The sequence below is a fragment of the Procambarus clarkii genome, chromosome 21 (genome assembly GCF_040958095.1).
Source record: "Procambarus clarkii isolate CNS0578487 chromosome 21, FALCON_Pclarkii_2.0, whole genome shotgun sequence".
In the NCBI taxonomy this organism is placed as follows: domain Eukaryota; kingdom Metazoa; phylum Arthropoda; class Malacostraca; order Decapoda; family Cambaridae; genus Procambarus; species Procambarus clarkii.
Window position 1 is genome coordinate 5,101,948 of NC_091170.1, and position 72,089 is coordinate 5,174,036.

The 72,089-nt window shown below is 41.3% G+C and overlaps 1 protein-coding gene across 1 annotated transcript; it reads right to left on the reverse strand.

The window, feature by feature from the left end:
* Positions 1-15,905: 15,905 nt before the first annotated feature.
* LOC138366998 (uncharacterized) lies at positions 15,906-31,591 on the reverse strand. The gene is made up of 4 exons (XM_069328402.1): positions 31,472-31,591; positions 17,442-17,823; positions 16,830-17,331; positions 15,906-16,581 (listed from the first exon to the last, which is right to left on the reverse strand). Exons 1-4 carry the CDS (start codon positions 31,589-31,591, stop codon positions 15,906-15,908), a joined length of 1,680 nt encoding a protein of 559 aa, XP_069184503.1.
* Between the last annotated feature and the right edge of the window lie 40,498 nt (positions 31,592-72,089).

The window sequence follows — 72,089 nt, forward strand, 5'->3', positions numbered from 1 at the left end:
GTTACAAAGATGGTTATCATAGGTTGTCGAGTTCCTCCAGCTCCTCAGATGGCGGGCAGGAACCCTGGATGCAGTGCGCATTTCCCCTCTGTATCGCCACACTGAGGCGCTGGAAAAGAAAGCTTGCAGCTCTTGGGTTCCTTGTTGTTTCCATGAGCCTAGAACCCAGTTCCTTCAAAAAACTGGTAGCACTTTTACCCAAAGCGCCGAGTGTCTCAGAAGCAATGGGGACAAAATTGTAGTGGTGATCCAGTTCACTATACTTACGGGATTTGGCTGCTTCCCTGTGGGTGGCAGCGCCACCTGGTTGTGCAACACTGAGGTTAATGTAGGTGTTAGCCAGGATTGATACGCACGTGTAGTCCCATACCAACTGCTTGCCATTCTTCCAGGGGTTCACTGTGATACCATCCGGGCGACCAATAAGAGCATCAGAGTTACGGGGCGTTAGGTAACGGGGCTCTCTTTCAGCTGGGCATCCAGCTGTAGTGAGGCTCCTCTTGATGATGTCGTTAACTTCATTGTGCCTCGAGTGCCATCCCCCTGTGCTTTGGCAAAGTAGGCCATGGTGGCCGTACCTGTCAGCCACCACCTCGCCGCAAATACACATATATCTGGTGTGGATTGGGGCAGCAAGGCGGAGGGCCACAGCAATTCGGAGGGCGTGTAGTGTGAGACGCGTGCCAGTTGCCGACATTGGGGTTGCTAACAAGAAATCCCCTGCATGTGGTGCTGCTACTGCTGTGAGGCGAGCAATGTCGTGTTGTGTTGTTGCAGCACCCAGGCACTCTGCAGCAACTTGGTCTACAATGGGGCCATCCCAGCTGGATTGCTTGTGGGCTTTTGGGGATGGTGGTTGAGGTGATTGGCCTGCACGAGAGGCCCACTCTGTGGCACAGCGTGTAAAATTGGGATCATGTACACCTGCCAGCTGATGTAAGTGGGCAGGTAGAATTTCCTTCACAAGGTCGTCGGATGCTGATAAGGAGGACAGGAAGGCTGGAACAGAGATTTGCGTTGCTGTTCGAACTCCGAGGCCCCCAAGTCTTACAGGAAGAGAGGCTTGTTTCCACTGTAGGTCATCGAGAGAGAGGTTAAGGGCTTTTTCTAGCATTGATTTCAGTAACCGGTCATACTCACTTAGTTTTTGGCTACTGTAAGATGGTGAACACCTCAGAAAGTAGGTTAACCTGGGGAGGGACCGACATCTGGTGATGAGGTAGCATGCATCATGAGCATCAATATCCTCAATCCTCCCATCCATCCTCTTAAGGTCGGCGATTTTCTTATCAAGGACCTCATCCATGGCTTTCAACCCCAGGGGAGCTCCTAGGAGTGTGCTGTCTTCAGGTTTAGTTTTATGGATATTTGGCAGAAGACCCTCTATTCTCTCTACGATTCCCTGGTAGGAACATATTATTTCACATTTAGAAGGGTTCAGGGTGAGGCCTAAAACTGCACCTTGCTCCTGGATTTTTCTGATGTCCTCCAGGAGGGAGTCTTGGGAACCAGCTAGGGTACCATCATCCAAGAACCAGATGTTAAGCTCGCTGGACAGGACCTCTGTGACTTGTTTGATGACTAAGCAGAAAAGGAGAGGAGCAAGGGGGTCACCCTGTTGGACGCCTTCTCGCGAGTCAATTTCATGTTCGCCAAAAAGTAGCTTAAGATCCATACTGTAGCATGAATGTACAAAAGGGTAGAGGGAAGGGAAATGACTATGAACCGCACGGAGTACAGCATCCCTCCGCACCAAATTGAAGGCATTTTTGAAATCTAGCTTGATAAGGGCCTTTTCGTCTGTGATGTTGGCGATGAAGGCTCGAGCTGCATGGGCTGCCGCCTCACACCCATGTGGAATGCCAAACCCGAGCTGTTTTGGCTTCAGCATGTTGGCCGCTGCATCACTAACTGTTCTTTCAGCTGCCTTTGCGACGAGACGCCGGAGAGAATTGCCCACAGCTATTGGCCTGATCCCTCCATCCTTTTTCTTTAGAGCACAGAGAGATGCTCCAAAAAAGATAGGTCTTATGGACGCTGGTATGTTGCCAGCTAGACATGTGTTGGTGAATCTGGTTAGTTCCACCAAGAGGTTCTTTGCAATGTCACCCAGTGCAGGGTTGAGCATTTGCTTGAGGTGGTTGGGTTTTAGTCCTGTGAACCCACCTGCTGATCCTGTAGGGAAGGACATGGCTGCTTTATGGACCACAGATTCAGCCACCCAGAGAGGTTCTGCTCCGGTAGCCCCCACTTGTACAATGTCGTCCTCACGCGGAGCCCTGGGTGGGTGTTTCTCCCTTAGGGCTTGAGCTGTTGCGGCATCTCTGTCGGCAATTGAGTCCTCACTGGTGATGACTCGTATTGCGCCAATAGTGTTTCCTTCTTCTATTTTCTTGGTGACTGATGTTCTGATTTTTGATGTCTCGGATATGCCACTGTTGCTCTTCCTGCCGTGGGTGTTTCTCACGCGAGTGGGAAGGCGCACCTGGTTGTCCTCCCTGGGAAAATCATTTATAGCTTTCATGACTGAGGCAGCTAAGGTTTTGTCTCTCCTTGCAGGGGTGGCTAGACATATGTTGCCAACCATTAGGAGGTTGTGCCATGCTTGGGTCGTTCCAGGAGAGTCGTTGACCTTTCTCAGGAGGGCAGATAATTTGGCTGCTGCATGGGGGCGGGCTGCTTTAGGGATGTGTTGCAAGGTTCTGGCCGATGTTGCTTTGATAGCTTCTAATAAATTTTCTGTGGGAATGAAGGTCTGGGAGGTGTTTTGCCTTACGGGCGGTGTGGGCTGTTGATTGGTGTTCTCCCTGGGAGGGCGCCCAGAACCCAAACACCTGACTCCGTTGTTGGAATGAATGCGCACATTATCGTCCCTCAACCGGATATAGCACACCCTGTCACACGTCTGATATCTACCGTGTCTATCCCTGCTTGATGGCTCATCTTGGCTTGGAGAAGCCTGGCTATCTGTTGAGAGCTGCGACATGGGCGGGCGCTGGGCGGGAGGGTGGACGGCGGGTGGAGACTGGAGGGTGGGCGGCGGTTGGAGGCTGGGGGGATGATCAGCTGGCCGTGGCACCTACTACTCAGATGAGTGGTAATACATATACCACCTCTATACAAAGTGTGGGTATACACCCACTACACAATATGTGGGTATACATTGGGTGGGTGGGTGGCGTAGACACACATGGGAGCCTCCCGGCTTCTATGGGCGGGTGGCAAGGTGGCCTCGTGGGTGGGGAGGCGACGTGGTGGGGTGGGTAGGAGGGGGAAGAGAAGGTACTTCCCGGCCTGGGCGCTGGGTGGGGGCGGGGGTCAGGGCGACACTAACACTGGTATAATTTCCCCGTATATCACTGCACAATAATGAATGAATCACACACTTGTAATCTGACTCACTGCACGTGTGATGTACTAACCATATGATAGATATGTTGCGCCAATTATCGCTGACAACGTAACTTGTTCAACAAAACTTTCAAAAAAAGAAAAACACAAAACACTATTTGGCACACGCGTAACCCCCACCTCTCTCTCCTGACCACACAACACCCCTCACTCACCCCCCACCTCCCCTCACTATGGGAGGCCTGCAGGGTCCATCCTGGCCCCTCACACCAGCCTCCATGACTCTACACTGCCAACCCACCTGTTTTGATAAGTTTTCACATAGATGGTACACCGTAGGCACTTCCGGCCACTCCCACTTCTGCTTGGTGTATTCACGGTGAATATGGTTGAGTCTTGGTACGGTGAGGCCATGATGTCTCAGGGTAATGGCTGAGAAGGCAGCAGCTCCTCCGCCACACGTCCGTCCTCTAGGCCTCTCCCTCTCTCCTCCCTATCCTATAAAGATAGGATAGGTTAGGTTAGGTAGGGTTGGTTAGGTTCGGTCATATATCTACGTTAATTTTAACTCCAATAAAATATATATATATATATATATATATATATATATATATATATATATATATATATATATATATATATATATATATATATATATATATATATATATATATATATATATATATATATATATATATATATATATTATTAAATATGACCGAGAAAGTAAGATTAATAATTCTAACACGAATTTTCTCAATATTTCTTATGTTTCTTTTCACTGTCGATGGTAATTGGAAAATCAATTCTCCAAAATTAATTTTTATTTCTAGTCTGACGCGACACTTGAACGCGTTTTGTAATAACTTATTACATTTTCAAAGACTTTAGTTTACACACAAACAACTATAACCTGCAAACACTAAACAGAGTTTAACCAGCTTTCATTTTATACCTGCATTTGGGTGAGGTGATATGTTACAATAGTTTTGGATGAGGTGAAAACAAACTTTCAACACAAGACAGAACACGAAACAATGGGTATAATATTGGGTAAGTTAAAGGGAAGAATTGAAGTACCTGCAAAGGGCCTATTGGCCCATATTTCTTGATGCTTCTGTGTTGGTGCGGAGTCTTGAAGTGGGTAGAATATAGTTCTTCATTTTTTGGCTGTTGATTGCTGGTGTTGACTTCTTAATGTGTAGTACCTCGCAGATATCAAGCCGCCTGCTATCGCTGTATCTATCGATGATTTCCGTGTTTTTTGTTAAGACTTCTCTGGTGATGGTCTGGTTGTGGGAAGAGATTATATGTTCCTTAATGGAGCCCAGTTGCTTATGCATCGTTAATCGCCTGGAAAGAGATGTTGTTGTCTTGCCTATATACTGAGTTCTTTAAGGCTTACAGTCCCCAAGCGGGCATTTGAAGGCATAGACTCCATTGGTCTCTTTTAAAGCGTTCTGCTTTGTGTCTGGAGAGTTTCTCATGAGTAGTTTGGTCGTTTTCTTGGTTTTATAGTAAATCGTCAATTGTATCTTCTGATTTTTGTCTGTAGGGATAACGTTTCTATTAACAATATCTTTCAGGACCCTTTCCCCTGTTTTATGAGCTGTGGAAAAGAAGTTCCTGTAAAATAGTCTAATAGGGGGGTACAGGTGTTGTGTTAGTTGTCTTTTCAGAGGTTGCATGGCGTTTCACCTTCCTTCTTATGATGTCTTCAACGAAACCATTGGAGAAGCCGTTGTTGACTAGGACCTGCCTTACCCTACAGAGTTCTTCATCGACTTGCTTCCATCCTGAGCTGTGGCTGAGGGCACGGTCGACATAAGCGTTAACAACACTCCTCTTGTACCTGTCTGGGCAGTCACTGTTGGCATTGAGGCACATTTCTATGTTTGTTTCCTTAGTGTAGACTGCAGTGTGGAAACCTCCGCTCCTTTCCATGACAGTTACATCTAGAATGGGCAGCTTCCCCTCCTTCTCCATCTCGTAAGTGAAACGCAACACATAATTCCGCTCCTGCAGATGTCTGACATCAGGTACCTGTGTAAAAATGTTGTCAACATACCTGCGGTATATGGCTGGTTTCAAGTTCATGTCGACTAAGTCCTTTTGTTCGATGGTACTCATGTAGAAGTTCGCAAACAGGACACCTAGGGGAGAACCCATGGCGACCCCATCTACTTGCTTATACATGTGCCCATCCGGGCTCAAGAAGGGTGCCTCTTTAGTACAAGCTTGGAGTAGTTTCCTTAGAATGTTTTCTGGTATGTCAAGAGGAGTACAGGCCGGATCACGATACACTCTGTCCGCTATCAACCCGATTGTTTCATCCACAGGTACGTTGGTAAACAGTGATTCTACGTCCAACGAGGCTCTTATCCTTGTGGCCCGTGTTCCCCGCAGTAAGTCATCAAATTCCTTTGGAGACTTCAGGCTGAAGGTGCAAAGGACATACGGAGCCAGCAAGCCGTTGAATCACTTCGCCAGTCTGTACGTGGGTGTGGGTATCTGGCTCCTGATTGGCTGAAGTGGGTTTCAAGGCTTGGGTATCTTGACATTTCCATACGTGTATCCAGGTTTGTATTCCCCAATAATCTTTGGCAGGTGGAGTCCGGTTTTCACCTACCAAAGATTATTGGGGAATACAAACCTGGATACGCATATGGAAATGTCAAGACACACAAGCCTGGAAACCCACTACGGCCAATCATCAGCCAGATACCCACACCCACGTACAGACTGGCGAAGCAACTCAACGGCTTGCTGACTCCTTATGTCCCTTGCGCCTTCAGCTTGAAGTCTCCAAAGGAATTTGTTGACTTACTGCGGGGAACACGGGCCACAGGGATAAGAGCCTCGTTGGACGTTGAATCACTGTTTACCAACATACCTGAGGATGAAACAATCGGGTTGATAGTGGACAGAGTGTATCGTGATTCGGCCTGTACTGTATGATTAACCGTCCTGTGTGATGGGGATTTTTTAGCATCACCTAGTTAGCTTTTTTGACACACTGTACTCCACTTCATATAGTCTAGGGTAGCTGCACTAAAGCAGATGTACCTCATATCTTAATAAAAAAAAAATTGACATACCAGAAAACATTTTCAGGAAACTACTCCAAGCTGCTTGCACTAAATAGGCACCCTTCTTGAGCCCGGATGGGCACATGTATAAGCAAGTAGATGGGGTCACCATGAGTTCTCCCCTAGGTGTCCTGTTTGCGAACTTCTTCATGGGTACCATCGAACAAAATGTCTTAGTCGACATGAACTTGAAACCGGCCATATACCGCAGGTATGTTGACGACATTTTTACACAGGTACCTGATGTCAGACATCTGCAGGTGCTGAAGGAGGCATTTGAGCGAAATTCTGTGTTGCGTTTCACTTATGAGATGGAGAAGGATGGGAAGCTGCCCTGTCTAGAAGTAACAGTCATGTAAAGGAGCGGAGGTTTCCACACTGCAGTCTACACTAAGGAAACAAACATAGGAATGTGCCTGAATGCCAACAGTGACTGCCCAGACAGGTACAAGATGAGTGTAGTTAACGCTTATGTCGACCGTGCCCTCAGCCACAGCTCAGGATGGAAGCAAGTCGATGAAGAAATCTGTAGGGTAAGGCAGGTCCTAGTCAACAACGGCTTCTCCAATGGTTTCGTTGAAGACATCATAAGAAGGAAGGTGAAACGCCATGCAACCTCTGAAGAGACAACTAACACAACACCTGTACCCCCTATTAGACTATTTTACAGGAACTTCTTTTCCACAGCTCATAAAGCGGAGCAAAGGGTCCTGAAAGATATTGTTAATAGAAACGTTATCCCTACAGACAAAAATCAGAAGATACAACTGACGATTTACTATGAAACCAAGAAAACGGCCAACCTACTCATGAGAAACTCTCCAGACACAAAGCAGAACACTTTAAAAGAGACTAATGTCGTCTATGCCTTCAAATGTCCACTTGGGGACTGTAAGCCTCAAAGAACTCAGTATATAGGCAAGACAACAACATCTCTTTCTAGGCAATTAACGATGCATAAGCAACAGGGCTCCATTAAGGAACATATAATCTCTTCCCACAACTGACCATCACCAGGGAAGTTTTAACAAAAAACACAGAAATCATCGATAAATACAGTGATAGCAGGCGGCTTGATATCTGCGAGGAACTACACATTAAGAAGTCAACACTAGCAATCAACAGCCAATTAATGCACAACTATATTCTACCCACTTCAAGACTCATCACCAATATAGAAGCATCAAGAAATATGGGCCAATAGGCCCTTTGCAGTTACTTCAATTCTTCCCTTTAACTTACCCAATATTATACCCATTGTTTCGTGTTCAGTCTTGTGTTGAAAGTTTGTTTTCACCTCATCCAAAACTATTGTAACATATCACCTCACCCAAATGCAGGTATAAAATGAAAGCTGTTTAAACTCTGTTTAGTGTTTCCAGGTTATAGTTGTGTGTGTGTGTAAACTAAAGTCTTTGAAAATGAAATAAGTTATTATGAAACGCGTTCAAGTGTCGCGTCAGACTAGAAATAAAAATGAACTTTGGAGAATTGATTTTTCAATTACCATCGACAATGAAAAGAAACATAAGAAATATTGAGAAAATTCGTGTTAGAATTATTAATCCTACTTTTTCGGTCATATTTAAGAATATATGTCTACAGGAAAGACTGCTACCAAAATATACTAATATATATATATATACATATATATATATATATATATATATATATATATGTCGTACCTAGTAGCCAGAACGCACTTCTCAGCCTACTATGCAAGGCCTGATTTGCCTAATAAGCCAAGTTTTCATGAATAAATACATTTTCTTTAATTTTTTTCTTATGAAATGATAAAGCTACCCATTTCATTATGTATGAGGTCAATTTTTTTTATTGGAGTTAAAAATAACGTAGATATATGGCCGAACCTAACCAACCCTACCTAACCTAACCTAACCTATCTTTATAGGTTAGGTTAGGTTAGGTAGCCGAAAAAGTTAGGTTAGGTTAGGTTAGGTAGGTTAGGTAGTCGAAAAACAATTAATTCATGAAAACTTGGCTTATTAGGCAAATCGGGCCTTGAATAGTAGGCATAGAAGTGAGTTCTGGCTATTAGGTACGACATATATATATATATATATATATATATATATATATATATATATATATATATATATATATATATATATATGTCGTACCTAGTAGCCAGAACGCACTTCTCAGCCTACTATGCAAGGCCTGATTTGCCTAATAAGCCAAGTTTTCCTAAATTAATATATTTTCTCAAATTTTTTTCTTATGAAATGATAAAGCTACCCATTTCATTATGTATGAGGTCAATTTTATTTTATTGGAATTAAAATTAACGTAGATATATGACCGAACCTAACCAACCCTACCTAACCTAACCTAACCTATCTTTATAGATTAGGTTAGGTTAGGTAGCTGAAAAAGTTAGGTTAGGTTAGGTTAGGTAGGTTAGGTAGTCGAAAAAACATTAATTCATGAAAACTTGGCTTATTAGGCAAATCAGGCCTTGCATAGTAGGCTGAGAAGTGCGTTCTGGCTATTAGGTACGACATATATATATATATATATATATATATATATATATATATATATATATATATATATATATATATATATATATATATATATATATGTCGTACCTAATAGCCAGAACGCACTTCTCAGCCTACTATTCAAGACCCGATTTGCCTAATAAGCCAAGTTTTCATGAATTAATGTTTTTTCGTCTACCTAACCTACCTAACCTAACCTAACCTAGCTTTTTTTGGCTACCTAACCTAGCCTTACCTATAAATATAGGTTAGGTTAGGTTAGGTAGGGTTGGTTAGGTTCGGTCATATATCTACGTTAATTTTAACTCCAATAAAAAAAAATTGACCTCATACATAGATAAAAGGGTTGCTTTATCATTTCATAAGAAAAAAATTATAGTAAATATATTAATTCAGGAAAACTTGGCTTATTAGGCAAATCGGGCCTTGAATAGTAGGCTGAGAAGTGAGTTCTGGCTACTAGGTACGACATATATATATATATATATATATATATATATATATATATATATATATATATATATATATATATATATATATATATATATATATATATATATATATATATGTCGTACCTAGTAGCCAGAACGCACTTGTCAGCCTACTATACAAGGCCCAATTTGCCTAATAAGCCAAGTTTTCATGAATTAATTGTTTTTCGACTACCTAACCTACCTATCCTAACCTAACCTAACTTTTTCGGCTACCTAACCTATAAAGATAAGTTAGGTTAGGTTAGGTAGGGTTGGTTAGGTTCGGTCATATATCTACGTTAATTTTAACTAAAAAAAAAAAAATTGACCTCATACATCATGAAATGGGTAGCTTTTTCATTTCATAAGAAAAAAAATTGAGAAAATATATTAATTCAGGAAAACTTGGCTTATTAGGCAAATCGGGCCTTGCATAGTAGGCTGAGAAGTGCGTTCTGGCTACTAGGTACGACATATATATATAACGTTAATTTTAACTCCAATAAAAAAAATTGACCTCAAATATAATGAAATGGGTAGCTTTATCATTTCATAAGAAAAAAATTAGAGAAAATATATTAATTCAGGAAAATATATATATATGTCGTACCTAGTAGCCAGAACGCACTTCTCAGCCTACTATGGAAGGCCCGATTTGCCTAATAAGCCAAGTTTTCATGAATTAATTGTTTTTCTACTACCTAACCTACCTAACCTAACCTAACCTAACTTTTTCGGCTACCTAACCTAACCTAACCTATAGAGATAGGTTAGGTTAAGTTTGGTAGGGTTGGTTAGGTTCGGTAGGGTTCGTTAGGTTCGGTCATATATCTACATTAATTTTAACTCCAATAAAAAAAATTGACCTCAAACATAATGAAATGGGTAGCTTTATCATTTCATAAGAAAAAATTAGAGAAAATATATTAATTCAGGAAAACTTGGCTTATTAGGCAAATCGGGCCTTGCATAGTAGGCTGAGAAGTGCATTCGGGCTACTAGGTACGATATATATATATATATATTATATATTATTATATTTTGGTAGCAGTCGTACCTAGTAGCCAGAATGCACTTTTCGGCCTATTATGCAAGGCCCGTTTTGCCAAATAGACCCAGAGATTTTCTTTAGTTTCTAACAAAATTTACTGATGGTTTATTTAAAATACAATTATTATATTATATTAGGAACGTAACTTATTAATTTAGTTATGTTAGTTTAAGTTAGGTTAAGATTGGTTAGGTTAGGTTAGGTAGGGTTGGTTAGGCTCGGTCATATATATACGTTAGTTTTAATTCAGATTTTAAAAAATTCAATTATACATAACGAAATTGATAGCTTTATCATTTCATCATAAAAAATATAAATTCATGATATCCTGGCTTATTAGGCAAACCAGGCCTTGCATAGTAAGCCGAGTACTGCGTTTTGGCTACTAGGTACAACCTAGTAGCCAGAACGCACTTCTCGGCCTACTATGCAAGGACGGGTTTGCATAATAGGCCGAGTGATTTTTTATCTATATAAATAAAAATGTTAATATTAGTTTGTTCAAATCGCTAATCTCCGAAATTTCTTCACCGATTGCTTTGAAACTGTCACACAATGTTCCATGTGCATCCGGCAAGGTTTTTATATGCATACTATATAGATGTGACGTCTGTGACGGTAAAAAGAAAACATGCTTTTCTGAAAAACTGTGTTTTTCATGTGAGGGAAATCTTCGAAACCTCTTTACTGATTGGTTTGAAATTTTGACACAACATTGCATTTTAATGAGCGCGTCATTTTATAAATAAATAATATAAATATGTATATTCAGGTAAGGTACATACATACAAGTGATGTTACATTAATGGATCAATATATAGATAGAGCTAGTACATACAATGCCTAAAGCCTCTATTACGCAATGCGTTTCGGGCAGCGATTATAGCGATTTCGGGCAGCGATTATAATAGATTATATATCTATTATATACATGACTCACCTGTGACAGGAAAAAAACATGTTTTTCTTTTAAAACAGCACCATCTGTTGGATGTAAGAGCAGCACACACTGTAATCTTCGAAAGTTCTTCACCGATTGGTATGAAATTTTAACACAACGTTGCATTCGAATACGCGCATCTTTATATATACCTACTATATAGATGCCACCCCCACCACCCCCCCACCCCCCGAGACAGGTAAACACATATGTTTTTGAAAAATAGCGCCATCTGTTGCACTTAACAGCAACATGCACACTATACTAAATATGTCATGAATTACATTTCAATATTTCCGATTTCCGATCCGAGTAAAAAGTCTTAATCAACATGAACTTGAAACCGGCCATATACTGCAGGTATGTTGACGACATTTTTACACAGGTACCTGACGTCAGACATCTGCAGGAGCTGAAGGAGGCATTTGAGCAGAGTTCCGTGCTGCGTTTCACTTACGAGATGGAAAAGGATGGGAAGCTGCCCTTTCTAGATGTAACAGTCATGGAAAAGAGCGGAGGTTTCCACACTGCAGTCTACACTAAGGAAACGAACATAGGAATGTGCCTAAATGCCAACAGCAACTGCCCAGACAGGTACAAGACGAGTGTTGTTAATGCATATGTCGACCGTGCTCTCAGCCACAGCTCAGAATGGAAGCAAGTCGACGAAGAACTCTGTAGGGTAAGGCAGGTCCTAGTCAACAACGGCTTCTCCAATGGTTTCGTCGAAGACATCATAAGAAGGAAAGTGAAACGCCATGCAACCTCTGAAGAGACAACTAACACAACACCTATACCCCCTATTAGACTATTTTACAGGAACTTCTTTTCCACAGCTCATAAAACGGAGGAAAGGGTCCTGAAAGATATTGTTAATAGAAACGTTATCCGTACAGATAAAAATCAGAGGATACAACTGACGATTTACTATAAAACTAGAAAAACGGCCAGCCTACTCATGAGAAACTCTCCAGACACAAAGCAGAACGCTTTAAAAGAGACCAACGTCGTCTATGCCTTCAAATGCCCTCTTGGGGACTGTAAGCTCCAAAAAAGCCAGTATATAGGCAAGACAACAACATCTCTTTCTAGGCGTTTAACGATGCATAAGCAACAGGGCTCCATTAAGGAACATATAATCTCTTCCCACAACCAAACCATCGCCAGAGAAATCCTAGTAAACAACACAGAAATCATCGATAGATACAGCGATAGCAGGCGGCTTGACGTTTGCGAGGCACTACACATTAAAAAGTCAACACCAGCAATCAACAGCCAATTAATGCACAACTATATTCTACCCACCTCAAGACTCCGCTCCAATATAGAAGCATCAAGAAATATGGACCAATAGGTTTTCTACAATCACTTCCATTCAATACCCATTGTTTCGTGTTCTGTCTTGTGTTGATGAATTTAATACCCTATTAAATACCACCTCACCCCATCCACCTCACTCAAATGTAGATATAAACAAATCGGAGATGTGTAAGTTTTATTCAGTTGCGTATGTGTAAACTAAAGTCTTTGAAAATGTAATAAGTTTTACGAAACGCGCTCAAGTGTCGCGTCAGACTAGAAATAAAAATGAATTTTGGAGAATTGATTTTTGAATTACCACCAACAGTGAAAAGAAATGTACGAAAGATCGAGAAAATTCGTGTCAGAATTATTAATCTTTCTTTTTCGGTCATATTTAATAATATATGTCTACAGGAAAGACTGCTACCAAAATATACTAATACATATATATATATATATATATATATATATATATATATATATATATATATATATATATATATATATATATATATATATATATATATATTTTTTTTTTTAAATATGGAAGGGAGTACCACCTCTAGCTGGAAGAAGGGGGACCCATAGCCTCGGAGGAAACCACGCATAACGCATTAGAGGGAATGTTTAGATCCCCTCCAATACAGTTTCTGTGTGCTTTTCTCCTACCACCCCCTTCCTTTTTTATTTTTTGTGCTTTATTATGCATATATATATTATTATTATATATATAATATATATATATATATATATATATATATATATATATATATATATATATATATATATATATATATATATATATATATATATATATATAAAAGTTTGTGAGGGTACCACCTCTGGTGCCAATGTGGGGACCCATAGCCTCGTTGACCAGACCACACACTAGAAGTTGAAGGCACGATGACGTTTCGGTCCGTCCTGGACCATTCACAATCGACTTGAGAATGGTCCAGGACGGACCGAAACGTCGTCGTGCCTTCAACTTCTAGTGTGTGGTCTGGTCAACATACTTCAGCCACGTTATTGTGACTCATCGCCTGTGTATATATATATATATATATATATATATATATATATATATATATATATATATATATATATATATATATATATATATACATATATATATATGGACTCTGAATAATAAGGTACTATCTACAATGAAAACTGATTAAATCTCAGCTGTGACAGAGGGACGTAGATGCAGTCCACTGTACATCAGTCTAGAAACAGTTTGAGATAGCACTAATTGAAACACGTGAGAGTATGGCGATCACACACTTCCTCAGGAGTGTTGCACCATGCTGCAATAATGATAATTCCGTAATTTCCACCCTAAACTAGTATTTACACACATATAAAGTAATATCTAGATATTTGGAGGGGAAAGAATTGCACTCACGTTGGGTTATTAGGTACGCCCGCAGCGTCACGACATGGCCACCTATATTAGTTATTATTGTGAGCTCATCAATGATACTAAAAGGTAAAAATGCCTGCCGAACTGGTGTCCGTGATTCTGGTAAGCTGCGTCCTCAATGCAGCATCTAGGGATGTAAGGATGCCGTCTGTATGGTAAGATTTGCTGGACCGAATCGGAGCACCATCACGCTTGTTGATCTAATGGGTCAAGAGTCCTCTCCTCCCCCCTTCCCGAAAGTCGCGCATGCGCAACAGCTCACCGTGAGGATTCGAGCATAAATTTAGTTTTATTTATTAAAAGCTAAATAGGGAAGTTTATGAACACTCTTTATATTTTATGTGGTGATGTTTAATGCTCTAAATGCAAGTCAGTTAATGTAGACTGCACACATAAAACAATACTTGCTTGGTGGTGGAAATGATGTTAGATTATGATATAATTTACTGGAACAGCGATTAAGCTGGGTAAGGAAATTCCAGTAAACTATTGTATACTAAAGGTAAACCTATTACTAAATAATTATTCCTAATAAAGGAAAGTAAATAGTTACACTTGTGTTAAATTTACTGGTATGTGGAAATTTCGTCTCCGTGAGTGGCTGACGCAACACTACACAATTCTAGGAGAAATTACATGATGTTCCACAACCTAATACAGTAAATTTTATAATACTAAGCTACATATTAGTAGTGTCACTTAGTTATTACGCTTAGTACAAGAAATACATCCTGTTGTATTAAGGATTAGTAAATGAATATTAGATGTGTATGTAGCCTAATATGGGAAATACATCCTGTTGTATTAAGGATGAGAATAACTTGGAAATTTCCAACATAATTCCGGGGAGGGAAATTACGGGTCGTAGTTCAATGTTAATTACTAACGTACCTATTCCCTTTCCCTGAAATTACATTCTTATATGTTAGTAGGTTAGTATGTACATAACGAATGTCCCGTATCTGTGTGACAGGTATGATCTGTTATCACGGGTATATCTATGTAACGATTAATTATTCTATATGTCTCTTTGAGATCAATGAGATACTGAATCTATAGTGAGATCAGTGTCTAGGGTCGCAGTGATATGTAACTAGATGAGTTACTAGACACTAACTGATCACTGCAAACTCATAAATCACCTCAACATCAAATGAGAAATTCTAAGTGTTTATACAAATTAAATTTAGCCTAAGGTGCAGTTCTTGCTGCACAAGTATTTTAGGCTATGCAGTGATAAGAACTAAATTCCTAACCTAGCTAAATTCTAGATAAAGTAGAGAACTGAGTATATTTGTCAGTCTCTATAAATGTAGTCAGTGGTATGCTATAGTGAGTACAGATTCAGCTTGTACTCAGCTGACCCTAACTAATGTTCCCTAACCTACCTAAGATAGAGGGTAAATGCGAATTATATACATTAGGTTACAGTGCTATAACTTATCTGGAAGTATAACTAAACACATATAGCAACCTAAAGATTCTCTTTGAATAATAAACCTATTCGGTTTATATACATTAAGTTACAATGCTATAACTCTCTGGAGCTATAATTAAGTACATGATAACTTATATGAAGACTGAATGTGGTCAATTATTACTATCGAGAATAGTTCTGGGTCTACAGTGGGTCAATGACTTGTGTCGCTGTGACGTGAACCGGTTTAGGCTACTAGTCACTATTCTATCCACCGAGTTCCATAGAAACTAACTCTGCTAGTACTAATTGTACCGGACTCAATCTGGAATTAATGTTGGTTGTCAGCTGGCATAGGCTTCCTCAGGTTCAAGACTGTACCTGTAAGTAAGCAGCCTCCTGCTGAATTCAACAAGTTCATTCCATGTTGACTTGTAGTTCCAGTAATGAACTTATAATAATGGTCTGCCCCTACTAATAGATCTACATTGGTGAGGTGGTCAGACTTTATCTTGGAGTCAGCCAACTTGATTCTATTTTTCTGTAAAAATTTGGCTGTGTCCCTTAGACCTTTGACATTCATGTCAAGAGGGATGTGATTAACTACTATGACCTTAACAGGACGGACATAACCGCCTAGACGTACTAGTGGTTGTACTACTTCAAATTCTTGAGGTCCAGTATCTGCTAGGAATCCTGATATGTTCAATGTCACCTTACTCAAGGGTTTAAGTTTCAGCTGGTTAGCTGCTTGTTGAGTGATGAACGCTCTCTGGGATCCTTGGTCGAATAGATCTCTTGTAGTGATCCTAGAATTCTTACTATTTAATCGTAATTGTGCAGTGGGTAATACGGCATTATTACGAGACTTGGTGTTAAGCACCTTAACCCCCTGTCTCACCTTACAAAACTGCACAATGGTGGAAGTATCCTGTTCCACCAGGAGTTTTGGTGATATTGGCCTATCACCTCCACACAATGCTGAATGATGTTGACCCTGGTGGCACCTGTTACATATGTGTAATGGGGTGGTGCATGTATTAGGATCGTGTTGCAACAAGCACCTGGTGCACTTGTGCAATTTCGTGAGGCGCTTTATCCTAGAAACGCGATCAGGAAAGTTTTGACAGTGATAAATAGTATGACTCTCCTGGCAAAAGAGACAGCATCTCCTTCCTGTACTAGATGTAGGAGTCACTAACTTGGGTGACTTATGGGCTACAGGTTTAGAAGGGCTGATAGTGTAGGTACCTACTGTAGTATTCTGCCATCTCGGAGTGGAAGTAATGGTTTAAGACTTATTAGGCTGTTTGGAGGTACTTTGGATTTGACTAGTTTATCAGTGGTTGATTTGTCAGTGTCAGATATTATTTTCTTATGAGCTCTAAGTCGGTTAACTGTTATCCTTAATACCTCGAAAATTTCATCTAAGGATAGGGTATCTGTTCTATAATGGGAAAAGATGGATGCTAGGATCTCCTTAAGAAGCCTACTCTGTATTTCTAATTTCAATACCCACTCTGCTTTAGGTACATCTGCTTTGACACCTAGAGCTTTAATTAGAGACTCTACCTGGAGCCTAAATTCTTGTAGAGCTTCAGGGGTGGTATCTGGTGTAGGTATCGCTCTTAACTTATAATAAAGATTAGCAATAGCAATTTCTTTATTGCTGTAATTAACTTCTAGTAATTGAATAGCAGTATCGTAGTCCTTATCACTAGGAATTAGGTGTTCGACAACTGCTTTTGCTTCACCCTCTAGGGGACTTTGCAAATAAAGGAATTTATTAGGTTTGCTAATAATTTCTTGGAGTTGACTAAGGAGTCGAATGTTTTACAATAGCATTCAAAATTCTCATCATCTCTACCATGGAAGTGAGCAAGATCAATTGTAGGAAGACGAACTTCCTGGAATGTTTCCTGTTTATTAGTTTCACTCGTGGTCAGAGTATTTTGAGAAACTGAGTTGCTCTGCAATTTTTCTAGAGATTGTGTTAATCTATTTAGATGATCTTGGGAACCCTCCTCAAACTTCTCCATCTCGGCATGGAAGGTATCTAGTTGATCCGGCTCAGCATTCTGTTGCATGAGGACTCTGAGATAGTCATCTGCAGCCTCGTTTGTTCTTTGCAACCTTTGCTTGGCCGTCTCTATGAGATTTTCTAATACTTTGGCTATGGCACCTGATTGTACCAGCTGATCACATTTATTCAACTGTCTAGTCACATGCCTTTGTGATTCGTGTATGATCTAAAATATAATAAGCAGTTGCTGGACATTTCTTCTGGTGCACTGCCTGTGGACTTTGGCTTAGTTAATGCCATGATTTAATAATGAAAATAACTGGGGGTACTGATTCCTATATACGTGGAACCAGTACGGTTATTAATAGCCTAATATCTAATTCTTTGGTTAGGTTATGTGAATCCTACCTCACATTGAGGTTAACTTACCTACCTAATAGTAAACAGCTAATATTTGAGTGGTATTTCAGTGCCTCTACAGGAATTCCTCTGCTTAGCTCCTCATAATCAGCTTTGGATGGGTAGTGACACTTCAATAACACTCAAAATGTACACAGTAAATATATATAATATGATATAGAAAACACAATTTGTGTAAAATAATGATAAGTCCTACCCTGACTTGGGTTTGCACAATAATAAATGTTGACTAGGACAAGCCTTGTACAATGCCAGTCTACTAATAATCCTACCTATCCAGGTTGGCTAGTAATAATGAGTTAGGCTAGAGTTGTACACTAGTAAGTACAATTCTAATCTAAGCACTCTATTCTACATGGATTGACATAAAATGCTATAATACTACTGATGTGCAGATTCAGGATAGTGCTATGTTTTTGTTTTTTTTATAATTTTTATGTTATATACAGTATATACAAGTGATTATATATGTGTCTGACAATTATTCTACTACTATAAATGATTATATATGTGGAGGATATTTTACTGCCTTAATTCTCTATGTGTGGCAGGTATGCTGCCATAAATTCTATGAGTGGCAGATATGCTGCCGTAAATTCTATGAGAGTGGCAGATATGCTGCCCTAAATTCTATGAGTGGCAGATATGCTGCCCTAAATTCTATGAGTGGCAGATATGCTGCCCTAAATTCTATCTTAGCACCTGATGATACTCCTTAATTAAAGAGTATAATGTTATCAGGGATGAAAATGATTAATGAATTGTAGACAGCCTAACGTCTGGCTATATTCTACTAATTCTAGCGATTATAAAATATAATGTAAATTTATACTAATTCTTAGTTATAGTCTAGCTCTCTAGACTATCCGGTTCGCAGGACCATAAAATATGTGGGGAATTCTGGCTCCAGTATAATACTGATAAAATGTATAATTTTAAGAATGCAAAATAATGATTAATTCTAAGATAGCTAGAAGGACCAGAATGAGTAGTGAAATGAGAAAATCAGTGGCTTATAGATCTATGATTATATGTGAATAAATTCTATTAAGCAATGACTGTAAATTTGATTATTCTAGAGCCAGCCTCCCATTACACATTTTGGGAGGTATTCTATAAGATTAATCTATGTGTAACATATATTATGCAATAATAATAATGAGTATAATATGCACATACATTGATAATGAATAAATTATTGAATGCAAGAAATACTACTGTAATGTAAAGATTAATTTGCATACAAGGCAATATCAGATATATATATATATATATATATATATATATATATATATATATATATATATATATATATATATATATATATATATATATATTTATATATATATATATATATATGTCGTACCTAATAGCCAGAATGCACTTCTCAGCCTACTATTCAAGGCCCGATTTGCCTAATAAGCCAAGTTTTCATGAATTAATGTTTTTTCGTCTACCTAACCTACCTAACCTAACCTAACCTAGCTTTTTTTGGCTACCTAACCTTACCTTACCTTTAAATATAGGTTAGGTTAGGTTAGGTAGGGTTGGTTAGGTTCGGTCATATATCTGCGTTAATTTTAACTCCAATAAAAAAAAATTGACCTCATACATAGAGAAAAGGGTTGCTTTATCATTTCATAAGAAAAAAATTATAGTAAATATATTAATTCAGGAAAACTTGGCTTATTAGGCAAATCGGGCCTTGAATAGTAGGCTGAGAAGTGAGTTCTGGCTACTAGGTACGACATATATATATATATATATATATATATACTGCTACCAAAATATACTAATATATATATATATATATATATATATATATATATATATATATATATATATATATATATATATATATATATATATATATATATATATATATATATATATATATGTCATACCTAGTAGCCATAACGCACTTCTCGGCCTACTATGCAAGGCCCGATTTGCCTAATAAGCCAAGTTTTCCTGAAGTAATATATTTTCTCTAATTTTTTACTTATGAAATGATGAAGCTACCCATTTCATTATGTATGAGGTCAATTTTTTTTTATTTGAGTTAAAATTATCGTAGATATATGACCGAACCTAACCAACCCTACCTAACCTAACCTATCTTTATAGGTTAGGTTAGGTTAGGTAGCCGAAAAAGTTAGGTTAGGTAGTCGAAAAACGCTTAATTCATGTAAACTTGGCTTATTAGGCAAATCGGGCAATGCATAGTAGGCTGAGAGTTATGTTCTGGCTACTAGGTACGACATATATATATATATATATATATATATATATATATATATATATATATATATATATATATATATATATATATATTAGTATATTTTGGTAGCAGTCTTTCTTGTAGACATATATTATTAAATATGACCGAAAAAGTAATAATTCTAACACGAATTTTCTCAATCTTTCGTACATTTCTTTTCACTGTTGGAGGTAATTCAAAAATCAATTCTCCAAAATTCATTTTTATTTCTAGTCTGACGCGACACGAGCGCGTTTCGTAAAACTTATTACATTTTCAAAGACTTTAGTTTACAAATACACAACTGAATAGAACTTACACATCTCCGATTTTTGTTTATATCTACATTTGAGTGAGGTGGATGGGGTGTGGTGGCATTAATAGGGTATTAATTTCATCAACACAAGACAGAACAAGAGGTGGCATTAATAGGGTATTAATTTCATCAACACAAGACAGAACACGAAACAATGGGTATTGAAATGGAAGTGATTGTAGAAAGCCTATTGGTCCATATTTCTTGATGCTTCTATATTGGAGTGGAGTCTTGAGGTGGGTAGAATATAGTTGTGCATTAATTTGCTGTTGATTGCTGGTGTTGACTTCTTAATGTGTAGTGCCTCGCAAACGTCAAGCCGCCTGCTATCGCTGTATCTATCGATGATTTCTGTGTTGTTTACTAGGATTTCTCTGGCGATGGTTTGGTTGTGGGAAGAGATTATATGTTCCTTAATGGAGCCCTGTTGTTTATGCATCGTTAAGCGCCTAGAAAGAGATGTTGTTGTCTTGCCTATATACTGGGTTTTTTGGAGCTTACAGTCCCCAAGTGGGCATTTAAAGGCATAGACGACGTTGGTCTCTTGTAAAGCGTTCTGCTTTGTGTCTGGAGAGTTTCTCATGAGTAGGCTGGCCGTTTTTCTGGTTTTATAGTAAATCGTCAGTTGTATCCTCTGATTTTTGTCTGTAGGGATAACGTTTCTATTAACAATATCTTTCAGGACCCTTTCCTCTGTTTTATGAGCTGTGGAAAAGAAGTTCCTGTAAAATAGTCTAATAGGGGGTATAGGTGTTGTGTTAGTTGTCTCTTCAGAGGTTGCATGGCGTTTCACTTTCCTTCTTATGATGTCTTCGACGAAACCATTGGAGAAGCCGTTGTTGACTAGGACCTGCCTTACCCTACAGAGTTCTTCGTCGACTTGCTTCCATTCTGAGCTGTGGCTTAGAGCACGGTCGACATATGCGTTAACAACACTCCTCTTGTACCTGTCTGGGCAGTCGCTGTTGGCATTTAGGCACATTCCTATGTTCGTGTCCTTAGTGTAGACTGCAGTGTGGAAACCTCCGCTCTTTTCCATGACTGTTACATCTAGAAAGGGCAGCTTCCCATCCTTTTCCATCTCGTAAGTGAAACGCAGCACGGAACTCTGCTCAAATGCCTCCTTCAGCTCCTGCCGATGTCTGACATCAGGTACCTGTGTAAAAATGTCGTCAACATACCTGCAGTATATGGCCGGTTTCAAGTTCATGTCGACTAAGACTTTTTGCTCGATGGTACCCATGTAGAAGTTTGCAAACAGGACACCTAGGGGAGAACCCATGGCGACCCCATCTACTTGCTTATACATGTGCCCATCCAGGCTCAAGAAGGGTGCCTCTTTAGTACAAGCTTGGAGTAGTTTCCTTAGAATTTTGGAGAATTGATTTTTGAATTACCTCCAACAGTGAAAAGAAATGTACGAAAGATTGAGAAAATTCGTGTTAGAATTATTAATCTTACTTTTTCAGTTATATATATATATATATATATATATATATATATATATATATATATATATATATATATATATATATATATATATATATATATATATATATATATATGTCGTACCTAGTAGCCAGAACGCACTTCTCAGCCTACTATGCAAAGCCCGATTTGCCTAATAAGCCAAGTTTTCCTGAACTAATATATTTTCTCTAATTGTTTTCTTATGAAATGATAAAGCTACCCATTTCATTATGTATGAGGTCAATTTTTTTTTATTGGAGTTAAAATTAACGTAGATATATGACCGAACCTAACCAACCCTACCTAACCTAACCTAACCTATTTTTATAGGTTAGGTTCGGTTAGGTAGCCGAAAAAGGTAGGTTAGGTTAGGTTAGGTAGGTTAGGTTAGGTTAGGTAGGTTAGGTAGTCGAAAAACAACTAATTCATGAAAACTTGGCTTATTAGGCAAATCGGGCCTTGTATAGTAGGCTGAGAAGTGCGTTCTGGCTACTAGGTACGACATATATATATATATATATATATATATATATATATATATATATATATATATATATATATATATATATATATATATATATATATATATATATATATATATATGTCGTACCTAGTAGCCAGAATGCACTTCTCGGCCTACTATGCAAGGACCGATTTGCCTGATAAGCCTAGTTTTCCTGAATTAATATATTTTCTCTAATTTTTTTCTTATGAAATGATAAAGCTACCAATTTCATTATGTATGAGGTCAATTTTTTTTTCATTTGAGTTAAAATTAACGTAGATATATGACCGAACCTAACCAACCCTACCTAACCTAACCTAACCTATCTTTATAGGTTAGGTTAGGTTAGGTAACCGAAAAAGTTAGGTTAGGTTAAGTTAGGTAGGTTAGGTCATCGAAAAATAATTAGTTCATGAAAACTTGGCTTATTAGGCAAATCGGGCCTTGCATAGTAGGCTGAGAAGTGCGTTCTGGCTACTAGGTACGACATATATATATATATATATATATATATATATATATATATATATATATATATATATATATATATATATATGTATATATATATATATATATATATATATATATATATATATATATATATATATATATATATATATATATATATATATATATATATATATATATATATATATATATATGTATATATATATATATTTTTTTTTTTTTTTTTTTAACCTAGAAGGGGTACCACCTCTGGTGCAAGTGTAGGGACCCATAGCCTCGGAGAAGAAAATAAAGAGTACTCAGAGAAGACCTTGTGGATCCTCACTGAACACTTTGATATTTTCTTCTCCTACCACCCCTATTCTTTTGGTATGTTTGTATATTTATCTAACTTTATTTGAAAATGTCATTACACAAAAAGTTACAATATTGTTTACATGCAGAGTGCAAGGCTGCTTGTCACAAGTTGTACAGCTCTTCCAGCTCCTCAGATGGCGGGCAGGAACCATGGATGCAGTGAGCATTTCCTCTCTGGATTGCCACACTAAGGCGCTGAAAAAGAAAACTGGCAGCTCTAGGGTCTCTAGTTGTTTCGATTAGCTTAGACCCCAACTCCTTCAAAAAGCTAGCAGCACTTTTACCGCAGGCACCAAGTGTCTCTGAGGCAATGGGGACAAAATTGTAGTGGTGGTCAAGGTCTCTGTATTTACGTGACTTGGCCGCTTCCCGGTGATTGGCAGCTCCTCCTGCTTGTGTAGCGCTGAAGTCAACATAGGTATTGGCTAAAGTTGAAACGCATGTGTAGTCCCACACCAACTGTCTACCATTCTTCCAGGGGTTCACCGTGATTCCGTCTGGGCGACCGACAGGCTCATCAGAGTTGCGGGACATTAGGTAACGGGGCTCTCTCTCTGCTGGACAACCGGCTGTGGTAAGGCTTCTCTTAATAATGTCATTGACCTCGCCGTGTCTTGCATGCCATCCTCCTGTCCTTTGGCAGAGAAGGCCATGCCGTCCGTATCTGTCGGCCTCTGCCTCGCCGCAAATACACCTGTATTCGGTGTGGATTGGGGCAGCGAGGCGGAGAGCCACGGCAATTCGGAGGGCCTGCGGTGTGAGACGGGTGCCGGTTGCTGACATTGGGGTTTCTAATAGGAAATCACCTGCATGGGGAGCTGCTACAGCTCTAAGTCAGGCAGTGTCATGTGGTGTTGTCGCAGCTTCTAGCAAAGTCGCAGCTTCTTGGTCGGCAATGGGGCGATCCCAGCTGGATTGCTTATGGGCTTCAGAAGGCTGTGGTTGGGGTGCTGGTCCTGTGAGAGAGACCCATTTGGTTGTGCAGTCTGTGAAGCTGGGATCATGTACCCCAGCCTGTTGAACTAGGTGCTCAGGTAGGATTTCCTTCACCAAGTTGTCAGACCCCACTGAAGAGGACAGGAACGCTGGTACAGCAATTTGTGTTGCTGTGCGCACGCCAAGGCCCCCGAGTCTGACAGGAAGGGAGGCCTGTTTCCACTGTAAGTCGCTGAGGGAAAGATTGAGGGCTTTTTCTAGTGTTGATTTCAGCAAGCTGTCGTACTCTTCTAATTTAATATTGTTGAAAGATGGCGAACATCTTAGAAAGTAGGTCAGCCTGGGGAGGGACAAGCATCTGGTGATGAGGTAAAGTGCATCATGAGCATCGATGTCTTCAATCCTCTCGTTCATCCTCTTCAGGTCAGTGATCTTCTTACCAAGGACCCCGTTGATGGCATTCCTTCCGAGAGGAGCACCTAGGAGTGTGCTGTTCTCAGGGTTGGTTGTATGAATGTCAGGCAAAACAACCTTTATTTGCTCTATTATGTGCTGGTTGGTGGAGGTTATTTCGCACTTGGAAGGGTTCAGAGTGAGGCCTAGGCTTGCTCCTTGCTCCTGAATTATTCTTATGTCGTCCAAGAGTGAGGCTGGGGAGCCGGCTAGAGTACCATCGTCCAAAAACCAAATGTTGAGCTCACTGGACAGGTTATCGGTGACTTCCTTGATAACTAGGCAGAAAAAAAAGGAGCAAGGGGGTCACCCTGTTGGACACCTTCTTGTGATTCAATTTCATGTTCCCCAAAAAGCAGAGTTAGATTCTTGCTATAGCATGAGTTTACAAACGGGTAGAGGGAAGGAAAAAGGCGATGAACTGCACTGAGTACTGCATCCCTTATAACCAGATTGAAAGCATTTTTGAAGTCCAGCTTTATCAGGGCTTTTTCATCCGTAATGTTGGCAATGTAGGCTCTAGCTGCATGAGCCGCTGCCTCACACCCTTGGGGAATGCCAAACCCAAGCTGTTTTGGCTTCAGCATGTCGGCTGCTGCCTGACTAACTGCTCTAGCAGCAGCCTTAGCGACGAGACGCCGGAGTGAATTGCCCACAGCTATCGGTCTGATTCCTCCATCTTTTTTCCTCAGGGCACAGAGGGTAGCGCCAAAAAAGAGAGGCCGTATGGTTTCTGGTATGTTGCCAGCTAGACATGTGTTGGCGAATCTAGTTAGTTCCACCAGGAGGCCCTGTGCAATGTCTCCCAGTGCAGGGTTGAGCATTTGTTTGATATGGTTGGGTCGTAGTCCTGTGAACCCACCTGCTGATCCTGGTGGGAAGGATAAAGCTGCTTTATGCACCATGGATTCGAGCACACACAGGGGTTCTGCTCTGGTGACACCGACTAGGGGAACACTGTCATCACGAGGAGCTCTGGGTGGGTGCTTTTCCCTCAGGGCTTGTGCTGTATGGGCATCCCTGGTGGCAACTGTGTCTTCACTGGTGATGACTCTGATCGCCCCTATTGTGTTGCCTTCTTCTATTTTCTTGCTGACTGTTGCTCTGATTTTGGATGCCTCGGTTCTGCTGTTGATACCTTTTCTACCGTGGGTGTTTTTGGCACGGGTGGGGAGGGGTGCCTGGTTGTCCTCTCTAGGAAAACTATTTATAGCCATAATGACCGACGAAGCTAGTGATTTGTCTCTCCTTGCAGGGACAGCTAGGCATATGTTACCAAACAGGAGAAGGTTGTGCCATGCTTGGATGGTTCCGGGGGAGTCATTGACCTTTTTCAAGAGGCTGGATAGTTTGGCTGCTGCCTGGGGCCGGGCAGCTTTAGGGATGTGCTGCAAGGTTCCAACCGATGTTGCTTTGATGGCTTCTAGTAGATTCTCAGTCGAAATGAAGCTGTTGGAGGTGTTTTCCCTGACTGCTGGAGTGGGGCCTTGATTGATACCCTCTTTGGGAGGGCGCCACATACCCGGACAATCGGTTCCGTTGTGAGCATGCTTGCGCACATCTCCGTTATGCTTGAGTCTCCACACCTTGTCACACACTTGGCATGTGCCATACCTGTCGTCGATTGATGGCTCCACTTGGCTGAGAGAAGCCTGGCTGTCAGTCGTGACCTGCGACATCGGCGAGCGCTGGGTGGGCGCCGGGCGGGCGCCGGGCGGGAGCTGGGCGGGCGCTGGGTGGGCGCTGGGCGGGCGCTGGGCGCGCTGGGTGGGCGCTGGGCGGGCGCTGGGTGAAGGCTGGGAGGGCGCTGGGCGGGCGTTGGGCGAAGGCTGGGTGGGCGCTGGGCGGACGTAGCGTGAGGGGGTGGACACAGGGAGGTAGCGGTCGCGGTTGGGGTGGGGCAGGGTGGGGGGAGGTGACTCTTGGGTTGGGTGACGGTACACACTAGCGGGTATGGGGAGGGGGGGGGGGGTCAGAGGGGTGACACTAACACGTTTGTATAATTTCGTGATATATCACTGCGCAATATAATCTGGTTCACTGTGGACTCGATGCACGATACACGATACCTGTTTCCCGGGAGCCGAGGTATCTATTTTTCAGGGATATTTTCATAAACACTTACACACTGGTCACCCCCCCCCTCGACTGACCGCACAACAACACCCCATCCACACCATCCCCCACCCCAACCACCATAACCGAGGGAGCCCCTCAGGGCGCCCTTGTTGGCCCTCACTGCAGTTCAAACGATTCCACACTGTCAATCCACTTGTTTGATTGTTGTTGGTTGCGATAGTTCACCCTGGACACTTCCCGCCACTCTCACACCTTCCCAGGATGTTCACACTGCATACTGTTGAGTCTGGGTCCGGTGGGGTCAGGATGTCACAAGATAATGGCACATGGCCGGCAGAGCCTCCTCCCAGCGTCCGTTCCCTGTTGCTCCCACAGGGTCTATATATATATATATATATATATATATATATATATATATATATATATATATATATATATATATATATATATATATATATATATATATATATATATATATATATATATATATATATATATATATATATATATATATATATATATATATACATATATATATATATATATATATATATACATATATATATATATATATATATATATATATATATATATATATATATATATATATATATATATATATGTATATATATATATATATATATATATATATATGTATATATATATATATATATATATATATATGTATATATATATATATATATATATATATATATATATGTATATATATATATATATATATATATATATATATATATTAGTATATTTTGGTAGCAGTCTTTCCTGTAGACATATTTTATTAAATATGACCGAAAAAGTAAGATTAATAATTCTAACACGAATTTTCTCAATCTTTCGTACATTATGCTTCACTGTTGGAGGTAAATCAAAAATCACTTCTCCAAAATTCATTTTTATTTCTAGTCTGACGCGACACGGGCGCGTTTCGTAAAACTTATTACATTTTCAAAGACTTCACAAATACACAACTGATTAGAACTTGCGTTTCCCTGATTTTATATCTACATTTGAGTGAGGTGGGAAGGGTGATGTGGCATTACATTTGAGTGAGGTGGGAAGGATGATGTGGCATTAGAGGATATTAATAGGGTATTAAAAGTATCAACACAAGACAGAACACGAAACAATGGATATTGAATAGAAGTGTTTGTAGAAAGCCTATTGGTCCATATTTCTTGATGCTTCTATATTGGAGCGGAGTCTTGAGGTGGGTAGAATATAGTTGTGCAATAATTGGCTGTTGATTGCTGGTGTTGACTTCTTGATGTGTAGTGCCTCGCAAACGTCAAGCCGCCTGCTATCGCTGTATCTATCGATGATTTCTGTGTTGTTTACTAGGATTTCTCTGGCGATGGTTTGGTTATGGGAAGAGATTATATGTTCCTTAATGGAGCCCTGTTGGTTATGCATCGTTAAACGCTTAGAAAGAGATGTTGTTGTCTTGCCTATATACTGGGTTTTTTGGAGCTTACAGTCCCCAAGTGGGCATTTGAAGGCATAGACGACGTTAGTCTCTTTTAAAGCGTTCTGTTTCGTGTCTGGAGAGTTTCTCATGCCAGAGAGTTTCTCATGAGTAGGCCAGCCTACTCATGAGAAACTCTCCAGACACGAAACAGAACGCTTTAAAAGAGACTAACGTCGTCTATGCCTTCAAATGCCCACTTGGGGACTGTAAGCTCCAAAAAACCCAGTATATAGGCAAGACAACAACATCTCTTTCTAAGCGTTTAACGATGCATAAACAACAGGGCTCCATTTTTACGAAAGTTCTATCTAAACACAAAGATTAATCCAGTGTAATTGGCCAATTACACTGGATTAATACACTGGAATATTACACTGGAATAATCTAAACACAAAGATTAATCCAGTGTAATTGGCCAATTACACTGGATTAATCTTTGTGTTTAGATAGGAGATGCCTCGTATGGGCCAATAAGCCTTCTGCAGCCTCTATGTTTCACCTCACATTTATCCCTTATGTATCCCCCCATGTTTTCACCTTCATTGTATTATCACCTGACCTAATGCGGGTATAAATATAACTAGTATTGTAAGATCTGTTCACTTGAGAATGAACCATGGAGGTTCGAAACGTCGTGCAAATTATACAAATAAGTGTAATACACTCTATAGTAAATCACTTCTTTTCTTCACCTTAAAAGTACGAAAATGAGTTTTGGAGAACTCCTATTTCAATTAAGCCCTGATGCTAAAAAAATAGTTAGAGGGATAGAAGCCCTAAACCAGAAAATAATAAATACAGAATATGCGGTCATATTCAATGAAACATATATATATATATATATATATATATATATATATATATATATATATATATATATATATATATATATATATATATATATATATATATATATATATGTATATATATATATATATATACATATATATATATATATATACATATATATATATATATACATATATATATATATATATATGTATATATATATATATACATATATATATATATACATATATATATATATACATATATATATATATATATATATATATATATATATATATATATATATATATATATATATATATAGAGTGTATTACACTTATTTATACAATTTGCACAACGTTTCAAACCTCCATGGTTCATTCTCAAGTGAACAGATCTTACAATGCTGGTTGATTTTATTCCCACACTGAGTCAGGTGATAATACAATAAAGGTGAAAACATGGGGGGATACATAAGGGATAAATGTGGGGTGAAACATAGAGGTAACTGCAGAAGGCTTATTGGCCCATACGAGGCAGCTCCTATCTAAACACAAAGATTAATCTAGTGTAATTGGCCTGTTATGTTGGACATTGTCTTCTGGCATGGCATCTGGTCTTGTCCTTACTCTCATGGTGGGTAGAGTAAATAGTTCCGTGATTTGGGTGTTCATGGTAGGTTGTTCTATTTTTATATGAATTGCTTCAAGAATTTGTAATCTTCTTGCATCTTGGGTTTTGTCTATTATGCAGGTATTCTTGTTCAACATTTCTCTTGTTAGAGTGATGTCATGGGCTTGTCTCATGTGATTCCTGGGGGCACCGGATTGAAGATGGCATGTCAAACGCCTCGTCAGCTTGGTCGACGTCATAATTATGTACTTAGATTGAAGGTTACATCCTTCGTGGGGGCAAGTGTACATGTATACAACGCTTGACTGCTGTAGAGGGTTCTCTGTCGGCTTCGGGCTGTTTTTGATAAGGAGTTCGGAAGTCTTCTTGGTTTTGTAGAATATTATCAGGTTTGTGTTTTGGTTAGGAGTAGTGCTCTTTACTCCTTTACGGATTATTTCTTTCATTATTCTTTCTTCTTTTATATGTTCACTGTGCATGGTTGATTTGTAATATAATTTTATTGGAGGTGTTGTGGCTTCTGTTCTAGGTTCTGGATTATACCAACGGTCCAAGTGTCTTCTTATAGCAGCGTTTATTTCCGCGTTGCTATATCCGTTGTTCACCAATACCTGAGTTACTCTTTCAAACTCTCTACTCACGTTGCTCCATTCAGAGTAGTGGGTAAGCGCTCGACGAATATAAGCATTGAGAACACTGGCTTTGTATCTTTGGGGGCACTCACTTCTACCGTTCAGGCATAATCCTATGTTGGTGGGCTTGGTATATACGTTGGTGCTTAAAGAGGTTCCTGTTTTTGTTATTAGTACATCCAGGAATGGCAGACTGTTATTTTCACTATTTTCATGTGTAAATCGGAGTACTGACTCTCTCTCTAGATGTCTTTTTAGGTCAATTAGTTCATCTGAGTCTTTTACTATTATGAATATTGTGGTGTTTGTGTGTTACTGAGGAAGTCTTGGTTGTAGGGTTGATGTAAAGTCATGACTTGGTTACTGACTTTAATACTTAATATGATTACATGACTAGTAGCTACCAAGCTTGGCGGGCGTCCTGTACGCTCTATTGTTTACCTTCTCTCTCTGGCGTCCCAGCCGCCGCACATAGAAAACGGATGGTACCATTTTCTGTGAACATGACATCCCTCCTTTTCTTTAAAAAGAATGAATACAGGATGTCTACCATGCTTGTAGCACAAAGCAAAGTTATTGACACAAAGTTATTAACATATCAAGAGTTACTGCATACATTTAACATTAATTAAGCACACAAAGAATTTAAACAACTTAATCTTTTCCACAAAGGATTTCAATGTTAAAAATACATATGCAATGTTAAACAAACATGAAAGAAACTGTAATACAAAGTTACAAAATATTGAATGAGAGATCTGCATTATTCAAACAATATTAAATTTAGTTTAGCATAATAGGTAAATACTTTGCATTACATAGGAACACAATTAATCATCAAATCGTGTAGGGCGTTTAACATGACGTTTAGGACGTGAGTCCCCAAATACAATAACATCCCTTGATGAATTGTTTATTGAGTTATAACTCATTTTTTCTTTTTCTTTTGCACGACTTTGCACTTCATCATTTTCTACACTAGTTGGAATCACTTTGAAATAAGCCATATTACGTGTTATACTATGATCTCTATTACTAGCTGTTACCATAGTTCCTTTTACACTAATCACTTTATATGGTTTTGTATCATACGGCATATCTAACTTTCCCTCTTTTTTCTTTTTAACGAGAACAATATCTCCAACTTTTATGAATTGTTCCTTTGCATGTTGATCATGAGCAATTTTCATTTTGCCCTTGGCTAGTGCATCCTTCTGAGCGAGACGTTTATCCGTTACCTCGGCTGGCATGACGGGTAGTGCGATTCTCATAGGACGTCCAAGTAAAAGTTCACCAGGCGACTTGCCCAGTGTTCCATGTGGTGTTGCACGGTGGTTCCTGAGAAAAGCATACATAGCTTGTTTCCAGGATCGTCCTTCGGCATGAGCACAGCGTACCGCTTTCATGAGAGGTTGCATGAATCTCTCAACTTCTCCATTTGCTTGAGGATGTAGTGGCATCACACGGCGGTGTTTGAATCCAATATGCTCAGAAAAGTTGACGAAGTCTTGTCCATTGAATGGCGGTCCATTGTCTGTCTTGACAACTTCAGGAATGCCAAAGTTTGAAAAGATCTTGTCGAGTTTCGGGATGACGGCCTTTGCAGACGTGGAAGTGATGATTTCTACTTCTGGATAACGTGAGTGATCATCAATGACTACCATCAAGTACTCTCCAGTTGGTAGTGGTCCGCAGAAGTACATTGATACTTCCGTCCATGGTGCAGCAGGTAGTGGTGAAGGTTGTAGAGGTGTTGGTCTTGAAGTATCCACTGCAGCTTGGCAAGGGACACAGGCATCATGCATATCCTTTGCTTGACGATCAATGCCAGGAAACCACACCTTTTCTCGTAGCAGCTGTTTGGTCCTAACAAGACCTTGGTGTCCTTGATGTGCAAGCTTCAGAGCACGTTGCTGGAGAACAGCTGGAATAACGATACGAGTACCTCGCAGCACAGTGTCGCGTTGTTGCGTAACACTTAATTCTGTCTGGAAGCGTTCAAGTGCTTTGAATGCATCTTGGTCAACTCCTGAGGGTGGGATGCGTGGAAACTTTTTCTTAGTCAATGCATCCACTGTTGCTTGCAGAGTTGGGTCCTCCAGGGTTGCAGTACGGATTTCATCAAGAGTGAGAGCCTTAAGGACTGCATCACAGGTTACAGAGTGTATATATTCCTCGGCAACTTGCTGATGCTTGGTGATGGTGAAACTGTTGGCAGGATGTCGACTGATGTAATCAGCGGGATTGCCTGCACCCGGCTTGTATTTCACCGTAAAGTTGTATGGTTGCAGACGAAGAGCCCATCTCTCAATGCGAGCTGGTGGTTTGGACTTTGGATTATTGAAGATGGTCTCCAACGGTTTGTGGTCAGTGACTATCGTGGTGAAGGGTGCACCAAGCAGATACACATTGAAGTGTTCACAGCCCCATACAAGAGCAAGAGCTTCCTTCTCTGTCTGACTGTATCGTTACTCAACATCTGTGAGAGAACGGCTGGCGTAGGCAATTACTACTCGGGAATCTGGTTGACCAGGTTTGTGTTGGGCTAAAACAGCACCTAATCCAACAGGACACTAGCATCCACCGTTAACTCAGTGTCCATTGATGGATCAAAGTATGCAGCAGTCGCATTCTCTACTAGTGCATCTTTCACAGCATCAAATGCATTTTGCTCGATATCGCTCCAGTACCATGATGCGTTTTTCTTCAGGAGCTCACGTAGAGGCTTCGTAATGGTAGCAAAATCTGGAATGAAGCGAGAACAGTAGTTGGCCATTCCCAGAAAACTATGTACTTCAGTGGACGTTGAAGGAGGTGCAGCATTCTTGATATCTGCAGCTTTCTTAGGATCTGGAGACAGACCTTTGTCACTAAGTACATGTCCAAAGAATTCAATTTTATGTTGATTGAACTCACACTTTGCTTGGCTTAGCGTCAAATTCTTTTCTCGTAAGCGTTGCAATGTTGCACGAAGAGCTTTGTCGTGTTCAGCTTGGGTACGGCCATAAACTATGATGTCATCAGACATGTTGTCAGCATTAGGTATATCTTGCAATACCTGGCTGATGATGTGCTGGAATACCTCGGCAGCACTGTTGATACCAAAACTCAGGCGCTTGTACCTATACAGACCTCGATGTGTCGTAAACGTTGTGATGAAGCGACTCTCATCATCAAGTTCAAGCTGATGATAGCCCTTGTTTAAATCTAACTTGCTAAATATAGTTGCACCATTCAAGCGGTAGATCATATCATCTACAGTGGGTGTAGGATGGCGTTCACGCATTATTGCCTTGTTGGGAACACGCATGTCCACACAAATGCATATCTCATCTGGATTCTTCGGCTTTGGTGGAGTGACAATTGGGCTTACCCATGGTGTTGGGCCTGTTACTGGTTCAATGATATCTAGTTCCATCAGCCTATCCAGTTCGGCATCGACTTTCTTGCGAGTATGGAATGGTTGTCGGCGATGTGGTTGGGCAACTGGAATTACATCTGGGTTGATATGCAGATGTACTTTGCTATCAGTATAACAACCTATGGATTTAAATCGATCAGAAAATTCATAAACAATACCATCAACATTGTTTGCAGATTTCACTGCTACAGCATTAGAAAGCTGAAGTAGCCCCAATTTGGTTGAAGTCTTGTAACTGAGTAAAGACTCTTTTGCATTCCTAACAACATGGAATGTAGTAATGAGCATTGCATTCTTTGACTTAATCTCTGCAGTGAAAGTTCCAATCACTGGCAAGGCTACCTTTGAAGCATAGGCAGTGGCTTTGCCATTATAGTTCTCAAGCTTTGGGAACTGTTTTTTAAATTTTTCATAGTGGCACTCAGCAATGGTATCAATGTTTGATCCAGTGTCAATGAGAACTTTGAGACAAATACCAGCAATGTATACACATGTCTCTGGGTTGTTTGGAAGATCATTCCATTCTGTGATTGCTTGTACTCCATAAGTATAATCACATTCACTGTCATCTTAGACTGGTTGTAATGAAATGTTGTCTTGTACATTATTAACATTCTGGATATGAGGTGCAATATTGTGTTTACCACCTCGACCCCTATGACCTGATCCTCGTACAGTTCTTTTATTCATTGACTGTGGTTTCTTTAGTGCGGAACGACACCTAGCACCAAAATGACCTAGTTTTCCACACTCATAGCACTTCTTACCTTGAGCAGGACAAACATTATCTTGGTGTGGGTAGTCTCCTCCACAATTGTAACATTTATTGTTGACACCCTCTGATGTGGGTCGTTGTGACTGCTTGAGTCTTGTTCCATGACTCCAGGTGTGATGTGGTTCTCGGCTCAATTTACTGTTAGGTTTGGCATGATATCTTCTTTGATTACGATGTCCTCCCTGAACCTTACGTACCTCATCACTGTTAGTAACAGTGGCAGAACCGTTATTGGCACTGCACTCCATGACACGAGCATCACGTGCACCATCTTCCATTCGACGAGCAATATCCAGTATCTTGGTAAGAGAACTTTCATCATCAACAAGTTCTAGAGCTCTTCGACGGAGACGTGTAGATGTGCATGTTTCAATTATTTGCTGTTTGATTTCTTTGTCAACATCAGCAAACTCACAATGGGCTGCTAAACCCTGCAGACGTGTGTGGTATTGATCCACAGTTTCATTAGAGAGTTGTTTTGCTCTCCTGAAATGCATAATTTCCATTGCAGTATTTTGCCTTGGTTTGAAATGCTCTGTTAGTTTGGCTTTGGCAGTGTCATAATCTTTGGCACCACCAGTGTCTTTCAGTGTGTCAAAGATGTCACAAACTCTATCACCTGCATAATGAAGTAGAAAGGCACGCTTTCTTTCAGCACTTTTGATGTCAGAAACTATCAACAAATTTTCAAACCTTTTAAGCCATTTGACCCACCTCTGTGACAGGTTTGTCTGGTCACAGTCAGGATCAAATGCAGGAAACTGAGGTATATTTGCCATTTTTACTGAATAAATGTAACTTATCACTTAAATGTTCCTCAGAATATTAAACACTTACTGCACTGTATATGTTAGTCAAGAATTCACTGTAATTACTTTAATTTTGCAAAGCACACAAGCATTTTAATGCAAAAGTTCACAACAGTGCACAATATAGCAGCAACTGACTTCTTACCTAGCCCTTGTGTACATGTGTTGTTCCTACTCACAGCAGCAGCACAGCAGTTGGTACAGCAGCAGTTGGTACAGCAGCAGTTGGTGCAGCAGTTGGTACAGCAGTCGGTACAGTGTGATGAATTTTGTAGCACGAAGCGTCGTTTCGTAACCAAAACATCAGGTTTTGTACACATCAAAGCGTCGTTTCGTACACAACGTCGGCAGATTCCTCAGTACAGTTTCTTCAGCACAGCTTGGGTAGCACACAGCTTGGGTAGCACACAGCATTGGTTAGCACACAGCATCGTTTAGCACACAGCATTGGTTAGCACACAGCATCGGTTAGCATACAGCATCGGGTATGGCGCTCACAGCTTCTCTTCCTCCTCCAGGCAGCATGCTTCTCCCTTGTGTTTGAAACTGAACAAATACCTGCGTTCACAGTTCATCCTCGTCGCCAATGTGGTGTTTGTGTGTTACTGAGGAAGTCTTGGTTGTAGGGTTGATGTAAAGTCATGACTTGGTTACTGACTTTAATACTTAATATGATTACATGACTAGTAGCTACCAAGCTTGGCGGGCGTCCTGTACGCTCTATTGTTTACCTTCTCTCTCTGGCGTCCCAGCCGCCGCACATAGAAAACGGATGGTACCATTTTCTGTGAACATGACAAATATGTCATCTACATAACGGCAATATACAGTTGGTTTTTGTCTGCTACTGAAGACCCTGTCTTCGATGGTTCCCATATAAAAATTAGCAAATAAAACTCCTAAGGGGGAGCCCATTGCTACTCCGTCTATTTGTAAGTACATGTCTCCTTGTGGACTGATGAAAGGTTCTTCCTTTGTACATGCTTCGAGAAGACTCTTCAAGTGTGGCGAAAGTTGCGCATGCGCAACAGCTCACCGTGAGGATTCGAGCATAAATTTAGTTTTATTTATTAAAAGCTAAATAGGGAAGGGGGCGTTTATGAACACTCTTTATATTTTATGTGGTGATGTTTAATTCTCACTGTGCAAGTCAGTTAATGTAGACTGCACACATAAAACAATATTTGCTTGGTGGTGGAAATGATGTTAGACTATGATATGATTTACTGGAACAGAGATTAAGCTGGGTAAGGAAATTCCAGTAAACTATTGTATACTAAAGGTAAACCTATTACTAAATAATTATTCCTAATAAAGGAAAGTACATGGTTACACTTGTGTTAAATCTACTGGTATGTCGAAATTTAGTCTCCGTGAGTGGCTGACGCAACACTACACAATTCTAGGAGAAATTACATGATGTTCCACAACCTAATACAGTAAATTCTATAATACTAAGCTACATATTAGTAGTGTTAGTTAATTATTACGATTAGTACAGGAAATACATCCTGTTGTAATAAGGATTAGTAAATGAATCTTTGATGTGTATGTAGCTTAAAACAGGAAATACATCCTGTAGTACTAGGGATGAGAATAACTGTTGGAAATTTCCAACACATTTCGTAAGTATAAGTATAGATGCCACACCTGTGACAGGTTAAACTATGCTTTTCTTGAAAAACAGTGGCACCTGTTGCATGTAAGAGCAACACACATGCTATTCTAAATATGTTACAATTCCATTTCAATGTTTCTGATTGCATTGATAAATTGAATTTTCATGGATTTTGATTTATTTTCATTTTGATTTAAATATTTTGTGTGAATTGCGTTTGAATTGAGCTGTGTTGTTTACCATACCATTCATTTCTTGAGTATAGTTTTTTTATTTTTTCATATTTTCATTTCCTTTTTTAACTGTTTTTCTTATATTTCAGTTATGGGAACATTAGATCACTTGATGCTACCAATTTTTTTATGGGAACATCAAACCATTTAGAAAGGCATCAGACAAGGGAGTGGGGAATGGTGGGGATGACGAGGGGACCGAAGTGAGAGATGGTGGGGAGGACGAGTTGACAAGGGAGGGGGTAATGGTGAGAATGGACAAGGGTACAGGAGAGTTTGGGTTGGTGGTGACGAGGGGATGGGGGAATGGAGAATGGTGGGGAGGACAAGGGGGCTGGGTGGAGTGGGGAATGGTTGGGAGGCCGAGGAGATGGGTGGGGTGAAATGGAGGACAGGGATGGTTGTGGCTGAGCCACAGCAACGCGTGGCCAGGTACTACTAGTTTTCAATAAATGGTTTCCAATTAGTTTATTGGAGTTATTATTATTATATTATATTAGGAACATAATTGATTGACTTAGTTGTGTTAGTTTAGGTTAGATTTATATAGGTTAGGTTAGGTTAGGTTAGGTAGGGTTGGTTAGGTTCGGTCATATATCTATGTTAGCTTTAACTGAAATAAAAAAAAAATAACTTATGCATAATGAAATGAACAGATATATCATTACATAAGAAAAAAATAGAAAATATATAAATTCAAGAAAACTTGGCCTATTAGGCAAATCGGATCTTGCATAGTAGGCAGAGTACGATGTTTTGGCTACTATGTTGTACCCCATGACTTTATATGCATGTATATGTCTTTCGGCCCCAAAGAATAAGGTGATTTGATAAAATACTATGCCCAAGATTACCATCAGAGTGCCGGCTGGCTGATGGGCAAATAGCCTCGGCTACCATCAGCTTTTGTCCGGTCGTGATATTCGAGTGGATAAGGTGCCCACTACACCAGTTGCATAGTGCTCCTGGCAGTATGGGCCGGAGTCACTTCTGGGGTGTGAATTTTTAGTTGAATGTATGCCTGGGGACCATTCAGGCTTGTTTGCATATATATATATATATATATATATATATATATATATATATATATATATATATATATATATATATATATATATATATATATATATATACATATATATATATATATATATGTCGTACCTAGTAGCCAGAATGCACTTCTCAGCCTACTATGCAAGGCCCGATTTGCCTAATAAGCCAAGTTTTCCTGAATTAATATATTTTCTCCACTTTTTTTCTTATGAAATGATAAAGCTACCCATTTCATTATGTATGAGGTCAATTTTTTTTAATGGAGTTAAAATTAACTTAGATATATGACGGAACCTAACCAACCGTACCTAACCTAACCTAACCTATCTTTATAGGTTAGGTTCGGTTAGGTAGCCGAAAAAGTTAGGTTAGGTTAGGTTAGGTAGGTTAGGTAGTCGAAAAACAATTAATTCATGAAAACTTGGCTTATTAGACAAATCGGGCCTTGAATAGTAGGCTGAGAAGTGCGTTCTGGCTACTAGGTACGACATATATATATATATATATTAAATATATATATATATTATTAAATATGACCGAAAAAGTAAGATTAATAATTCTAACACGAATTTTCTCAATCTTTCGTACATTTCTTTTCACTGTTGGAGGTAAATAAAAAATCAATTCTCCAAAATTCATTTTTATTTCTAGTCTGACGCGACACGAGCGCGTTTCGTAAAACTTATTACATTTTCAAAGACTTTAGTTCACAAATACACAACTGAATAGAACTTACGCATCTCCGATTTTATATCTACATTTGAGTGAGGTGGAAGGGGTGATGTGGCATTAACACAAGACAGAACAAGATGTGGTATTAATAGGGTATTAATTTCATCAACACAAGACAGAACAAGAGTATTAATAGGGTATTAATTTCATCAATACAAGACAGAACACGAAACAATGGATATTGAATAGAAGTGTTTGTAGAAAGCCTATTGGTCCATATTTCTTGATGCTTCTATATTGGAGCAGAGTCTTAAGGTGGGTAGAATATAGTTGTGCAATAATTGGCTGTTGATTGCTGGTGTTGACTTCTTGATGTGTAGTGCCTCGCAAACGTCAAGCCGCCTGCTATCGCTGTATCTATCGATGATTTCTGTGTTGTTTACTAGGATTTCTCTGGCGATGGTTTGGTTGTGGGAAGAGATTATATGTTCCTTAATGGAGCCCTGTTGCTTATGCATCGTTAAACGCCTAGAAAGAGATGTTGTTGTCTTGCCTATATACTGGGTTTTTTGGAGCTTACAGTCCCCAAGATGGCATTTGAAGGCATAGACGACGTTAGTCTCTTTTAAAGCGTTCTGTTTTGTGTCTGGAGAGTTTCTCATGAGTAGGCTGGCCGTTTTTCTGGTTTTATAGTAAATCGTCAGTTTTATCCTCTGATTTTTGTCTGTAGGGATAACGTTTCTATTAACAATATCTTTCAGGACCCTTTCCTCCGTTTTATGAGCTGTGGAAAAGAAGTTCCTGTAAAATAGTCTAATAGGGGGTATAGGTGTCGTGTTAGTTGTCTCTTCAGAGGTTGCATGGCTTTTCACTTTCCTTCTTATGATGTCTTCGACGAAACCATTGGAGAAGCCGTTATTGACTAGGACCTGCCTTACCCTACAAAGTTCTTCGTCGACTTGCTTCCATTCTGAGCTGTGGCTGAGAGCACCGCCGACATATGCGTTAACAACACTCCTCTTGTACCTGTCTGGGCAGTCGCTGTTGGCATTTAAGCACATTCCTATGTTTGTTTCCTTAGTGTAGACTGCAGTGTGGAAACCTCCGCCCTTTTCCATGACTGTTACATCTAGAAAGGGCAGCTTCCCATCCTTTTCCATCTCGTAAGTGAAACGCAGCACGGAACTCTGCTCAAATGCCTCCTTCAGCTCCTGCAGATGTCTGACATCAGGTACCTGTGTAAAAATGTCGTCAACATACCTGCAGTATATGGCCGGTTTCAAGTTCATGTCGACTAAGACTTTTTGCTCGATGGTACCCATGTACAAGTTTGCAAACAGGACACCTAGGGGAGAACCCATGGCGACCCCATCTACTTGCTTATACATGTGCCCATCCGGGCTCAAGAAGGGTGCCTCTTTAGTACAAGCTTGGAGTAGTTTCCTCAGAATATTTTCTGGTATGTCAAGAGGAGTACAGGCTGGATCACGATACACTCTGTCGGCTATCATTCCGATTGTCTCGTCCACAGGTACGTTGGTGAACAGCGATTCTACGTCCAACGAGGCTCTTATCCCTGTGGCCCGTGTGCCCCGCAGTAAGTCAACAAATTCCTTTGGAGACTTCAGGCTGAAGGCGCAAGGAACATAAGGAGTCAGCAGGCCGTTGAGTCGCTTCGCCAGTCTGTACGTGGGTGTGGGTATCTGGCTAATGATTGGCCGAAGTGGGTTTCCAGGCTTGTGTGTCTTGACATTTCCATACGCATATCCAGGTTTATATTCCCCAATGATCTTTGGCAGGTGGAGTCCGGATTTCTTGGCGTTCACAGTTTCGATCAGTTTGTTGACCTTTGCTTTTAATTCGGCTGTAGTGTCCTTCGTTACCCTGAAAGATATTGTTAATAGAAACGTTATCCCTACAGACAAAAATCAGAGGATACAACTGACGATTTACTATAAAACCAGAAAAACGGCCAGCCTACTCATGAGAAACTCTCCAGACACAAAACAGAATGCTTTAAAAGAGACTAACGTCGTCTATGCCTTCAAATGCCCTCTTGGGGATTGTAAGCTCCAAAAAACCCAGTATATAGGCAAGGCAACAACATCTCTTTCTAGGCGTTTAACGATGCATAAGCAACAGGGCTCCATTAAGGAACATATAATCTCTTCCCACAACCAAACCATCGCCAGAGAAATCCTAGTAAACAACACAGAAATCATCGATAGATACAGCGATAGCAGGCGGCTTGACGTTTGCGAGGCACTACACATCAAGAAGTCAACACCAGCAATCAACAGCCAATTATTGCACAACTATATTCTACCCACCTCAAGACTCCGCTCCAATATAGAAGCATCAAGAAATATGGACCAATAGGCTTTCTACAAACACTTCTATTCAATATCCATTGTTTCGTGTTCTGTCTTGTGTTGATGAAATTAATACCCTATTAATACTCTTGTTCTGTCTTGTGTTGATGAAATTAATACCCTATTAATACCACATCTTGTTCTGTCTTGTGTTAATGCCACATCACCCCTTCCACCTCACTCAAATGTAGATATAAAATCGGAGATGCGTAAGTTCTATTCAGTTGTGTATTTGTGAACTAAAGTCTTTGAAAATGTAATAAGTTTTACGAAACACGCTCGTGTCGCGTCAGACTAGAAATAAAAATGAATTTTGGAGAATTGATTTTTGATTTACCTCCAACAGTGAAAAGAAATGTACGAAAGATTGAGAAAATTCGTGTTAGAATTATAAATCTTACTTTTTCGGTCATATTTAATAATATATATATATATATATATATATATATATATATATATATATATATATATATATATATATATATAACTGAAAACTCACACCCCAGAAGTGACTCGAACCCATACTCCCAGATGCCACGCAACTGGTATGTACAAGACGCCTTAATCCACTTGACCATCACGACCGGACATAATGAGGTGATAGCCGAGGCTATTTGAACCACCCCACCGCCGGCACTCGGATAGTAATCTTGGGCATAGCATTAATACCACAACTCACAAATACACAACTGAATAGAACTTACTTTTGCCCCAAAAAGAATGAGGTGATTTGGTAAAATGCTATGCCCAAGATTACTATCCGAGTGCCGGCGGTGGGGTGGTTCAAATAGCCTCGGCTATCACCTCATTATGTCCGGTCGTGATGGTCAAGTGGATTAAGGCGTCTTGTACATACCAGTTGCGTGGCATCTGGGAGTATGGGTTCGAGTCACTTCTGGGGTGTGAGTTTTCAGTTGCATATTGTCCTGGGGACCATTCAGGCTTGTTCGCATATATATATATATATATATATATATATATATATATATATATATATATATATATATATATATATATATATATATATATACATATATATATATATATATATAATATATATATATATATATATATATATATATATATATATATATATATATATATATATATATATATACATATGACTCCTGCGAACAAGCCTGAATGGTCCCCAGGACTATGTGCGACTGAAAACTCACACCCCAGAATATATATATATATATATATATATATATATATATATATATATATATATATATATATATATATATATATATATATATATATATACATATATATATATATATATATATATATATATATATATATATATATATATATATATATACATATATTATTAAATATGACCGAAAAAGTAAGATTAATAATTCTAACACGAATTTTCTCAATCTTTCGTACATTACGCTTCACTGTTGGAGGTAAATCAAAAATCACTTCTCCAAAATTCATTTTTATTTCTAGTCTGACGCGACACGGGCGCGTTTCGTAAAACTTATTACATTTTCAAAGACTTCACAAATACACAACTGATTAGAACTTACGTTTCTCTGATTTTATATCTACATTTGAGTGAGGTGGGAGGGGTGATGTGGCATTAACACAAGACAGAACGAGAGAGGATATTAATAGGGTATTAAAAGTATCAACACAAGACAGAACAGAAACAATGGGTATTGAATAGAAGTGTTTGTAGAAAGCCTATTGGTCCATATTTCTTGATGCTTCTATATTGGAGCGGAGTCTTGAGGTGGGTAGAATATAGTTGTGCAATAATTGGCTGTTGATTGCTGGTGTTGACTTCTTGATGTGTAGTGCCTCGCAAACGTCAAGCCGCCTGCTATCGCTGTATCTATCGATGATTTCTGTGTTGTTTACTTGGATTTCTCTGGCGATGGTTTGGTTATGGGAAGAGATTATATGTTCCTTAATGGAGCCCTGTTGCTTATGCATTGTTAAACGCCTAGAAAGAGATGTTGTTGTCTTGCCTATATACTGGGTTTTTTGGAGCTTACAGTCCCCAAGTGGGCATTTGAATGCATAGACGACGTTAGTCTCTTTTAAAGCGTTCTGTTTTGTGTCTGGAGAGTTTCTCATGAGTAGGCTGGCCGTTTTTCTGGTTTTATAGTAAATCGTCAGTTGTATCCTCTGATTTTTGTCTGTAGGGATAACGTTTCTATTAACAATATCTTTCAGGACCCTTTCCTCCGTTTTATGAGCTGTGGAAAAGAAGTTCCTGTAAAATAGTCTAATAGGGGGTATAGGTGTTGTGTTAGTTGTCTCTTCAGAGGTTGCATGGCTTTTCACTTTCCTTCTTATGATGTCTTCGATGAAACCATTGGAGAAGCCGTTATTGACTAGGACCTGCCTTACCCTACAGAGTTCTTCGTCGACTTGCTTCCATTCTGAGCTGTGGCTGAGAGCACGGTCGACGTATGCGTTAACAACACTCCTCTTGTACCTGTCAGGGCAGTCGCTGTTGGCATTTAGACACATTCCTATGTTTGTTTCCTTAGTGTAGACTGCAGTGTGGAAACCTCCGCCCTTTTCCATGACTGTTACATCTAGAAAAGGCAGCTTCCCATCCTTTTCCGTCTCGTAAGTGAAACGCAGCACGGAACTCTGCTCAAATGCCTCCTTCAGCTCCTGCAGATGTCTGACATCAGGTACCTGTGTAAAAATGTCGTCAACATACCTGCAGTATATGGCCGGTTTCAAGTTCATGTCGACTAAGACTTTTTGCTCGATGGTACCCATGTAGAAGTTTGCAAACAGGACACCTAGGGGAGAACCCATGGCGACCCCATCTACTTGCTTATACATGTGCCCATCCGGGCTCAAGAAGGGTGCCTCTTTAGTACAAGCTTGGAGTAGTTTCCTCAGAATACATATATATATATATATATCATATATACATATATATATATATATATATATATATATATATGTATATATATATATATATATATATATATATATATACATATATATATATATATATATATATATACATATATATATATATAAATATATATATATATATATATACATATATATATATATATATATATATATATATATATATATATATATACATATATATATATATATATATATATATATATATATATATATATATATATATATATATATATGTATATATATATGTATATATCTATATATATGTATATATATATGTTGTACCTAGTAGCCAGAACGTCGTACTCGGCCTGCTATGCAAGGCCCGATTTGCCAAATAAGCCAAGTTTTCCTGACTTAATATATTTTCTCTATTTTTTTTCCTATGAAATGATAAAGCTACCCATTTCATTATATATGAGGTCAATTTTTTGACCTCATACGACATATATATATATATAATATATATATATATATATATATATATATATATATATATATATATATATATATATATATATATATATATATATATATTATTATTATTATTATAGACTGTGGGTTGGTTGGTGTTGTCGTCGTTGTTCCTCCTTTGCAGACAACCCAACCCACAACTCGGTAGAGTGCTTATACCTCCCTAGGAGATCACCCTTGGCGCTTCTGGCTCTTGGAGAGGGGCTCAACGTCACACGTTTAGGGGATGCGGCTCCAACACTTAGCCTCGTTGTCACGTGCACACACCCACTCGAGCCGCTGTGACTCCCCACTCTCTCCTTAGGTGATATGATCTCCTCAATCCCCTTTTGACTTATTAGTAATACCTTCTACCCTGTCCACAGCAGTGGTTCTTGGTTCTTTCTCTCTCTCCTTCTTTACTACCTCCTGGGAAGCCTCACTAGGACAAGGGCAAACACCAGCAAATTGGGATACATTTACTGGACAAAGCACATACACGATACATACACACATATAATAGTAATGAATCCTATACTCTATAATATTACAATCGGGTTGCACTCCAACACCATCAGAACTCTATCATCAGCTTATCAAGTGGTATCCTATCTCCTGGTTCACCACCTGATACTATCACCCTCCTCAAGTTGATCAAGTCTACATACACTGTTGCACCATCAGCAAGAGGAATATATATATATATATCTATAAATGTGTACAATGAAAATCAGCCTGTGAATGCAATAACATATATCAGTATAAATGTTCCTTGACACACAACAATGATCAATCGATCACTCTATCAGCCCTAGAACACATACATCTGTAGGTAATCAAGCCTACGACTGCAACTCTAAACTTCAGTATAAAACACTCCTTGACATAAGAATGCAAACAACCACTCACCTCTCACTGCGTCTTGCACACTAATGACAACCAAACACTATCAACTCCCTACAAGTAATCCACCAGAACTTCCCCTTCCACCTCTAGAAGTTCACTACCCTAATATCTTTAGGTTCTTCCGGGCTTCACTACCAGGATCCTCTGCAGCTCCTCCGGGCTGCTATCATGAAGTTTCCTTGAGCTACTACGGTGCTTCACCCTTCTGCTAGGTTCCTCCACAGCTCTCTTGGCTGCTACACCATGAAGTTTCCTAGAGCAACTATGGTGCTTCACCACCTCTACAGAAGCATGTGACACTCCTCTTCACTGCTTCTCCTCCCAGCTCGAGGTCCTCTGCTTCACTACCTTGGAGTCTCATCAATTACCTCATCTAGGCTGGCTTCGAAGTTCTCAGCAGCTTCTTCCCCAAAGACAAACCTGCAACCCATCGACACTCCAATAAAAATGTTTCCCCTTTAACACATAAACAAAAATAATCACACAATATGTTTGTCTCCAATCTCTATCTGTCCTCTACATACAGTGAGAGTGGACTCCCCCGTTTTGGGCGGTTCTATACTCCACCTCGCCCGGCGGCGGTCCTCACTCGCTGGGAGGGTCTTCCTCCGTCAGGAGCCGGGCTCCCTCAGTCGTCTGTCAGAGCTCAGAGGGGACGGACGTCGCTCCGTGTTCCTCCCTCTTCACTCTCCTATTTCAGGCTTTCTGCCTTATTAAAACATGTCTAACTTATAAATAAACATCGCTACTGTCTCTGGGCACACGACCAACTACAAGCAATCACTATGAACTGGCGTATATCGTGCTTACCACAGATTAACTGGTCGAGGGCGCCCCTTCCTCTGACGAGGCTTGGTCATGGCGCTGCCACGGCCCACAATAATGTCTCTGGCCGGCTTGATACTCTCTTCTTCGACCAGGACTTGAGACCACAACGTTCCCAGCTCAGTTCCACAGCTGGCACGTCTACACACTTCTCTTCTCTTCGAGATATATCACTAGGGGTTCCCTTCTGACGGGAGCTCAACGGAGCGCGGCTTTCTCCCTGCGATGTCTGGCACTCAAGTGAGGTCAAAGCCCCTCCGGAAGCGAGCCTCACGCCACCAGCAAAATGTCCACATCTCCTAGCCAGTCATTTATCTGTTTTCTTCTTCATTGCCCATAATCTCAAATTGTTATACATATCCAAGCAACTATTTTACATATGCGTTATCACCTCAATATTTGCTAGACCTTCTAATCAGGTCAGGCTTGATGAATAACTCTCAAGGAGGGAGACTCGTTTCTCCTGCAGGCTGAGATCATAACACTCCCCTCCCCTTATTTTGAGAGTTATTCTAGTGGCTAGGCTCGAGATAACGCATCAGCCACTACATTATCTCGCCCTCTTATGTGCGTTATCACCAGGTCATACTCTTGGAGCGATAAAAACCATCTGGTTAATCTCTGGTTTGCATGCTTCATTTTCTTTAGGAAAACTAGGGGATTATGGTCTGTATAAACCGTCACTGGGTGTCCTCCCCCACTCACATACACTTCAAAATGTTTCAATGCCATCACCAGGGCCAAAGTCTCTTTCTCGACTGTACTGTACGACCTCTGGTGCTTAACAAACTTCTTCGAGAAGAAGGACACGGGGCGGTAAATTCCATCATTCTGCTGCGTCAGTACAGCTCCGGCCCCTATATCACTGGCATCTACAAATAACGTAAACGGCGCTTTAAAATCTGGCGACACTAGTACAGGTGCCTCAGTCAACAGTCTTTTGGTCTTCTCAAACGCTTCTTGTGCTGTTCCATTCCACTCCCACTTCATGCTCTTTGATAGCAAACTCGTCATAGGAGCAGCTATGGTGGAGAAATTTTCACAGAACTTCCGGTAATACCCAATCATACCGAGGTATCTCAACAATTCTTTCTTACTCCTGGGCACCGGGAAGTTGTCAATGGCCTCCACCTTTGTTCTTACCGGAGCAACCTCGCCTTGCCCTACAATATATCCAAGGTACTCCAGGCGGGCTCTCCCGAACTCGCTTTTTGCCAAGTTGATCGTCAAGTTGGCCTTCTCCAACCGATCGAACAAATCTAAAAGTCGATCCACGTGATCCTTCCAGGAATCAGCGAACACCACAATATCATCGATGTACACTGCACATCCGGTCGCGCCTTGTAATACCTGATTCATTACTCGTTGAAAACAACTACCACTATTCTTCATTCCGAACGGCACCACTTTATATTGGTACAAGCCGTCGGGTGTCACGAACGCTGAGATCCTCTTGGCCTCCTCGGACAGGGGAATCTGGTAGTATCCCTTCAACAGGTCTATCTTCGAGACATACCGTGCACTCCCAATCCGATCTATGCAATCGTCGATGCGCGGTATCGGAAACGAGTCAGCGACCGTGACTGCATTCACTTTCCTATAATCGGTGCAGAACCGGTACATGCCATCACTCTTTTTCACGAGGAGGCACGGCGAACTCCAGTCACTGTCGCTAACCTCTGCCAAGTCGTTATCTAGCAGATACTTCACTTCTGCTCTCATTGCCGCCGCTTTCTCCGGGTTAACTCTGTAAGGGTGCTGCTTGATGGGCTCAGCACTCCCTACATTCACTTCATGCACCGTTCCGCGGTGTCTTCTGGGCACGTCCGTGAATAACGACTTATTCCTCCGTAGAATCTCCACTAGCTCTTGGCGTTGGTCATCCTCCAAATGACCCAGACGCTCACCTATCTTGGCCAGGCTTTCCGTATTTGATATCTTCGCGCCATCGGCCCTCTCTAACTTACAGTTCTCCTCTTCTATCCCTTTGCCGTCTCCTACACAAAGCACAGTCGCCTGCAATGGGGTTTCCATCTGTACTTCATCGCCTAGAGGCTTATCTCTGTCATAGTACCTCTTTATCATGTTCACGTGGCAAACCTGTGACTTCCTCGGGCGATCTGGCATGTGGATTACATAATTCACATCCCCTAATGCCTTCTGGATGGTATATGGTCCACAAAATCTCGACTCATATATACTTCCTTTTACCGGTAGTAGGACTAACACCTGATCTCCTTCTTGAAATTTCCTGCCCTTCGCCTTCCTGTCGTGGTACCTTACCATCTCTGCCTGGGATGTTCTCAAATTTTCCTTGGCCAAATCTCTGGCTCTAGAGAGTCGTTCTCTAAAGGTTTTCACATATTGTCCCACGTCCACCTTAGGCCTATCCACGGTGAGCTGCTCCTTCAGCGCGCCCACTGGGCTCCTCGCGGAGTGTCCGTACACCAGTTGAAATGGGGTGAATCCGAGTGATTCTACTACCGCATCCCTGATGGCGAACAACACGGATGGTAATGCCTCGTCCCAACTACTCCCTTCCTCTGCGCAGTATATCCTCAACAAGCTCTTCAGCGTTCCATGGAAACGTTCCAACGCTCCCTGCGACTGAGGGTGATATGGTGACGAGCGCACTTGCTCTACCCTCCATCCTTTCACAGTTTCCTTAAACAACTTCGACTGGAAGACACTCCCCTGGTCCGTCTGGATAACCTTGGGCATTCCTACCCACGCAATGTAGTTTTGTAGTCTATCCAGAACGGCTCTCGACGTCACTCTTCTCAGGGGGATTGCTTCGGGGAAACGGGTGGCCGTGCACATTACGGTCAGTAAGTACTCATGGCCTTTTCTGGTCCTTGGCAACGGACCTACACAGTCTATCAAGACTCTCTCAAAAGCCTCGCCAAATGCCGGTATGGGCTTTAAGGGTGCCTTTGGTATAGCCGGAGCCGGCTTACCTGCACGTTGGCACGCCAAACATGTCCTACAATACTTCTTTACCTCCTTCCACACGTTCGGCCAGTAGAAGTGCTCCTGCACCTTATTTAAGGTCTTCTTCACCCCTAAGTGCCCTGCCATATCTACGGAGTGGGCTAGTTCTAACACAGCCGCCCTAAACTCCTTCGGCACTAACACTTGGTGCTTCTCCAACCATACCTTATCTGCGCCGGCCTTGTCCGGTCGCCACTTCCTCATTAGTACGTCATCGTCCAAGTAGTTGTACACGGGGGACTCCGGACATGAGTTTCCCCCTTTTGCCTCCCTGATTAGATCTATAAACTCCTCTTTCTGAGCCCTAATCAGGTCCGCTCGGTTCACCCTGAACTTTTCAGGTAGGGTCATCTTCACTTCCTGTCTCCTCGAATCCTCATTCTTCTGAGCTGGATCTTCATCGAACAGCCCAGACATGTCCATGTTGACCTCCTCCCTTGGTGGAGTCGACACTGCTATATCATCTCCAATGTCTTTCTCGGCGGCTACGTCCGACTCTGTCACTACACAGGCCGGGTATACGATGACTTGACTGTCCTCTGCCTCATCTTCAAGGATGCTGGCTAGATCTATCTTGTCCGGCGTTCCACTTGTACCGCGGTCCTTCTGGTTCACCTCCGGCACAGCTTTTACTATCAGCTCTGGCAACACCTTGGACCCACACAAGTCGTTCCCCAGGATCACTTGGACTCCTGGAACAGGTATGTTGGGGCACACTCCCAACATCACCTCCGCCGACAAATAATCTGACTTCAACTGGACAGCACACACGGGCATGTCGCTCTTAGACAACAACCCATGAACCTTTATCCTCCTACTGCCAGCTAACAGTCGATCATTTCTTTTTAGGCCTCTCAGAATCAAGCTCTGATTGGCTCCAGTATCCCTGAGGATACTAACCTCCACCTCGGGTTGATCTTCTATGCCGACCCAACCTTTACTAATGAACGGCCTATACCGCTCGTTCATCAAATCTACCTTCTGTGGTTTGTCTTGTTGTACATCAACGTACTTCTTCCGGGGATCACATGTCGTCAGGGTCACGACTCTCTTGCCCTGCCGACAATCTCGCATCATGTGACCTGATCTGGTGCACTTGTAGCATCTCATTTGGGAGAAATCTCTCCTATACGCCCCCGAGTGGCTCTGACTCTGCCCACTCGTATTGGAGTTCCTCGGGCCAAATGTACTACTCATACTCTGTGGAGCTTCATTGGACTCTTGTCTCCTCTGCACATTTTTATTTTCCTGCTTACCTCCAGCAGGCGGACTCGGCAACTTTCCTTCCTGGGGCTTAAAGCTAGCTGGTCTGCTTGTCTGCCCCCCAAAACTTCTTCCTCCCCAGACTCCACTGGGTCTGCTATTGCTGCGTCTCGCCTCGCTTCTCACTCTGTTCTCCCTTAAGCTCTTGTACGCTTCAGTAATCATATCCGCCCTATCTGCCGCATCTTTCACCTCCTTTATCCCTGCTTCTTGGATCTTGAACTTTGTTTCGGGATGCATCATCTCCAAGAACTTCTCCATGACCATCAGTTGCTTCAGGTCAGCGTAAGATCCAACTCCAGCAGCCTCAATCCACTTCTGGAATCGTCTTTCCAGATCTTTCGTCTTCTGGGGTTAACTGAAACGAGCGCAATATGCTGCTCTTTACTGTGGCGTAATCCTGGCACTCTTCCAGTGACAATTGGGTGTATGCCTCCCTGGCTGCACCGGTCAATCTTAACTGGACCAGCTGGGCCCATTCCTCCTGTGGTCACTCCTTGATACTGGCAACTTTTTCAAAATGCTCGAAAAAGCTCTCTGCCTCTTCGGGAACAAACAAGGGAATGTCCTTCTCCCTAACCCTAACATCTGGTGAGTGTGATACCTGGGTGGTGCTCTCTGGCAACCCATGTTCAATCCTTTGCTCAGCCAAGGTTCTGTTCGCTTCTATCTGCAATTGTTTTGTTCTCTCTTTTTCTTTTTCGACCTCTAGTTTTGCTTTCTCTTTTTCGACCTCCAGATTTGCTTTCTCTTTTTCTTTCTCCTGTTCCAACTCCAGTTCCCTTATTCTGGTTTTCTCTTTTTCCTTCTCGGCTTCATTTTTCATCAGGAGTTCTAATTTCATCTTTTCCAGCTGGAACTGTCTCTCCTTGTCCTCTCGTTGTTGCTGCATCTGGAGCTCTAACTGGAATCTCTCCAAGCTCCTATTTCGGCTACTCCTGCTACTGCGGCTACTCTTGCTGCTCCTACTTGATCCCTGGGATCTCACGTCATCCTGCCCATCATCCTCCTTTCCACTTTCAGCTCCTTTTTGGGCTCCTTGCTCTGCCGTTTCACTTCTGGCTCTCAACTGCCTCAGGATCTCATCCTTCATCCCAGCTACTTTAGATGCTTTCAACCTAATGCCAATTTTTTCTGCTATTTGTTTCAATTGATCCCTCGTGCAACCTTCCAAATCCTCAGGCTTGCCTGACTCCACAAATGCTTGCACCTTATCCATCTTTGTCCTGTGAGTCTTCCCAAGAGAGAGAATATACACCTGCGGTCACACAGTTTATCTATTTCAGCAAGGGTGTAGAAATCCACTCTTGGACAGGGTGTGGGTGTGTAAGTTCACTCTCCCGGACACAGGCCCCAATTTATTATAGACTGTGGGTTGGTTGGTGTTGTCGCCGTTGTTCCTCCTTTGCAGACAACCCAACCCACAACTCGGTAGAGTGCTTATACCTCCCTAGGAGATCACCTTAGGCGATTCTGGCTCTTGGAGAGGGGCTCAACGTCACACGTTTAGGGGATGCGGCTCCAACACTTAGCCTCGTTGTCACGTGCACACACCCACTCGAGCCGCTGTGACTCCCCACTCTCTCCTTAGGTGATATGATCTCCTCAATCCCCTTTTGACTTATTAGTATTACCTTCTACCCTGTCCACAGCAGTGGTTCTTGGTTCTTTCTCTCTCTCCTTCTTTACTATCTCCTGGGAAGCCTCACTAGGACAAGGGCAAACACCAGCAAATTGGGATACATTTACTGGACAAAGCACATACACGATACATACACACATATAATAATAATGAATCCTATACTCTATAATATTACAATCGGGTTGCACTCCAACACCATCAGAACTCTATCATCAGCTTATCAAGTGGTATCCTATCTCCTGGTTCACCACCTGATACTATCAACCTCCTCAAGTTGATCAAGTCTACATACACTGTTGCACCATCAGCAAGAGGAATATATATATATATATATATATATATATCTATAAATGTGTACAATGAAAATCAGCCTGTGAATGCAATAACATATATCAGTATAAATGTTCCTTGACACACAACAATGATCAATCGATCACTCTATCAGCCCTAGAACACATACATCTGTAGGTAATCAAGCCTACGACTGCAACTCTAAACTTCAGTATAAAACACTCCTTGACATAAGAATGCAAACAACCACTCACCTCTCACTGCGTCTTGCACACTAATGACAACCAAACACTATCAACTCCCTACAAGTAATCCACCAGAACTTCCCCTTCCACCTCTGGACGTTCACTAACCTAATATCATTAGTTTCTTCCGGGCTTCACTACCAGGATCCTCTGCAGCTCCTCCAGGCTGCTATCATGAAGTTTCCTTGAGCAACTACGGTGCTTCACCCTTCTGCTAGGTTCCTCCACAGCTCTCTTGGCTGCTACACCATGAAGTTTCCTCGAGCAACAATGGTGCTTCACCACCTCTACAGAAGCATGTGACACTCCTCTTCACTGCTTCTCCTCCCAGCTCGAGGTCCTCTGCTTCACTATCTTGGAGTCTCATCAAGTACCTCATCTAGGCTGGCTTCGAAGTTCTCAGCAACTTCTTCCCCAAAGACAAACCTGCAACCCATCGACACTCCAATAAAAATGTTTCCCCTTTAACACATAAACAAAAATAATCACACAATATGTTTGTCTCCAACCTCTATCTGTCCTCTACATACAGTGAGAGTGGACTCCCCCATTTTGGGCGGGTCCATACTCCACCTCGCCCGGCGGCGGTCCTCACTCGCTGGGAGGGTCTTCCTCCGTCAGGAGCCGGGCTCCCTCAGTCGTCTGTCAGAGCTCAGAGGGGACGGACGTCGCTCCGTGTTCCTCCCTCTTCACTCTCCTATTTCAGGCTTTCTGCCTTATTAAAACATGTCTAACTTATAAATAAACATCGCTACTGTCGCTGGGCACACGACCAACTACAAGCAATCACTATGAACTGGCATATATCGTGCTTACCACAGATTAACTGGTCGAGGGCGCCCCTTCCTCTGACGAGGCTTGGTCATGGCGCTGCCACGGCCCACAATAATGTCTCTGGCCGGCTTGATACTCTCTTCTTCGACCAGGACTTGAGACCACAACGTTCCCAGCTCAGTTCCACAGCTGGCACGTCTACACACTTCTCTTCTCTTCGAGATATATCACTAGGGGTTCCCTTCTGACGGGAGCTCAAAAGGAGCGCGGCTTTCTCCCTGCGATGTCTGGCACTCAAGTGAGGTCAAAGCCCCTCCGGAAGCGAGCCTCACGCCTCCAGCAAAATGTCCACATCTCCTAGCCAGTCATTTATCTGTTTTCTTCTTCATTGCCCATAATCTCAAATTGTTATACATATCCAAGCAACTATTTTACATATGCGTTATCACCTCAATATTTGCTAGACCTTCTAATCAGGTCAGGCTTGATGAATAACTCTCAAGGAGGGAGACTCTTTTCGCCTGCAGGCTGAGATCATAACAATATATATATATATATATATATATATATATATATATATATATATATATATATATATATATATATATATATATATATATATATATATATATATATATATATATATATATATATATATATATATATATATATATATATATATATATATATATATATATATATATATATATATATATATATATATATATATATATATATATATATATATGTCGTACCTAGTAACCAGAACGCACTTCTCAGCCTACTATGCAAGGCCCGATTTGCCTAATAAGCCAAGTTTTCATGAAATATTTGTTTTTCGACTACCTAACCTAACTTTTTCGGCCACCTAACCTAACCTAACCTATAAAGATAGGTTAGGTTAGGTTAGGTAGGGTTGGTTAGGTTCGGTCATATATCTACGTTAATTTTAACTCCAATAAAAAAAAATTGACCTCATATATAATGAAATGGGTAGCTTTATCATTTCATAACAAAAAAATTTGAGAAAATGTATTAATTCAGGAAAACTTGGCTTAATAGGCAAATCGGGCCTTGCATAGTAGGCTGAGAAGTGCGTTCTGGCTACGAGGTACGACATATATATATATATATATATATATATATATATATATATATATATATATATATATATATATATATATATATATATATGTCGTACCTAGTAGCCAGAACGCACTTCTCAGCCTACTATGCAAGGCCCGATTTGCCTAATAAGCCAAGTTTTCATGAATTAATGTTTTTTCGACTACCTAACCTACCTAACCTAACCTAACCTAACTTTTTCGGGTACCTAACCTAACCTAACCTATAATGATAGGTTAGGTTTGGTAGGGTCGGTTAAGTTCGGTCATATATCTACGTTAATTTTAACTCCAATAAAAAAAATTGACCTCATACATAATGAAATGGGTAGCTTTATCATTTCATAAGAAAAAAATTAGAGAAAATATATTAATTCAGGAAAACTTGGCTTATTAGGCAAATCGAGCCTAGCATAGTAGGCTGAGAAGTGCGTTCTGGCTACTAGGTACGACATATATATATATAAATCCTGGCAAGGTCGCCAATGTCAGGGTTTCTCCCTCTTAAATCCTGGTGAGGTCGCCAATGTCGGGGTGTCTCTCCCTCTCACCAGTCACCACCAAGAACTAGTAGTTACTTACTGTAGCCCTGCGGGTCTTCACTCAATCCTCTCGGTGCTACTGTTCATGGAGAGTCTTCCAGTCTATTTCCAGCCGGCCTCGTAGCTAAAGACGAGTGGGAACACGATCTACTCTCTTGATCCTGTGCCCGCCCTGACAGAGAACTCTACTGCTAATTAAAAGGTCGCCAACTGGTGTTTTCCGTGTCCAGTAACACTTCAGTGGAATTGTGGAATTATGGTAGTAGTAGTAGTGGCCCAAAAGAACACTATTTAAATGTGGTAACAGGCAGGTATGTCTCAATCACTCTCTCTCTTTTCAATGGACTCAATAGCAACAAAGTAATGAAGGGAGAACACAAACACGAAGGTGGTTTTGAATTTTACTTAAAAGATTAAAGTATTATAACTCTGGATAACAATCAATTTGGTGAGCTTTGGGAGAGTGCTTCTTCAATAACAAAATGTAAAAGCACCTATAACAGAAACATAATTGAATCTGCTTTGATACAGATCACCAAAGAAAGTAATTTGAATATTAGCAGTGGTCTATATAACTTAGATCCATTTCTAATAGATCAGCTAAAGGGCGATTTAAGTAGAATCATTGAAAAACATTTGTCTCACTAATTTATTGTATATATTTACTTCTTTATGTTATAATTACCTATATATTATGCTTGTATGTCTGCTGTATCAGATGGGCCATTGGGCTACATCGGATGTGCCAATTGGGTGCATCTGATGGGCCAATGGGCTGTCTGCGTTGTCCAAGTATTGTACCTCACCTTACTTCACCACTCCTTCCTGCCTATTTATACCCATCACTCGATCTGTAAAATGACCTTCTGAAGATGTATTTAATATACGAAAGTACTTAAGGAAATTTCCTGTTTCATTTTTCCTCCGTGGTCTGACATTGTCACATTCTTAATCACGTGTTTATTTTCGTGATATACACACACATATATATATATATATATATGTGTGTGTGTGTGTGTGTATATCACGAAAATATACACGTGATTAGGAATGTGACAATGTCAGACCACGGAGGAAAATGAAACAGGAATTTCCTTAAGTACTTTCGTATATTAAATACATCTTCAGAAGGAAATTATTTCTGAAGATGTATTTAATATACGAAAGTACTTAAGGAAATTCCTGTTTTATTTTCCTCCGTGGTCTGACATTGTCATATATATATATATATATATATATATATATATATATATATATATATATATATATATATATATATATATATATATATATATATATATATATATATGCGAACAAGCCTGAATGGTCCCCAGGACAATATGCAACTGAATATATATATATATATATATATATATATATATATATATATATATATATATATATATATATATATATATATATATATATATATATATATATATATATATATATATATATTTATATATATATATATATATATATATATATATATATATATATATATATATATATATATATATATATATATATATATATGCACAGACTACCCTATTCAAGTAGCTGAAGTTTATAACTTTTTAGACACTCAACCCACCAGGAGAATCGAACACTGGCCAACAAGGTGGCAGTTGCATGCTGTATCCACTACACCATACTTCAAAGCCATAAGAGAGGTAGGAATTCTGGGGTATTTAACCAACCAGAACTCCAATCCTCTCCCAGGCGATGAGATAGTGTGGGACCTCTAATGCTCTTTCATCGGTTCCTGTTATATGGGAAAACTCAGTGCCAAATGCTTAATGCACAGACTACCCTATTCCAGTAGCTGAAGTTTATAACTTTTTAGACACTCAACCCACCAGGAGACTCGAACACTGGCCAACAAGGTGGCAGTTGCATGCTGTATCCACTACACCATACTTCAAAGCCATAAGAGAGGTAGGAATTCTGGGGTATTTAACCAACCAGAACTCCAATCCTCTCCCAGGCGATGAGATAGTGTGGGACCTCTAATGCTCTTTCATCGGTTCCTGTTATATGGGAAAACTCAGTGCCAAATGCTTAATGCACAGACTACCCTATTCCAGTAGCTGAAGTTTATTACTTTTTAGACACTCAACCCACCAGGAGACTCGAACACTGGCCAACAAGGTGGCAGTTGCATGCTGTATCCACTACACCATACTTCAAAGCCATAAGAGAGGTAGGAATTCTGGGGTATTTAACCAACCAGAACTCCAATCCTCTCCCAGGCGATGAGATAGTGTGGGACCTCTAATGCTCTTTCATCGGTTCCTGTTATATGGGAAAACTCAGTGCCAAATGCTTAATGCACAGACTACCATATTCCAGTAGCTGAAGTTTATAACTTTTTAGACACTCAACCCACCAGGAGACTCGAACACTGGCCAACAAGGTGGCAGTTGCATGCTGTATCCACTACACCATACTTCAAAGCCATAAGAGAGGTAGGAATTCTGGGGTATTTAACCAACCAGAACTCCAATCCTCTCCCAGGCGATGAGATAGTGTGGGACCTCTAATGCTCTTTCATCGGTTCCTGTTATATGGGAAAACTCAGTGCCAAATGCTTAATGCACAGACTACCCTATTCCAGTAGCTGAAGTTTATAACTTTTTAGACACTCAACCCACCAGGAGACTCGAACACTGGCCAACAAGGTGGCAGTTGCATGCTGTATCCACTACACCATACTTCAAAGCCATAAGAGAGGTAGGAATTCTGGGGTATTTAACCAACCAGAACTCCAATCCTCTCCCAGGCGATGAGATAGTGTGGGACCTCTAATGCTCTTTCATCGGTTCCTGTTATATGGGAAAACTCAGTGCCAAATGCTTAATGCACAGACTACCCTATTCCAGTAGCTAAAGTTTATAACTTTTTAGACACTCAACCCACCAGGAGACTCGAACACTGGCCAACAAGGTGGCAGTTGCATGCTGTATCCACTACACCATACTTCAAAGCCATAAGAGAGGTAGGAATTCTGGGGTATTTAACCAACCAGAACTCCAATCCTCTCCCAGGCGATGAGATAGTGTGGGACCTCTAATGCTCTTTCATCGGTTCCTGTTATATGGGAAAACTCAGTGCCAAATGCTTAATGCACAGACTACCCTATTCCAGTAGCTGAAGTTTATAACTTTTTAGACACTCAACCCACCAGGAGACTCGAACACTGGCCAACAAGGTGGCAGTTGCATGCTGTATCCACTACACCATACTTCAAAGCCATAAGAGAGGTAGGAATTCTGGGGTATTTAACCAACCAGAACTCCAATCCTCTCCCAGGCGATGAGATAGTGTGGGACCTCTAATGCTCTTTCATCGGTTCCTGTTATATGGGAAAACTCAGTGCCAAATGCTTAATGCACAGACTACCCTATTCCAGTAGCTGAAGTTTATAACTTTTTAGACACTCAACCCACCAGGAGACTCGAACACTGGCCAACAAGTTGGCAGTTGCATGCTGTATCCACTACACCATACTTCAAAGCCATAAGAGAGGTAGGAATTCTGGGGTATTTAACCAACCAGAACTCCAATCATCTCCCAGGCGATGAGATAGTGTGGGACATCTACTGCTCTTTCATCGGTTCCTGTTATATGGGAAAACTCAGTGCCAAATGCTTAATGCACAGACTACCCTATTCCAGTAGCTGAAGTTTATAACTTTTTAGACACTCAACCCACCAGGAGACTCGAACACTGGCCAACAAGGTGGCAGTTGCATGCTGTATCCACTACACCATACTTCAAAGCCATAAGAGAGGTAGGAATTCTGGGGTATTTAACCAACCAGAACTCCAATCCTCTCCCAGGCGATGAAATAGTGTGGGACCTCTAATGCTCTTTCATCGGTTCCTGTTATATGGGAAAACTCAGTGCCAAATGCTTAATGCACAGACTACCCTATTCCAGTATCTGAAGTTTATAACTTTTTAGACACTCAACCCACCAGGAGACTCGAACACTGGCCAACAAGGTGGCAGTTGCATGCTGTATCCACTACACCATACTTCAAAGCCATAAGAGAGGTAGGAATTCTGGGGTATTTAACCAACCAGAACTCCAATCCTCTCCCAGGCGATGAGATAGTGTGGGACCTCTAATGCTCTTTCATCGGTTCCTGTTATATGGGAAAACTCAGTGCCAAATGCTTAATGCACAGACTACCCTATTCCAGTAGCTGAAGTTTATAACTTTTTAGACACTCAACCCACCAGGAGACTCGAACACTGGCCAACAAGTTGGCAGTTGCATGCTGTATCCACTACACCATACTTCAAAGCCATAAGAGAGGTAGGAATTCTGGGGTATTTAACCAACCAGAACTCCAATCCTCTCCCAGGCGATGAGATAGTGTGGGACCTCTAATGCTCTTTCATCGGTTCCTGTTATATGGGAAAACTCAGTGCCAAATGCTTAATGCACAGACTACCCTATTCCAGTAGCTGAAGTTTATAACTTTTTAGACACTCAACCCACCAGGAGACTCGAACACTGGCCAACAAGGTGGCAGTTGCATGCTGTATCCACTACACCATACTTCATGCCATAAGAGAGGTAGGAATTCTGGGGTATTTAACCAACCAGAACTCCAATCCTCTCCCAGGCGATGAGATAGTGTGGGACCTCTAATGCTCTTTCATCGGTTCCTGTTATATGGGAAAACTCAGTGCCAAATGCTTAATGCACAGACTACCCTATTCCAGTAGCTGAAGTTTATAACTTTTTAGACACTCAACCCACCAGGAGACTCGAACACTGGCCAACAAGGTGGCAGTTGCATGCTGTATCCACTACACCATACTTCAAAGCCATATAAGAGGAAGGAATTCTGGGGTATTTAACCAACCAGAACTCCAATCCTCTCCCAGGCGATGAGATAGTGTGGGACCTCTAATGCTCTTTCATCGGTTCCTGTTATATGGGAAAACTCAGTGCCAAATGCTTAATGCACAGACTACCCTATTCCAGAAGCTGAAGTTTATAACTTTTTAGTCACTCAACCCACCAGGGGACTCGAACACTGGCCAACAAGGTGGCAGTTGCATGCTGTATCCACTACACCATACTTCAAAGCCATAAGAGAGGTAGGAATTCTGGGGTATTTAACCAACCAGAACTCCAATCCTCTCCCAGGCGATGAGATAGTGTGGGACCTCTAATGCTCTTTCATCGGTTCCTGTTATATGGGAAAACTCAGTGCCAAATGCTTAATGCACAGACTACCCTATTCCAGTAGCTGAAGTTTATAACTTTTTAGACACTCAACCCACCAGGAGACTCGAACACTGGCCAACAAGGTGGCAGTTGCATGCTGTATCCACTACACCATACTTCAAAGCCATAAGAGAGGTAGGAATTCTGGGGTATTTATCCAACCAGAACTCCAATCCTCTCCCAGGCGATGAGATAGTGTGGGACCTCTAATGCTCTTTCATCGGTTCCTGTTATATGGGAAAACTCAGTGCCAAATGCTTAATGTACAGACTGCCCTATTCCAGTAGCTGAAGTTTATAACTTTTTAGACACTCAATCCACCAGGAGACTCGAACACTGGCCAACAAGGTGGCAGTTGCATGCTGTATCCACTACACCATACTTCAAAGCCATAAGAGAGGTAGGAATTCTGGGGTATTTAACCAACCAAAACTCCAATCCTCTCCCAGGCGATGAGATAGTGTGGGACCTCTAATGCTCTTTCATCGGTTCCTGTTATATGGGAAAACTCAGTGCCAAATGCTTAATGCACAGACTACCCTATTCCAGTAGCTGAAGTTTATAACTTTTTAGACACTCAACCCACCAGGAGACTCGAACACTGGCCAACAAGGTGGCAGTTGCATGCTGTATCCACTACACCATACTTCAAAGCCATAAGAGAGGTAGGAATTCTGGGGTATTTAACCAACCAGAACTCCAATCCTCTCCCTGGCGATGAGATAGTGTGGGACCTCTAATGCTCTTTCATCGGTTCCTGTTATATGGGAAAACTCAGTGCCAAATGCTTAATGCACAGACTACCCTATTCCAGTAGCTGAAGTTTATAACATTTTAGACACTCAACCCACCAGGAGACTCGAACACTGGCCAACAAGGTGGCAGTTGCATGCTGTATCCACTACACCATACTTCAAAGCCATAAGAGAGGTAGGAATTCTGGGGTATTTAACCAACCAGAACTCCAATCATCTCCCAGGCGATGAGATAGTGTGGGACCTCTAATGCTCTTTCATCGGTTCCTGTTATATGGGAAAACTCAGTGCCAAATGCTTAATGCACAGACTACCCTATTCCAGTAGCTGAAGTTTATAACTTTTTAGACACTCAACCCACCAGGAGACTCGAACACTGGCCAACAAGGTGGCAGTTGCATGCTGTATCCACTACACCATACTTCAAAGCCATAAGAGAGGTAGGAATTCTGGGGTATTTAACCAACCAGAACTCCAATCCTCTCCCAGGCGATGAGATAGTGTGGGACCTCTAATGCTCTTTCATCGGTTCCTGTTATATGGGAAAACTCAGTGCCAAATGCTTAATGCACAGACTACCCTATTCCAGTAGCTGAAGTTTATAACTTTTTAGACACTCAACCCACCAGGAGACTCGAACACTGGCCAACAAGTTGGCAGTTGCATGCTGTATCCACTACACCATACTTCAAAGCCATAAGAGAGGTAGGAATTCTGGGCTATTTAACCAACCAGAACTCCAATCCTCTCCCAGGCGATGAGATAGTTTGGGACCTCTAATGCTCTTTCATCGGTTCCTGTTATATGTGAAAACTCAGTGCCAAATGCTTAATGCACAGACTACCCTATTCCAGTAGCTGAAGTTTATAACTTTTTAGACACTCAACCCACCAGGAGACTCGAACACTGGCCAACAAGGTGGCAGTTGCATGCTGTATCCACTACACCATACTTCAAAGCCATAAGAGAGGAAGGAATTCTGGGGTATTTAACCAACCAGAACTCCAATCCTCTCCCAGGCGATGAGATAGTGTGGGACCTCTAATGCTCTTTCATCGGTTCCTGTTATATGGGAAAACTCAGTGCCAAATGCTTAATACACAGACTACCCTATTCCAGAAGCTGAAGTTTATAACTTTTTAGTCACTCAACCCACCAGGGGACTCGAACACTGGCCAACAAGGTGGCAGTTGCATGCTGTATCCACTACACCATACTTCAAAGCCATAAGAGAGGTAGGAATTCTGGGGTATTTAACCAACCAGAACTCCAATCCTCTCCCAGGCGATGAGATAGTGTGGGACCTCTAATGCTCTTTCATCAGTTCCTGTTATATGGGAAAACTCAGTGCCAAATGCTTAATGCACAGACTACCCTATTCCAGTAGCTGAAGTTTATAACTTTTTAGACACTCAACCCACCAGGAGACTCGAACACTGGCCAACAAGGTGGCAGTTGCATGCTGTATCCATTACACCATACTTCAAAGCCATAAGAGAGGTAGGAATTCTGGGGTATTTAACCAACCAGAACTCCAATCCTCTCCCAGGCGATGAGATAGTGTGGGACCTCTAATGCTCTTTCATCGGTTCCTGTTATATGGGAAAGCTCAGTGCCAAATGCTTAATGCACAGACTACCCTATTCCAGTAGCTGAAGTTTATAACTTTTTAGACACTCAACCCACCAGGAGACTCGAACACTGGCCAACAAGGTGGCAGTTGCATGCTGTATCCACTACACCATACTTCAAAGCCATAAGAGAGGTAGGAATTCTGGGGTATTTATCCAACCAGAACTCCAATCCTCTCCCAGGCGATGAGATAGTGTGGGACCTCTAATGCTCTTTCATCGGTTCCTGTTATATGGGAAAACTCAGTGCCAAATGCTTAATGCACAGACTGCCCTATTCCAGTAGCTGAAGTTTATAACTTTTTAGACACTCAATCCACCAGGAGACTCGAACACTGGCCAACAAGGTGGCAGTTGCATGCTGTATCCACTACACCATACTTCAAAGCCATAAGAGAGGTAGGAATTCTGGGGTATTTAACCAACCAGAACTCCAATCCTCTCCCAGGCGATGAGATAGTGTGGGACCTCTATTGCTCTTTCATCGGTTCCTGTTATATGGGAAAACTCAGTGACAAATGCTTAATGCACAGACTACCCTATTCCAGTAGCTGAAGTTTATAACTTTTTAGACACTCAACCCACCAGGAGACTCGAACACTGGCCAACAAGTTGGCAGTTGCATGCTGTATCCACTACACCATACTTCAAAGCCATAAGAGAGGTAGGAATTCTGGGCTATTTAACCAACCAGAACTCCAATCCTCTCCCAGGCGATGAGATAGTTTGGGACCTCTAATGCTCTTTCATCGGTTCCTGTTATATGTGAAAACTCAGTGCCAAATGCTTAATGCACAGACTACCCTATTCCAGTAGCTGAAGTTTATAACTTTTTAGACACTCAACCCACCAGGAGACTCGAACACTGGCCAACAAGGTGGCAGTTGCATGCTGTATCCACTACACCATACTTCAAAGCCATAAGAGAGGAAGGAATTCTGGGGTATTTAACCAACCAGAACTCCAATCCTCTCCCAGGCGATGAGATAGTGTGGGACCTCTAATGCTCTTTCATCGGTTCCTGTTATATGGGAAAACTCAGTGCCAAATGCTTAATACACAGACTACCCTATTCCAGAAGCTGAAGTTTATAACTTTTTAGTCACTCAACCCACCAGGGGACTCGAACACTGGCCAACAAGGTGGCAGTTGCATGCTGTATCCACTACACCATACTTCAAAGCCATAAGAGAGGTAGGAATTCTGGGGTATTTAACCAACCAGAACTCCAATCCTCTCCCAGGCGATGAGATAGTGTGGGACCTCTAATGCTCTTTCATCAGTTCCTGTTATATGGGAAAACTCAGTGCCAAATGCTTAATGCACAGACTACCCTATTCCAGTAGCTGAAGTTTATAACTTTTTAGACACTCAACCCACCAGGAGACTCGAACACTGGCCAACAAGGTGGCAGTTGCATGCTGTATCCATTACACCATACTTCAAAGCCATAAGAGAGGTAGGAATTCTGGGGTATTTAACCAACCAGAACTCCAATCCTCTCCCAGGCGATGAGATAGTGTGGGACCTCTAATGCTCTTTCATCGGTTCCTGTTATATGGGAAAGCTCAGTGCCAAATGCTTAATGCACAGACTACCCTATTCCAGTAGCTGAAGTTTATAACTTTTTAGACACTCAACCCACCAGGAGACTCGAACACTGGCCAACAAGGTGGCAGTTGCATGCTGTATCCACTACACCATACTTCAAAGCCATAAGAGAGGTAGGAATTCTGGGGTATTTATCCAACCAGAACTCCAATCCTCTCCCAGGCGATGAGATAGTGTGGGACCTCTAATGCTCTTTCATCGGTTCCTGTTATATGGGAAAACTCAGTGCCAAATGCTTAATGCACAGACTGCCCTATTCCAGTAGCTGAAGTTTATAACTTTTTAGACACTCAATCCACCAGGAGACTCGAACACTGGCCAACAAGGTGGCAGTTGCATGCTGTATCCACTACACCATACTTCAAAGCCATAAGAGAGGTAGGAATTCTGGGGTATTTAACCAACCAGAACTCCAATCCTCTCCCAGGCGATGAGATAGTGTGGGACCTCTATTGCTCTTTCATCGGTTCCTGTTATATGGGAAAACTCAGTGACAAATGCTTAATGCACAGACTACCCTATTCCAGTAGCTGAAGTTTATAACTTTTTAGACACTCAACCCACCAGGAGACTCGAACACTGGCCAACAAGGTGGCAGTTGCATGCTGTATCCACTACACCATACTTCAAAGCCATAAGAGAGGTAGGAATTCTGGGGTATTTAACCAACCAGAACTCCAATCCTCTCCCAGGCGATGAGATAGTGTGGGACCTCTAATGCTCTTTCATCGGTTCCTGTTATATAGGAAAACTCAGTGCCAAATGCTTAATGCACAGACTGCCCTATTCCAGTAGCTGAAGTTTATAACTTTTTAGACACTCAACCCACCAGAAGACTCGAACACTGGCCAACAAGGTGGCAGTTGCATGCTGTATCCACTACACCATACTTCAAAGCCATAAGAGAGGTAGGAATTCTGGGGTATTTAACCAACCAGAACTCCAATCCTCTCCCAGGCGATGAGATAGTGTGGGACCTCTAATGCTCTTTCATCGGTTCCTGTTATATGGGAAAACTCAGTGCCAAATGCTTAATGCACAGACTACCCTATTCCAGTAGCTGAAGTTTATACCATTTTAGACACTCAACCCACCAGGAGACTCGAACACTGGCCAACAAGGTGGCAGCTGCATGCTGTATCCACTACACCATACTTCAAAGCCATAAGAGAGGTAGGAATTCTGGGGTATTTAACCAACCAGAACTCCAATCCTCTCCCAGGCGATGAGATAGTGTGGGACCTCTAATGCTCTTTCATCGGTTCCTGTTATATGGGAAAACTCAGTGCCAAATGCTTAACGCACAGACTACCCTCCAAACACACACCGAAACTACGACGTTGGTACAACGTTCGAACAAGTTTTAACACCACCTAACCAGTTATAACAACCAATATATCAAGTTGTAACAACGTTCCAATACGTCATAAACACATTAAGCCAAGATGTAACAACTTTATTACAAGTTGTTACAAGCGGAAAATAGAGACAGTTTCGGTTTGTGTTTCCAGGGTACCCTATTCCAGTAGCTGAAGTTTATAACTTTTTAGACACTCAACCCACCAGGAGACTCGAACACTGGCCAACAAGGTGGCAGTTGCATGCTGTATCCACTACACCATACTTCAAAGCCATAAGAGAGGTAGGAATTCTGGGGTATTTAACCAACCAGAACTCCAATCCTCTCCCAGGCGATGAGATAGTGTGGGACCTCTAATGCTCTTTCAACGGTTCCTGTTATATGGGAAAACTCAGTGCCAAATGCTTAATGCACAGACTACCCTATTCCAGTAGCTGAAGTTTATTACTTTTTAGACACTCAACCCACCAGGAGACTCGAACACTGGCCAACAAGGTGGCAGTTGCATGCTGTATCCACTACACCATACTTCAAAGCCATAAGAGAGGTAGGAATTCTGGGGTATTTAACCAACCAGAACTCCAATCCTCTCCCAGGTGATGAGATAGTGTGGGACCTCTAATGCTCTTTCATCGGTTCCTGTTATATGGGAAAACTCAGTGCCAAATGCTTAATGCACAGACTACCCTATTCCAGTAGCTGAAGTTTATAACTTTTTAGACACTCAACCCACCAGGAGACTCGAACACTGGCCAACAAGGTGGCAGTTGCATGCTGTATCCACTACACCATACTTCAAAGCCATAAGAGAGGAAGGAATTCTGGAGTATTTAACCAACCAGAACTCCAATCCTCTCCCAGGCGATGAGATAGTGTGGGACCTCTAATGCTCTTTCATCGGTTCCTGTTATATGGGAAAACTCAGTGCCAAATGCTTAATGCACAGACTACCCTATTCCAGAAGCTGAAGTTTATAACTTTTTAGTCACTCAACCCACCAGGGGACTCGAACACTGGCCAACAAGGTGGCAGTTGCATGCTGTATCCACTACACCATACTTCAAAGCCATAAGAGAGGTAGGAATTCTGGGGTATTTAACCAACCAGAACTCCAATCCTCTCCCAGGCGATGAGATAGTGTGGGACCTCTAATGCTCTTTCATCGGTTCCTGTTATATGGGAAAACTCAGTGCCAAATGCTTAATGCACAGACTACCCTATTCCAGTAGCTGAAGTTTATAACTTTTTAGACACTCAACCCACCAGGAGACTCGAACACTGGCCAACAAGGTGGCAGTTGCATGCTGTATCCATTACACCATACTTCAAAGCCATAAGAGAGGTAGGAATTCTGGGGTATTTAACCAACCAGAACTCCAATCCTCTCCCAGGCGATGAGATAGTGTGGGACCTCTAATGCTCTTTCATCGGTTCCTGTTATATGGGAAAGCTCAGTGCCAAATGCTTAATGCACATACTACCCTATTCCAGTAGCTGAAGTTTATAACTTTTTAGACACTCAACCCACCAGGAGACTCGAACACTGGCCAACAAGGTGGCAGTTGCATGCTGTATCCACTACACCATACTTCAAAGCCATAAGAGAGGTAGGAATTCTGGGGTATTTAACCAACCAGAACTCCAATCCTCTCCCAGGTGATGAGATAGTGTGGGACCTCTAATGCTCTTTCATCGGTTCCTGTTATATGGGAAAACTCAGTGCCAAATGCTTAATGCACAGACTACCCTATTCCAGTAGCTGAAGTTTATAACTTTTTAGACACTCAACCCACCAGGAGACTCGAACACTGGCCAACAAGGTGGCAGTTGCATGCTGTATCCACTACACCATACTTTAAAGCCATAAGAGAGGAAGGAATTCTGGGGTATTTAACCAACCAGAACTCCAATCCTCTCCCAGGCGATGAGATAGTGTGGGACCTCTAATGCTCTTTCATCGGTTCCTGTTATATGGGAAAACTCAGTGCCAAATGCTTAATGCACAGACTACCCTATTCCAGTAGCTGAAGTTTATAACTTTTTAGACACTCAACCCACCAGGAGACTCGAACACTGGCCAACAAGGTGGCAGTTGCATGCTGTATCCACTACACCATACTTCAAAGCCATAAGAGAGGTAGGAATTCTGGGGTATTTATCCAACCAGAACTCCAATCCTCTCCCAGGCGATGAGATAGTGTGGGACCTCTAATGCTCTTTCATCGGTTCCTGTTATATGGGAAAACTCAGTGCCAAATGCTTAATGCACAGACTGCCCTATTCCAGTAGCTGAAGTTTATAACTTTTTAGACACTCAATCCACCAGGAGACTCGAACACTGGCCAACAAGGTGGCAGTTGCATGCTGTATCCACTACACCATACTTCAAAGCCATAAGAGAGGTAGGAATTCTGGGGTATTTAACCAACCAGAACTCCAATCCTCTCCCAGGCGATGAGATAGTGTGGGACCTCTATTGCTCTTTCATCGGTTCCTGTTATATGGGAAAACTCAGTGACAAATGCTTAATGCACAGACTACCCTATTCCAGTAGCTGAAGTTTATAACTTTTTAGACACTCAACCCACCAGGAGACTCGAACACTGGCCAACAAGGTGGCAGTTGCATGCTGTATCCACTACACCATACTTCAAAGCCATAAGAGAGGTAGGAATTCTGGGGTATTTAACCAACCAGAACTCCAATCCTCTCCCAGGCGATGAGATAGTGTGGGACCTCTAATGCTCTTTCATCGGTTCCTGTTATATAGGAAAACTCAGTGCCAAATGCTTAATGCACAGACTACCCTATTCCAGTAGCTGAAGTTTATAACTTTTTAGACACTCAACCCACCAGGAGACTCGAACACTGGCCAACAAGGTGGCAGTTGCATGCTGTATCCACTACACCATACTTCAAAGCCATAAGAGAGGTAGGAATTCTGGGGTATTTAACCAACCAGAACTCCAATCCTCTCCCAGGCGATGAGATAGTGTGGGACCTCTAATGCTCTTTCATCGGTTCCTGTTATATGGGAAAACTCAGTGCCAAATGCTTAATGCACAGACTACCCTATTCCAGTAGCTGAAGTTTATACCATTTTAGACACTCAACCCACCAGGAGACTCGAACACTGGCCAACAAGGTGGCAGCTGCATGCTGTATCCACTATACCATACTTCAAAGCCATAAGAGAGGTAGGAATTCTGGGGTATTTAACCAACCAGAACTCCAATCCTCTCCCAGGCGATGAGATAGTGTGGGACCTCTAATGCTCTTTCATCGGTTCCTGTTATATGGGAAAACTCAGTGCCAAATGCTTAACGCACAGACTACCCTCCAAACACACACCGAAACTACGACGTTGGTACAACGTTCGAACAAGTTTTAACACCACCTAACCAGTTATAACAACCAATATATCAAGTTGTAACAACGTTCCAATACGTCATAAACACATTAAGCCAAGATGTAACAACTTTATTACAAGTTGTTACAAGCGGAAAATAGAGACAGTTTCGGTTTGTGTTTCCAGGGTACCCTATTCCAGTAGCTGAAGTTTATAACTTTTTAGACACTCAACCCACCAGGAGACTCGAACACTGGCCAACAAGGTGGCAGTTGCATGCTGTATCCACTACACCATACTTCAAAGCCATAAGAGAGGTAGGAATTCTGGGGTATTTAACCAACCAGAACTCCAATCCTCTCCCAGGCGATGAGATAGTGTGGGACCTCTAATGCTCTTTCAACGGTTCCTGTTATATGGGAAAACTCAGTGCCAAATGCTTAATGCACAGACTACCCTATTCCAGTAGCTGAAGTTTATTACTTTTTAGACACTCAACCCACCAGGAGACTCGAACACTGGCCAACAAGGTGGCAGTTGCATGCTGTATCCACTACACCATACTTCAAAGCCATAAGAGAGGTAGGAATTCTGGGGTATTTAACCAACCAGAACTCCAATCCTCTCCCAGGTGATGAGATAGTGTGGGACCTCTAATGCTCTTTCATCGGTTCCTGTTATATGGGAAAACTCAGTGCCAAATGCTTAATGCACAGACTACCCTATTCCAGTAGCTGAAGTTTATAACTTTTTAGACACTCAACCCACCAGGAGACTCGAACACTGGCCAACAAGGTGGCAGTTGCATGCTGTATCCACTACACCATACTTCAAAGCCATAAGAGAGGAAGGAATTCTGGAGTATTTAACCAACCAGAACTCCAATCCTCTCCCAGGCGATGAGATAGTGTGGGACCTCTAATGCTCTCTCATCGGTTCCTGTTATATGGGAAAACTCAGTGCCAAATGCTTAATGCACAGACTACCCTATTCCAGAAGCTGAAGTTTATAACTTTTTAGTCACTCAACCCACCAGGGGACTCGAACACTGGCCAACAAGGTGGCAGTTGCATGCTGTATCCACTACACCATACTTCAAAGCCATAAGAGAGGTAGGAATTCTGGGGTATTTAACCAACCAGAACTCCAATCCTCTCCCAGGCGATGAGATAGTGTGGGACCTCTAATGCTCTTTCATCGGTTCCTGTTATATTGGAAAACTCAGTGCCAAATGCTTAATGCACAGACTACCCTATTCCAGTAGCTGAAGTTTATAACTTTTTAGACACTCAACCCACCAGGAGACTCGAACACTGGCCAACAAGGTGGCAGTTGCATGCTGTATCCATTACACCATACTTCAAAGCCATAAGAGAGGTAAGAATTCTGGGGTATTTAACCAACCAGAACTCCAATCCTCTCCCAGGCGATGAGATAGTGTGGGACCTCTAATGCTCTTTCATCGGTTCCTGTTATATGGGAAAGCTCAGTGCCAAATGCTTAATGCACATACTACCCTATTCCAGTAGCTGAAGTTTATAACTTTTTAGACACTCAACCCACCAGGAGACTCGAACACTGGCCAACAAGGTGGCAGTTGCATGCTGTATCCACTACACCATACTTCAAAGCCATAAGAGAGGTAGGAATTCTGGGGTATTTAACCAACCAGAACTCCAATCCTCTCCCAGGTGATGAGATAGTGTGGGACCTCTAATGCTCTTTCATCGGTTCCTGTTATATGGGAAAACTCAGTGCCAAATGCTTAATGCACAGACTACCCTATTCCAGTAGCTGAAGTTTATAACTTTTTAGACACTCAACCCACCAGGAGACTCGAACACTGGCCAACAAGGTGGCAGTTGCATGCTGTATCCACTACACCATACTTTAAAGCCATAAGAGAGGAAGGAATTCTGGGGTATTTAACCAACCAGAACTCCAATCCTCTCCCAGGCGATGAGATAGTGTGGGACCTCTAATGCTCTTTCATCGGTTCCTGTTATATGGGAAAACTCAGTGCCAAATGCTTAATGCACAGACTACCCTATTCCAGAAGCTGAAGTTTATAACTTTTTAGTCACTCAACCCACCAGGGGACTCGAACACTGGCCAACAAGGTGGCAGTTGCATGCTGTATCCACTACACCATACTTCAAAGCCATAAGAGAGGTAGGAATTCTGGGGTATTTAACCAACCAGAACTCCAATCCTCTCCCAGGCGATGAGATAGTGTGGGACCTCTAATGCTCTTTCATCGGTTCCTGTTATATGGGAAAACTCAGTGCCAAATGCTTAATGCACAGACTACCCTATTCCAGTAGCTGAAGTTTATAACTTTTTAGACACTCAACCCACCAGGAGACTCGAACACTGGCCAACAAGGTGGCAGTTGCATGCTGTATCCATTACACCATACTTCAAAGCCATAAGAGAGGTAGGAATTCTGGGGTATTTAACCAACCAGAACTCCAATCCTCTCCCAGGCAATGAGATAGTGTGGGACCTCTAATGCTCTTTCATCGGTTCCTGTTATATGGGAAAGCTCAGTGCCAAATGCTTAATGCACATACTACCCTATTCCAGTAGCTGAAGTTTATAACTTTTTAGACACTCAACCCACCAGGAGACTCGAACACTGGCCAACAAGGTGGCAGTTGCATGCTGTATCCACTACACCATACTTCAAAGCCATAAGAGAGGTAGGAATTCTGGGGTATTTATCCAACCAGAACTCCAATCATCTCCCAGACGATGAGATAGTGTGGGACCTCTAATGCTCTTTCATCGGTTCCTGTTATATGGGAAAA

Coding starts and splice junctions, on each gene's coding strand:
- LOC138366998 (XM_069328402.1), bottom strand. CDS start 31,591: ATGAAAATTGCTCATGATCAACATGCAAAGGAACAATTCATAAAAGTT. Junction 17,824..31,471: donor ATGATACAAAACCATATAAA/GTGATTAGTGTA, acceptor ATTATATTTTAG/ATCATACACGAATCACAAAG. Junction 17,332..17,441: donor TGATCTTGCTCACTTCCATG/GTAGAGATGATG, acceptor AAAGTCCCCTAG/AGGGTGAAGCAAAAGCAGTT.